We start from the raw sequence: 72,089 nt of genomic DNA, 5'->3' as shown, positions 1-72,089 counted from the left end.
TCTATTTCTCCTTCAGGTTGTGGGCGAAGCTCTTCCCGCCTTTGAACTCAACCGAGCTCAATTGTGTGGAATTCTTCTCCTCTACCTTTGAGGTTTAGACTTTTGTTGTAACAGCGGTGCGCCATTGATGAGTGGATAATTTATACGCTTTTTGGCTTTGTTTTTAAGTAGTTTTTAGTATGATCTAACTACTTTTAGGGATGTTTTCATTAGTTTTTATGTTAAATTCACATTTCTGGACTTTACTATGAGTTTGTGTGTTTTTCTGTGATTTCAGGTATTTTCTGGCTGAAATTGAGGGACCTGAGCAAAACTCTGATAGAAGGCTAACAAAGGACTGCTGATGCTGTTGTAATCTGACCTCCCTGCACTCAAAATAGATTTTATGGAGCTACAGAACTCCAAATGGCGCGTTCTCAATGGCGTTGGAAAGTAGACATCCAGAGCTTTCCATCAATATATAATAGTCCATACTTTATTCGTAATTAGATGACGTAAACTGGCGCTCAACACCAGTTCCATACTGCATTCTGGAGTCAAACGCCAGAAACACGTCACGAACCAGAGTTGAACGCCCAAAATACGTTACAACTTGGCGTTCAACTCCAAGAGAAGCCTCAGCTCGTGGATAGATCAAGCTCAGCCCAAGCACACACCAAGTGGGCCCCGAAAGTGGATTTATACATCAATTACTTACTTCTGTAAACCCTAGTAGCTAGTTTAGTATAAATAGAACTTTTTACTAGTTTATTAGAGATCCTGGATCCTGGATTGTATTTTTGATCCTGTGATCACGTTTTGGGGGCTGGCCTCTCGGCCATGCCTGGACCTCTATCACTTATGTATTTTCAACGGTGGAGTTTCTACACACCACAGATTAAGGGTGTGGAGCTCTGCTGTACCTCGAGTTTCAATGCAATTACTACTATTTTCTATTCAATTCAGTTTATTCCTATTCTAAGATATTCGTTGCACTTCAACATGATGAATGTGATGATCTGTGACACTCATCATCATTCTCACCTATGAACGCGCGTGACTGACAACCACTTCCGTTCTACCTTAGACCGGGCGCATATCTCTTGGATTCCTTAATCAGAATCTTCGTGGTATAAGCTAGAATTGATGGCGGCATTCATGGGAATCCAGAAAGTCTAACCTTGTCTGTGGTATTCCGAGTAGGATTCCGGAATTGAATAATTGTGACGAGCTTCAAACTCGCGATTGCTGGGCATGATGACAAACGCAAAAAAATCAAGGGATTCTATTCCAACATGATCGAGAACTGACAGATGATTAGTCGTGCTGTGACAGAGCATTTGGACCATTTTCACTGAGAGGATGGGATGTAGCCATTGACAACGGTGATGCCCTACATACAGCTTGCCATAGAAAGGAGTGACAAAGATTGGATAAAAACGGTAGAAAAGCAGAGATTCAGAAGGAACACAGCACCTCCATACACCTATCTGAAATTCCCACCATTGGATTACATGAGTAACTTTATCTTTATTTTCTATTTAATTTATTATTATTATTCGAAAAACCAATAATCTCTTAAATTAGTAAAATCCGCCTGACTGAGATTTACAAGGTGACCATAACTTGCTTCATATCAACAATCTCTGTGGGATCGACCCTTACTCACGTAAGGTATTACTTGGACGACCCAGTACACTTGCTGGTTAGTTGTGCGGAGTTGTGACAAAGTGTGATTCACGTTTGAGAGCACCAAGCCTTTGGAGCCATTATTGATGAACACAATTTCATCCACCAGCCATCCTCTGATCTGCTTTTATTGTAGCTATTCCTCCTGCAGTTGGGAACTTTTTGCATAGATACGGAGTCGAGACTATTGCGCCAAGCTGATTTAACGTTGTCCGACCTATTAGGGCATTGTAGGCTGAACTTACGTCGACTACGATATAATCTATTTTGAGTGTTCTTGACTGACTTCCTTTTCCAAAAGTTGTGTGGAGTGAGATGTATCCCATCGGTTGAACTGGGGTATCGCCTAGCCCGAACAGGCTGTCTGGATACGCTCTGAGTTCTTTTTCTTCTAGGCCGAGTTTGTGAAAGCCGTTCTGAATAATATGTCGGCAGAACTCCCCTGGTCTATTAGCGTGCGGTGAAGATTCACGTTTGCCAGTATAATAGTGATGATCATGGGATCGTCATGCCCTGATGCGACGCCGGATGCGTCTTCCTTTGTAAAAGTGATTACCGGGATGTCGGGTGCTTCCTCCTTTCCTGCGACGTGATATACATCTTTGAGATGTCTTTTGCAAGATGATTTGGAGATTCCTCCCCCGGTAAATCAGTCGTGTATCATGTGGACATGTCTTTCTGGCGTTCGAGATGATCGCGCGTTTGTTCCGATATCTTCTGCTGTTCTTCTTTTTCTTTGTTCATCATCATGGGTGGCCAGATATCGGTCTAGCTTTCCTTCTCGTACAAGCTTTTCTATGACATTTTTTAAATCGAAACACTCATTGGTGGAGTGCCCACGGATCCGATGGTATTCACAATATTCAGCCCGGTTTCCTCCTCCTTTTTGCCTTTGAGTGGCCGAGCTGGTGGTATTTTTTCCGTGTTGCAAACCTCTCTGTATACGTCCACAAGAGACACCCGTAGAGGGGTGTAATTGTGGTATTTTTTAATTTTCTCTCCATGTCAGTCTTCCTTCTTTCTGGAATCTTTATCCTTATCCCGTGGGGTGAACCCGGCCTTCGAGGTATCTCCTAGTCGGGAGTTTTCCTCCATGTTGATGTACTTTTCCGCTCGTTCCTGCACCTCGTTCAGAGATGTGGGGTACTTTTTTGATATAGATTGACTAAAGGGCCCTTCTCGTAAGCCATTAATGAGGCCCATAATAGCTGCTTCTTTTGGTAGGTTCTGTATATCCATGCATGTCCTGTTGAATCTTTTCATGTAGTTACGCAGGGTTTCCCGTTCTCCTTGCCTAATTCCCAGTAAGCTCGGAGCATGTTTAGCTTTGTCCTTTTGGATGGAGAATCTGGCCAGGAATTTCTTAGCCATGTCGTCGAAACTTGAGATGGAATTAGGAGGGAGGTTGTCGAACCATCTAATTGCTGTTTTTGTTAAAGTAGTTGGAAAGGCTTTGCAACGAATTGCATCTGAGGCGTCGGTGAGATACATTCTGCTTCTGAAGTTGCTAAGATGATGGCCGGGATCTGTAGTACCATCGTATAAGGTCATGTCTGGGAGTTTAAAGTCCTTTGGGATTTTCGTCTTCATGATCTCCTTGGTGAATGGGTCTTGCTCTTTGCGGGTGCTATCTTCAGGAGTGGATCGGCTGACTTTCGTCTTGACATCGGCTTCAAGTTTTAGGAGTTTGTTCCCCAATTCCCGGCATCGCCTCATTTCCATTTGTAGGTCCTTCTCGGCCTCTCGTTGGCATAGGGCTTCTTCCTTAAGTTGTTTTAACCGGTCTTGAAATGCATCCATGGATCCCTCGTTTGGGGAGTTCTTATTTTGGGAAGTATCTTTTGGGGTGGTGTCTGTGTTTTTATGCGGCGTTCTTTCCTCTAGATCTGAGGTGTGGTCGTTGTCATGGTCATCCACCATACTGATAGAATGACTTCCAGGTTCTCCGGCAACGGCGCCAATGTTCCGAGGGTTACCTGAAACTGTAGATCGATCTCGGATGAGATCTTCGCTGCCGGTCGGAACGGTTGTATCCGATTTGTTGGACTTGATAGAGGTGCTGATTCCTTCGTCCCCGAAGGGTAGGGGGTACCTACAAGGGACTCTGATGCTTAAGTTAGCAAGGGTATTAAGCAGGTATTAAGTAGAGTCAGAGTATGAGTTATGCCTGGGTGCTTCAGTGTATTTATAATGGTGTAGGGTGACCTTTGCAGATAAGATAAGTTAGTTATCTTATCTTATCTTTATCTTATCTTCAAGTGCGGTCATCTTATCTTCAGGGGAACCGCCCTTCCCTTGGTAGGCTTGGGTTGCCTTAGGATTTGGGTCATGTTCCTCTATTTTGGGCCATTTACTGGGCTTTCCTAGTAGCTTGGCCGAGCTCTTTGAGAAGAGGTCGGATCGTCCTGACCTGAAGAGGTCGGTTACTTCGTCTGTAGAACATCCCGAGTTGGACTGATCGACCCAGGGTATGAACAACAATGACCTCAAAAGGTTGGCATTGAGCCTTTAAAAATGGGAAAGAGAGTTATCATGACTTCCTAGATAGGGAACTCTAAAAGTTATCTGACCTTATAAAAGCTCACTCGACATTAGTTAAAGAAAGAGTCAATAACTTAGAAAACCATTCACCTATTTGAGGATGAATGTTATTGACAACATATAAGTCAAAGCCATGAAATCACTTATAAATAATAAAAAAGTGTAGCAAAAGTTATGATGTTTCAAAAATCCCTCGAAAAGGTAGAATCCATCAACAAAGAGTGTTTAACAAAATACCCAAATTAAAATATTACAAAAGTAAAGTGTTCACAAAACCCACAAATTGGGCCATTAAATATCAAGAAATAAAAAAGTTAAGAGGAGGGATCCTGTTCACCAGAGGTCATGTTGGAAGCTTCTTCAGGCTGAGTTGAGGAGGTAAGGAGAGTCTTTTCAAGTCGGGTCAGAAAGAATGAGGGTTCTTCATCCATCCTAGTTGAAAATCTTTGGGAAGCTCTCTCAACCTGGGCATTCGATGTCTTAGGATATTTAGAAAGGATGTCATCATCAGGGGGAGGAACGATTTTTCCATCAACCACAATCATGTCGGAATCAATAAGAGAGAGATCCGCCACGGAAGCAACAACCCGGATTTGAGCTTTCAAGTTCTTAGTCATTTCATCCATACCTTTGGAAATAGATTCCTTTAGATTAGCGTATCCCTCCTTCAACCTGGCAACATCATCCACCAAATCTAGATTCTCCCTGAAAACTCGAGTGTAACTCTCCTCAGCCTTCTTCTTTAAACCTTCTGCCATGACCCATGAAGCTTCAACAAGCTTTAACCTCTCTCAAAGCTTTGAAAGGTTGAAAATGAAAGTTTCCTTCTCTTTCTCCAACCCTTGCTTAGACTCCCACAAAGATGTCATCTCATCCTACAAGTCTATCAAAGTTCACTGAGTGGCATCAAAGAGAGTATTTTCAAGCTGTCTTAGTAAAGAAAAACAAACCCCGACCGTCCTGATCCCACCTCGGGCTAAAACTTGAAAGTGATTTTTTATAGAAACATCGTCCATACTAATAAAATTATGGGAAAGGGCATGTTTCTAACAAAAAGCCACAGCATCAAAACCTTGTTCATACACACTTCCAGACTCAGAGTCTTATGTTTTTTCAATTTCAACTCAGGAAAAAGAGGATCGGGGGAAATGGTTTGAATATCAGATTCACCAGGAGGAGTAAGAGAAAGAGGAGTAGGATCAAGAAGAATCTTAACTAATTGAAAAGGACCCGAATCCAACTTGAAAGAGGAAGATAGGTCACCTGACCTTTTGGCATCTTTTAATTGAAAAACTTGGGTAGTAACATTCTTTTTGGCTTGACGGAGACTCTTCAGAGCGTTCAATCGGCTAGTCATCCTTGTTGCAAAACCAAACATCAAAGTCGGATTATATAAGCATAATAAATACCAACAAAAAGGTATCTACAAGATGCAAAGAAGTACTACCTAGCTTGGTACGTACGTAGCTTAGCTTTTCTACCAGAAATTTCTTGGTATCAAAGTTAGGAGCTCAGCCCTAAAACTCTTGAAACAGGTCAACTACACACTCCTCTACCTCATCTAAATCCTCAAGGTTGTATTTTATAATTATGGGAAACTCCTCCCAATACAGGCTAAAAAGGGATTCATCTCTCTCATTCAGAAAGAAAGGTTGAACACCCTCAACTGATTGGATCCTGAAAAAATAATTTTTGAACTCATGTAAAGAATCGTCAAAAATGGAAAAGACCTTCTTTCTTTGAATAGTCCAGAAGGAAATCCATCCCTATTTTTTTGGAACTAAATAGTTTGGTGAGTTGAAAAAGATAAAAGAAAACTTTGGAGGATAAGGGTAGGTCGAGCTCTTGACTTATTAGCTGGTAAATTTTCAGGAAATCCCAAGAATTCGGATGGAGTTGAAAAGGAAAAACTTTATAGAGATGGAGAATTTCATATTCAAAATCACAAAAACGGGAGACTCACTCCCAGTCTAGTAAAAAAGCACTCATACATGTAAATGAAATGACGTTTTGACTTGTCAAGTTTGGAAAAACAAATTCTCTGCACGGGATCAGCAACCACAATCTCATATTTATTGTCATCTCCTCGATCTCTACATAGCCTATGTTGTCTACAAAAAGTTTTGGCATACACATTATCAATTACAGGGACAGTAGAAAGCATGGTAATATTTATCTAGTCTAGGTCGGATGGAACTTTAGAAAATACGGTGAGTATTACTGAACAAGACATAAAGCTATACCTACAACACAGTAAAAGAAAACCATCACAACAAGTCAGAAATGTGGGTACAACAACAAAAACATTCAAATAAGTCCGCAAGAGATCGGATCATCTTCAACGACAAAGAACTTCATAGTTCTTAAAACCTCTTGTGAACCCAACAATCAAACCATATTACTAGAACTTGAAATGGTGCTATTTTCAAAGGTAAAAATGGCACCATTTGGGGGTACAGAGCAAAGCCCCACATTCAATACACAAATTCATAACAAAGGAATAATTTTCAAAGAAAAGAACGCAAAAAATTAGAACAAACATGAAGATACAATTTCAAAAGAATATCAATTACCTCAACAGGAAACTATTTTTTCACACAAACATCAAGAATGATTGTATTCAGAAGCACATTATCCAGCAAAGAATAGGAGTGTGGAAAGCGAAATAAGGAAGGCAAGATCAACCTAGATCAAATGCAAAATGAAGGAGCGTACATAGCAGCAAACACACAAAGGTTCCAAGCCCCTCAAGAAAGCACAAGTGAAAATTCATAGCAGAATTTCAAGATGGAGAAATCTTGAAAGCGAAAAAGGGTTACAACGAAGAAAATGAAAAGCTTTAAGAGAGAATGAAGTGAAAACATTTTAGAAGAAGCAAAAAATACAAAAGAAAAAAGGGGTTGAGTATTTATAAGACTCTAGGGGTAGAATGGTAAATTTACTCCTCCCTCATTTATGACGTGCACGGTTACCAAAGTAATCATAAGAAAACATGCAAATGATTACGAAAAGATGCAACATTTTACATTCATAAAACATGTCGAGTACCTGACCTAACCCTTCGGAAGGCGGTATACCCGACGTGGTAAACTGACACCACAAAAAGACTAGCTCGACCTATAAATGCTTGAGTCTGACCTAATGAAGCTCGGTCTCAAACAGAGGCATTGTTCATGCCATGACCTAAAATACAACCAGGCCCAAAGTGAGCAAATCCTAATACAATCTACATACCAGGGTTTCATCAGCACCTACCTAACCTTATGCGGGTTGAGCTCGACGACACTAACCTTGGTCTTATCTGCTTAAATCAATAAAACTAACTCCTACGATCTTTTTCCTTCATCTAGAAGGAAGATCCAACAACCTCTCCAACAAAAGGGATTGTTAACTACCATCAAAGGTGGAACTACTGATGAGCGGATAATTTGTATGCTTTTTGGCATTATTTTTAGTATGTTTTTGGTATGATATAGTTAGTTTTTAGTATATTTTTATTAGTTTTTAGTTAAAATTCACTTTTCTGGACTTTACTATGAGTTTGTGTGTTTTTCTGTGATTTCAGGTATTTTCTGGCTGAAATTGAGGGACCTGAGCAAAAATCTGATTCAGAGACGGAAAAAGGACTGCAGATGCTGTTGGATTCTGACCTCCCTGCACTCGAAGTGGATTTTCTGGAGCTACAGAAGCCCAATTGGCGCGCTCTCAACGGCGTTGGAAAGTAGACATCCTGGGCTTTCTAGCAATATATGATAGTCCATACTTTGCCTAAGATTTGATGGCCCAAATTGGCGTACAAAGTCACCCTCAGAAATCCCAGCGTTAAACGCCGGAACTGGCACCCAAATGGGAGTTAAACGCCCAAACTGGCATAAAAGCTGGCGTTTAACTCCAAGAAGAGTCTCTGCACGAAAATGCTTCATTGCTCAGCCCAAGCACACACCAAGTGGGCCCGGAAGTGGATTTTTATGTCATTTACTCATTTCTGTACACCTTAGGCTACTAGTTTTCTATAAGTAGGACCTTTTACTATTGTATTAGAAGACTTTGGTAGCTATCTTCATTTTTATGCTATCTTAGATCACTGGGAGGCTGGCCATTCGGCCATGCCTAGACCTCATGCTTATGTATTTTCAACAGTGGAGCTTCTACACACCATAGATTAAGGTGTGGAGCTCTGCTGTACCTCGAGTATTAATGCAATTACTATTGTTCTTCCATTCAATTCCGCTTGTTCTTTATCCAAGATATCACTTGTTCTTCAACCTGATGAATGTGATGATCCGTGACACTCATCATCATTCTCACCTATGAACAAGGTGACTGACAACCACTTCTGTTCTACAAGCAACCAAGGCTCTAGTGAATATCTCTTGGATTCTTTAACCGGAATCTTCGTGGTATAGGCGAGAACTGATGGTAGCATTCAAGAGAATCCGGAAGGTCTAACCTTGTTTGTGGTATTCTGAGTAGGATTCAATGATTGAATGACTGTGACGTGCTTCAAACTCCTGAGGGCGGGGCGTTAGTGACAGACGCAAAAGAATCACTGGATTCTATTCCGGCCTGATTGAGAACCGACAGATGAATTCCGCTATGCTGTGACAGAGCATATGCAATCGCTTTCACTGAGAGGATGGGAGGTAGCCACTGACAACGGTGAAACCCTTGCTTAAGCTTGCCATGGAAAGGAGTAAGAAGGATTGGATGAAGACAGTAGGAAAGTAGAGAGACGGAAGGGAAGGCATCTTCATGCGTTTGTCTGAAGTTCCTACCAATGAATTACATAAGTATCTCTATCTTTACCTTTGTGTTATTTTCGTTCATCACCATTATCATTTGAGTTTGCCTGACTAAGATTTACAAGATGACCATAGCTTGCTTCAATACTAACAATCTCCGTGGGATCGACCCTTACTCGCGTAAGGTTTATTACTTGGACGACCCAGTGCACTTGCTGGTTAGTTGTGCGAAGTTGTGTAATGCCATGGTATTGAATACCAAGTTTTTGGGGTTCATGACCGGGGATTATGAGAGTTGTGAAAAAAGTATTGTTCACAATTTCGCGCACCAAGTTTTTGGCGCCGTTGCCGGGGATTGTTCAAGTTTTGAGCAAGCTTTTGGTAACATCAGTGCCAAGATCCGGCAACAACACCAAGTTTTTGGCGTTATTGCCAGGGATTGTTCAAGTTTGGACAACTGACGGTTCATCTTGTTGCTTAGATTAGGTATTTATTTTTTCCGAAATTCTTGAAGATGAATTCTAGAGTTTCATGATGATTTGTTGAAATCTGGCTGGCTGAGAAGCCATGTCTAATCTCATTGGACCGAGGTTTCAACTTATCACCACAGGAGCTTGTTGATTTCTATCAATCTTGCTCTTGGAGCAGTGATCTGCTAAGGCTTGGCTGGCCTTTGGCCATGTCTAGTGTTTTGGACCGAAGCTTTCTTTGAAGGCTTGGCTGGCTGTGAAGCCATGTCTAATTCCTGGACCGGAGTCTTAGACTAGCATTGCACTGATTCCTGGAATTCTCATTAAGAATTTTGATACCTTTTTCCACTTAATTTTCGAAAAAAACACAAAAAAATCAAAAAAACCATAAAATCCAAAAATAATTCTTGTTTGAGTCTAGTGTCTCATGTTAAGTTTGGTGTCAATTGCATGTTTCTGTTCTTATTGCATTCATGCATGTGTCTTAAGAATCTTCAAGTAATTCTTGATGATTTTCGTGCTCTGATCTTTGAATTCTATTGACTTGAGTGTCTCATTTGCATTTTCATTTTGTTAGTGTCAGTAGTATACAAACTGCTAAGTTTGGTGTCTTGCATGCATTATTATTTGATTCTTGTTGCATTTTGATTTTTCCTTATTATTAAAAAAATCCAAAAATATTTTTAATTTATGTCTTTTCAAGTCAATAATACAGAGAATTGAAGATTCAGAACATACAGCAGAGGAATTGCACAGAAAAAGCTGGGCGTTCAAAACGCCCAGTGAAGAAGGACAGACTGGCGTTTAAACGCCAGCCAGGGTACCTGGTTGGGCGTTTAACGCCCAAAAGGGTAGCATTTTGGGCGTTAAACGCCAGAATGTGCACCATTCTGGGCGTTTAACGCCAGGATGGCTAGAAGGGAAGATTTTGTTTTCAAATCAAATTTTTTTCTAAGTTTTCAAAATCTTTTCAAAATCAAATCTTTTTCAAATCAATTTTCCAATCAAATCTTTTTCAAAACCAATTTCTTTCCATTTTTAAAGATACTTACTATCAATTAATGATTTGATTCAACATTTCAAGTATGTTACCTTTTCTGTTGAGAAAGGTTTAATGTTTGAATCATATCTTTTCTTGTTAGTCAAGTTTTTAATTTTCAAATCAAATCTTTTTAAAATGTTTTTCAAATCATATCTTCTCAATCACATTTTTTTAAAACAATCATATCTTCTTAACCACATCTTTTCCAAAATAGTTTCAATCAAATCTTTTTGATTTCTAATTTCAAAATCTTTTTCAAAAATCACTTGATTTCTTTTCCATTTTCATTTTCGAAAATTAAATAATGTTTTTCAAAAATGTTTTCAAAATTTTTCACTTAATTTTCGAAAAATTACTTCCCTCCTTCTCACATCCTTCTATTTATGGACTAATGCTATTCCTTAATGCAAAATTCGAACTCCATCTTCTCTGATAAGTTCGAATTTTCTACTTCTGTCTTCTACTCTTCTTTTCCTCTGACACCTAAAGGAATCTCTATACTGTGACATAGAGGATTCCACATTTTCTTGTTCTCTTCTCTTTCTTATGAGCAGGAGCAAAGACAAAGGCATTCTTGTTGAGGCTGATCCTGAACCTGAAAGGACCTTGAAGAGAAAGCTCAGAGAAGCCAAAGCACAACTCTCTTTAGAGGACCTGACCGAATTCTTCAAAGGAGAAGAACACATGGCAGCCGAAAACAACAATGCCAACAATGCAAGGAAGGTGCTGGGTGACTTTACTGCACCTACTCCCGATTTCTATGGGAGAAGCATCTTTATCCCTGCCATTGGAGCAAACAACTTCGAGCTTAAGCCTCAATTAGTTTCTCTAATGCAACAGAATTGCAAGTTCCATGGACTTCCATTGGAAGATCCTCATCAGTTTTTAGCTGAATTCTTGCAAATTTGTGACACTGTTAAGACTAATGGGGTTGACCCTGAGGTCTATAGACTAATGCTATTCCCTTTTGCTGTAAGAGACAGAGCTAGAACATGGTTGGATTCTCAACCTAAAGAAAGCCTGGACTCTTGGGAAAAGCTAGTCAATGCCTTCTTGGCAAAGTTCTTTCCACCTCAAAAATTGAGTAAGCTTAGAGTGGAAGTCCAAACCTTCAGACAGAAGGAAGGAGAATCCCTCTGAAGCTTGGGAAAGATACAAACAATTGATCAGAAAGTGTCCCTCTGACATGCTTTCTGAATGGAGCATCATAGGTATTTTCTATGATGGTCTCTCTGAACTGTCCAAGATGTCTTTGGATAGCTCTGCTGGAGGCTCTCTTCATCTGAAGAAGACGCCTGCAGAGGCTCAGGAACTGATTGAAATGGTTGCAAATAACCAATTCATGTACACTTCTGAAAGAAATCCTGTGAACAATGGGACTAGTCAGAAGAAAGGAGTTCTTGAAATTGACACTCTGAATGCCATTTTGGCTCAGAACAAAATATTGACTCAACAAGTCAATATGATTTCTCAAAGTCTGTCTGGAATGCAAAATGCACCAAGCAGTACTAAGGAAGCTTCATCTGAGGAAGAAGCTAATGATCCTGAGAACCCTTCAATAGAAGAGGTGAATTACATGGGAGAACCCTATGGAAACACCTACAATCCTTCATGGAGGAATCATCCAAATCTTTCATGGAAGGATCAACAGAGACCTCAACAAGGTTTCAATAACAATAATGGTGTAAGAAACAGGTTTAGCAATAGCAAACCTTTTCCATCATCTTCTCAGCAACAGACAGAGAGTTCTAAGCAGAATACCTCTGACTTAGCAACCATGGTCTCTGATCTAATCAAAACCACTCAAAGTTTCATGACTGAAACAAGGTCCTCCATCAGAAATTTGGAAGGACAAGTGGGTCAGCTGAGCAAGAAAATTACTGAACTCCCTCCTAGTACTCTTCCAAGCAATACAGAAGAAAATCCAAAAGGAGAGTGCAAGGCCATCAACATGGCCGAATTTTGGGAGGAAGAAGAGGCAGTGAACGCCACTGAGGAAGGCCTCACTGGGCGTCCACTGGCCTCCAATGAGTTCCCCAATGAGGAACCATGGGAATTTGAGGCTCAAACTGAGACCATAGAGATTCCATTGGACTTACTTCTGCCATTCATGAGCTCTGATGAGTATTCTTCCTCTGAAGAGGATGAGTATGTCACTGAAGAGCAAGTTGCTAAATACCTTGGAGCAATCATGAAGCTAAATGACAAGTTATTTGGAAATGAGACTTGAGAGGAGAACCCCCTTTGCTCACCAAAGAACTAGATGACTTGTCTAGGCAGAAACTGCCTCAAAAGAGGCAGGATCCTGGGAAGTTTTCTATATCTTGTACCATAGGCACCATGACCTTCAAGAAGGCCTTGTGTGACTTAGGGTCAAGTGTAAACCTCATGCCCCTCTCTGTAATGGAGAAGCTAGGGATCTTTGAGGTGCAAGCTGCAAAAATCTCACTAGAGATGGCAGACAACTCAAGAAAACAAGCCTATGGACTTGTGGAGGATGTTCTGGTCAAAGTTGAAGACCATTACATCCCTACTGATTTCATAGTCCTAGAGACTGGGAAGAGCATGGATGAGTCCATCATCCTTGGCAGACCCTTCCTAGCCACTGCAAGGGCTGTGATTGATGTTGATAGAGGAGAGTTGATCATTCAAGTGAATGAAGAATCCTTGGTGTTTAAAGCCCAAGGATATCCCTCTGTCATCATGGAGAGGAAGCATGAAGAGCTTCTCTCCAAACAGAGCCCCCACAGTCAAACTCTAAGTTTGGTGTTGGGAGGTTCCAACACGGTTCTAAGTATCTGTGAGGCTCCATGAGAGTCCTCTGTCAAGCTAATGACAGTAAAGAAGCGCTTGTTGGGAGGCAACCCAATGTTTTATAATTAACCATTTTCTTTTGTTATTTTCTCTTTTTTGTAGGTTGATGATCATAAGAAGTCACAAAAATAATGAAAAAAGCAAAAACAAAATGAAAAACAGGAAGAAAAACAGCACACCCTGGAGGACGCACCCACTGGCGTTTAAACGCCAGTGAGGTTAGCTGGTGGGCGTTTAACGCCCAGTCTGGCACCATTCTGGGCGTTTAACGCCAAAAAGGGGCACCAGACTGGCGTTAAACGCCAGAAAGGGGCAAGATGCTGGTGTTAAACGCCAGAAATGGGCACCAGCCCAGCGTTTAACGCCAGAAATGGCTCAAAACGTGTTTTTGAGTGCCATTTGGTACAGGGATGACTTTTCCTTGACACCTAAGGATCTGTGGACCCCACAGGATCCCCCTACCCTACCACTCTCTCTCTTCTTCACCAATCACCTCAACACCTCTTCCCCAAAAACCCCTCACCTATCAAATCCCATCTTTCTCTTCACCACTCACATCCATCCTTCATAAAACCCCACCTACCCCACCATTCAAATTCAAACCACTTTCCCACCCAAACCCACCCTCTAATGGCCGAACATCTCTCTCCCCCTCTCCTATATAAACCCTCCTTCACTCCTTCATTTTCACACACCTTAAACACTACTTCTTCTCCCTTTTGGCCGAACACATAGCCATTCCCTTTCTCCTCATTTCTTCTTCTTCTACTCTCTTCTTTCTTCTTTTGCTCGAGGACGAGCAAACATTTTAAGTTTGGTGTGGTAAAAGCATTGCTTTTTGTTTTTCCATAACCATTTATGGCATCCAAGGCCGGAGAAACCTCTAGAAAGAGGAAAGGGAAGGCAAAGGCTTCCACCTCCGAGTCATGGGAGATGGAGAGATTCATCTCAAGGGTGCATCAAGACCATTTCTATGAAGTTGTGGCCTTGAAGAAGGTGATCCCCGAGGTCCCTTTTTCACTCAAAAAGGGTGAATATCCGGAGATCCGACATGAGATCCGAAGAAGAGGTTGGGAAGTCCTTACCAACCCCATTCAACAAGTCGGAATCTTGATGGTTCAAGAGTTCTATGCCAATGCATGGATCACCAAGAACCATGACCAAAGTGTGAACCCGAATCCAAAGAATTACCTTACTATGGTTCGGGGGAAATACTTGGATTTTAGTCCGGAGAGTGTGAGGGTGGCGTTCAACTTGCCTATGATGCAAGGAGATGAACATCCTTACACTAGAAGGGTCAACTTTGATCAAAGGTTGGACCAAGTCCTCACAGTCATATGTGAAGAGGGCGCCCAATGGAAGAGAGATTCAAGAGGAAAGCCGGTTCAATTGAGAAGGCATGACCTCAAACCCGTGGCTAGAGGATGGTTAGAGTTTATACAACACTCAATCATTCCCACTAGCAACCGGTCCGAAGTTACCATAGACCGGGCTATCATGATCCATAGCATCATGATTGGAGAAGAAATAGAGGTTCATGAGGTTATAGCCCAAGAACTCTATAAGGTGGCGGACAAGTCCTCTACCTTGGCAAGGTTAGCCTTTCCTCATCTCATTTGTCACCTCTGTTATTCAGTTGGAGTTGACATAGAGGGAGACACCCCCATTGATGAGGACAAGCCCATCACTAAGAAGAGGATGGAGCACACAAGAGATCCCACTCATCATGAGATCCCTGAGATTCCTCAAGGGATGCACTTTCCTCCACAAAACTATTGGGAGCAATTAAACACCTCCCTAGGAGAGTTGAGTTCCAACATGGGACAACTAAGGGTGGAGCATCAAGAACACTCCATCATCCTTCATGAGATTAGAGAAGATCAAAGAATCATGAGGGAGGAGCAACAAAGACAAGGAAGAGATATTGAGGAGCTCAAGCACTCCATAGGATCTTCAAGAACAAGAAAGAGCCGCCATCACTAAGGTGGACCCGTTCTTTGATTTCCTTGTTCTTTATTCTTCTGTTTTTCGAATTTTATGCTTGTGTTTATCCATGTTTGTATCTTGTGATCATTAGTGTCTTAGTGTCTATGCCTTAAAGTTATGAATGTCCTATGAATCCATCACCTTTCTTAAATAAAAATGTGCTTAATTGAAAAAAGGAAAGAATTGCATGAATTTTGAATTTTATAACAGTTTAATTAGTTTGATGTGGTGGCAATATTTTTGTTCTCTGAATGTATGCTTAAACAGTGCATATGTCTTTTGAATTTGTGGTTCATGAATGTTGGCTCTTAAAAGAATGATGAAAAAGGAGACATGTTACTGAGGATCTGAAAAATCATTAAAATGATTCTTGAAGCAAGAAAAAAGCATTACTATTCAAAAAAAAAATTTCGAAAAAAAAAGAAAAGAAAGAAAAGAAAACGAAAAAAAAATTATAGAGAAATAAGAGTTGTGATCCAAGGCAAATAAGAGTGTGCTTAAGAACCCTGGACACCTCTAATTGGGGACTTTAGCAAAGCTGAGTCACAATCTGAAAAGGTTCACCCAATTATGTGTCTGTGGCATGTATGCATCCGGTGGTAATACTGGAAGACAGAGTGCTTTGGGCCACAGCCAAGACTCAATAAGTAGCTTTGTTCAAGAATCATCATACTTTACTAGGAGAATCATTAACACTATCTGGATTCTAAGTTCCTAAAGAAGCCAACCATTCTGAATTTCAAAGGATAGAGTGAGATGCCAAAACTGTTCAGAGGCAAAAAGCTAAAAGCCCCGCTCATCTAATTAATACTGATCTTCATAGATGTTTTTGGAATTCATTGCATATTCTCTTCTTTTTATCTTATTTGATTTTTAGTTGCTTGAGGACAAGCAACAATTTAAATTTGGTGTTGTGATGAGCGGATAATTTGTATGCTTTTTGGCATTGTTTTTAGTATGTTTTTGGTAAGATATAGTTAGTTTTTAGTATATTTTTATTAGTTTTTAGTTAAAATTCACTTTTCTGGACTTTACTATGAGTTTGTGTGTTTTTCTGTGATTTCAGGTATTTTCTGGCTGAAATTGAGGGACCTGAGCAAAAATCTGATTCAGAGACGGAAAAAGGACTGCAGATGCTGTTGGATTCTGACCTCCCTGCACTCGAAGTGGATTTTCTGGAGCTACAGAAGCCCAATTGGCGCGCTCTTAATGGCGTTGGAAAGTAGACATCCTGGGCTTTCCAGTAATATATGATAGTCCATACTTTGCCCAAGATTTGATGGCCCAAACCGGCGTACAAAGTCACCCTCAGAAATCCCAGCGTTAAACGCCGGAACTGGCACCCAAATGGGAGTTAAACGCCCAAACTGGCATAAAAGCTGGCGTTTAACTCCAAGAAGAGTCTCTGCACGAAAATGCTTCATTGCTCAGCCCAAGCACACACCAAGTGGGCCCGAAAGTGGATTTTTATGTCATTTACTCATTTCTGTACACCTTAGGCTACTAGTTTTCTATAAGTAGGACCTTTTACTATTGTATTAGAAGACTTTGGTAGCTATCTTCATTTTTATGCTATCTTAGATCACTGGGAGGCTGGCCATTCGGCCATGCCTAGACCTCATGCTTATGTATTTTCAACGGTGGAGCTTCTACACACCATAGATTAAGGTGTGGAGCTCTGCTGTACCTCGAGTATTAATGCAATTACTATTGTTCTTCCATTCAATTCCGCTTGTTCTTTATCCAAGATATCACTTGTTCTTCAACCTGATGAATGTGATGATCCGTGACACTCATCATCATTCTCACCTATGAACAAGGTGACTGACAACCACTTCTGTTCTACAAGCAACCAAGGCTCTAGTGAATATCTCTTGGATTCTTTAACCGGAATCTTCGTGGTATAGGCGAGAACTGATGGCAGCATTCAAGAGAATCCGGAAGGTCTAACCTTGTCTGTGGTATTCTGAGTAGGATTCAATGATTGAATGACTGTGACGTGCTTCAAACTCCTGAGGGCGGGGCGTTAGTGACAGACGCAAAAGAATCACTGGATTCTATTCCGGCCTGATTGAGAACCGACAGATGAATTCCGCTATGCTGTGACAGAGCGTATGCAATCGCTTTCACTGAGAGGATGGGAGGTAGCCACTGACAACGGTGAAACCCTTGCTTAAGCTTGCCATGGAAAGGAGTAAGAAGGATTGGATGAAGACAGTAGGAAAGCAGAGAGACGGAAGGGAAGGCATCTTCATGCGTTTGTCTGAAGTTCCTACCAATGAATTACATAAGTATCTCTATCTTTACCTTTGTGTTATTTTCGTTCATCACCATTATCATTTGAGTTTGCCTGACTAAGATTTACAAGATGACCATAGCTTGCTTCAATACTAACAATCTCCGTGGGATCGACCCTTACTCGCGTAAGGTTTATTACTTGGACGACCCAGTGCACTTGCTGGTTAGTTGTGCGAAGTTGTGTAATGCCATGGTATTGAATACCAAGTTTTTGGGGTTCATGACCGGGGATTATGAGAGTTGTGAAAAAAGTATTGTTCACAATTTCGCGCACCAACTACTCAAAGGGGTGGTTACAGAATCTACACTTACCATTATATGTACTCGAACACTCTCATGTATTCTTCATACCCAATCTACAAAAAATCTGCTTAAACCCCTGCTAATTTAATTATCGGAATTCCTTGCATGTACCACCCCCAACTTCTCATGAGGAACTTGGATGGAGGCACCTCGATACCAGCAGAAGTCGGATGCTACCTCAAAAGGAGTCTGAACCTCACATCTAGGCCCAAAAGCCACCCAGTTTCAGGTAACCCTCGGAATCATTTTATATGTTAATTATTAATTATATAGTAAAAATGTATAGTAATTTTTTTTAGATATTATTTTAATTTTATACTCACTTATATTTAAATTAATTATATTTTTTATTAATTATATAATTACTTTTTTATGATTATAGAATATTTATTAATATTATTTTTCAATAAATACATATAGTATATAACAATATAACAATATAAACTAATAATTATTTTTTACTATTTATATTTTTATTTATGTGGGATCGATTCTATTGGTTCAACCAATAACTCATCGGTTAAACCAATAAATCAATAAATTAGTAGAGTGACTGGTTTGATCACTGGTTCAGATTTGACAACTATGTCTTCATCTCTCCGAAGGACATTGCTCTTCCTTCTCTCTGAGATAGAAAAGAGGAGACAAACCCTAGCATTCACCACCACTGCCGCTCTTCTCACCGCCGTTGTCGCACCATCGTCTGGTTGTCCTCCACCGTCCCCTCTACAGTATTCTCCAACGCCTCTGCTCATTCGCCAACTTCTTCATGTCGCATCGCCAGCTCCTATTCGGTAGTTCGTCGCCCATCGTCTATGGTTGTCTATCGTACGTCGTTGTCGGCATTCTCGCTCCTTCTCCCTCATACTCTGCTCACTTCTCAAATCGAAGGTAATCTATGTTTTCTCGATTTCATTTTTGTTTTTAATTTCTTTCTTATCCCTGTTTTCTCTGTCATCTTGCTTAGTTTATCGAGATTCATACTCTGCTCACTATTCATTCGATAATGGCTATTTTCTCTCTTATTTTTTTAATTGTTGTTCAGACTTCAGATTCAGAGAGGTTCCGCTTCTTTGCTTGCTTGGATCAGTATGGTTTAGGGTATTCATTTTCCTGAATGATTTGAAGCAAAAGTTAAGTGGACCAATTTAATCTTGCTTGTTTTTTGAGATAATTTAATCTCTTTTGTTAACCTAATTTAATCTTGCTCACAGCAAATCCCAATTATTCAAGAAGCTTTATTTATGAGTGTTAAAATTATGATAGCAATAGCTGTCAATAGTTTTTTTTTTAATCTTGCACTGTTTGGATAGTATATTGTTTGCAATTTTCTTTTGCGTCTTTTTGAATGATCAGAAGCTATGATGATGAATTTTGTAGTATTAGTATGCTTATTCTCCTTCTTCTTCTCCTTTGTTTGGGACATACACGGTAAGATACTGAAGGTTCTTGATGGTCTAGAGAAGAGAGTTGAATCTAATGGCCTTCTTTTAAACTTGATTAATTAATCATCAACCCAGAAAATGAAAATGAGTTTTTGTTCAGACTGCGAGATGGATTATGCAGGAGATAATTTCATTATGTCTCATAACAATCAAAAATAGAAACAAAGCAAGAAAAAAGGAAATGACTCACATGTATCCTGGTTCAGCTACCTTGTGCAATGTAGCCTATATCCAGTCTCCACCACAACAGAAGTAAAATTTTCACTATCTTTTCAAGTATTATATACACCAATTTCCAAGGATTCAAACTAATCCTATCAGAGACAAACCAAACTTTTACCCAAACTTGATTTGGCTAGGTTCACTCTCTAAACGTACAACATACTAAGTGCTCACCTAACTTAGCAAGGGATACATCTCAAATACAAGATACAAAACAGAAATACAATCAAAAGAGACATGACATAAATCTTGGCTTTTCTCTCCAAGTACCTTTCTTTGCCTTTTCTCTCAATAGTTTTTTTCTTAATGCCTCTCATATATGCTTTTTTCCATTAAAGTAAAACCAAAAAGATAAAACATGTAAACAAAATATGCAATGATAAATCATGAAGGAGATGGTGTAGAACAGCTCTAAAGTTATAGGATGAATCGGATTCAACTCTCTCATATGTAGCTCTCCATCTTGGCGGAATATTTCTTTAATCTAGAAACACTGTCTAAAACATTGAGCAAGAATAGTAGAGAAGTTCTCAATGAAACCAGATTTTAGTTCACTCTGCTTACCCAAAACTGAAGTTGATTTTCCCTTTTTGTATGGAGTTCAGTTGCCAAGGCTAGGGTTTGCTGAACTAAGTCAACTCATTGAATCTTGAACCAGCTAAAGTCTTCTCTTTCTTTTCATCAATCAGACTATAAAATCGGGGATTGAGATCAGAGTTAAGCAACGTAGAAGAGAGATGAGTAACATCAGCTTCATTGATTTGGGTTGCTTAATGAGTTTGCCAAATCCAAACTCTTAATATGGTGCTTTGGCTCCAAGTTTCAATATCAACTATTAATTTACAGCAGAACAAAGTAACTTTTACTGTCTTCTTGTTACCCAAAATGCTTGTGCAGAGAGAAGGTGAAATCAACAAGTAATTGACTTGCATGTTAATGAAAATTTTTTACCTATTTCTTCTGATTTTGCTTGACTTGAGCATATTGATTTTGGCTCCATTTTAATTTGACATATCCTCCAAGATTTACTTTTTTTTCCTTCTTTGATGATAGATAGAAAAAGTGAACCCCTCTTTTCTTCTTTGTGCCTTACCCGAAGCCACAAAGCTCCACCTGCATCACATTAATTTTCTTTTTTCTCTTCATAAAACAAGTGAACTGGATTGTGGACTTGGTCCCAATCAACAGCCTTTGATGCACATATTTCTTCTTATTGGATTGCTGGTTTTCTTTATTTGGGTTGCACAATAAAATTTGGGCTTGAGATGGTGAGGCTCTAACTTCAATAGCTTATAGAACTCTTATTTCCTTTGATTAAAGATTAGCAACTTTGTTTCTCAAAATTATTCCTACCCAAACTCAGTTGACATAGTGCAACATCAATGAGTCTCAATGTATATTTTTGTTAGATTTGTCAAATATCATATAGACCTGCATAATTAACACTCACATCAAACAAATTTTTAAACTTTCAACCTAACCAAATATCTATTTGTCATCACCAAAAATATAATTAATGTTTCCTAAATTCAATAGATACTTTTAAAGATTCGGATTAATAAAACTTAAGTTGTCTTCCAATTATAACTTACAAATTCTTACTAGGTTTTGTTCAAAGCCTTCGATTCAATTTAGTTTAGAGTTATTTGTTACTAAAGAAGTCATATTTAAAATTCTTTTTTCTTTACTTTCCTTTTTCTTTACTTATCTTGTTTCAGTGGGTGCTAACACTCATGAATTAGCCTCTTAAGTTAAAAACTCGGATTTCTGTACAATCAGTTCCTATATTCTTTTAACTACAATATATAATTGGGATGCATTTTTACAAGTTCATTGATATAAGTTTTCTTTAGCCTCTTGCGTAACTTGAAGAATGTAGTTCCATCATAATGTATAATCTTTAATGTTTGCTACTTCTTATATCTGGCTTTATTGTTGATGTTACAGATTTATTAAGATCATAAGATTTTAGTTAATAAAATGTTTTAAATTTAGATGATATTTTAAAATTTATATTAAATTATAATTATTTTTTAGTGTATTTATTTATTATTTTATTATAAAATAGTTATTCCGGTTAAACTACAATTAAATTGATTGGACTAGTAAATTAGTAAACTAATAACTAAAACGATTCGATGACCAATCTTATTTTCAAAATTTTGTTAAACTCAACTGCATAGGAATCTTGTTTGGTTTAGAAATTAGGGATTCATTAGAAATGGGTTCTGATTAGCTAGTTAAAAAACTAGTATTTATAAAATCAAAACCCAAATAGAAAAAGATTAAAATTTATAAGTTGTTTGATCGGTTATTTTAAATCTAGTTATGATTCTTTAAATGGTTAATTAGCTTTTTGTTTTTCTTTTTTACGAATGAAGCTCTGTTTACAAAATGTTAAGCTATTTTAATGAAAAAAGTTGAAGCTAATATATATAGTTTAATTTTGATGTAATGATGTATTTTGAAGTATTGAATTTAAAAGTAGATTAAGTAGATTACAGTGATAAATCTCATATTGAATTTAAATTAATTTTTATGATATATAGTTTTAGTATGGATTTACAAAAAATTATATAACAATTCAAATGAGAACTTTTGTAATTATTTTTAGAGCTTGTTTGAAAATTATTTAATATAAAAAAATAATTCTATTTCTTTTAAAAAAATAATTTATTTTTATTTAAAATTCAATTCTATAATTTAAAATGACTATAATATATTAATAAAATAGAATTCAAATTTGATGAGTGTGTAAGTGAATTTGGAAATCAAATTTCTTTTAGTTTGATTTATAAATAAAGTAAAAATGAGAATTAAAATTTTTAAAAAAATTTAATTCTATTGTAAAAATAAGGATTAGGATGTGAGGGAAGGAGAAGAGAGAATGAAGAGAATGATAAGTAATTCTATTATTATTATATAAGTTAGAAAAAAGGATTTAGATCATCTAAATTTTGAATATCACTTTAGACAGTAAAATGTGATTTTTTACCATTTATTTTATAGGTGGAATCAAGAGTAAATATGAGAGAGAAACTAGGACTGCACATGGATTGGATAATTTTCGCATATCCACGGTAATTATCCGCATCCGATCTAAATTTTACGGATATTATCCGATCCGCACTGTGGTAGGATCGGATTGCAGATTTGGCAGTGATATTCGCAGATCTGATCAGCAAATCCGTATATCTGCACATCACATATAAATAGCATAGTTTAAGAAAGTAAAACCTAATGTGATATGAATTTTAGTGTGTTATTTTATGAGTTTTATGATATTTTGTTTTTAATTTTTTATGTTGTACTTCAACTTAGAATAATTAAACTTAAATTTTGTATTATTATTTTGTTTTTGTTATTCAAAGAGAACTATTATTGATAATATTTTATGAGTAAATAGGCTTAAACAGATAAAAAATAAATTTTTTGGATATTTTTTTGTAAAAACAACCAAATATAATATTAAAATAGTTTTTTTGAATTATGCGGATATACCCGATATCCGATTCGAGATATCCGATCCGCATCGGATCGGATTGGATCGTATCCAACCTAAAAAAATGCGGATATAGTATCCGATCCGATCCATATGCAGCCCTAGGAGAAATCATTAAAGGGTAAAAGATCACACCTTACTCTCTAAAATAAAAGTTCAAAATTTAGAAGATTTAAATTTTAAAAATATATGAAAAAGACTATTTATAGTCAAGAATCAAACTCTTAGCTAAAAGTACAACTCTTATATTTATAACAAAGTCATTTATTTTTAATTATTCCAAAAAAAAATTTAACTCTTGACTAAATTCACTAAATTCTAATTTTTAACATTCTAAAATCAAAATAAACTTTAATTTTCCATTCCTCCCAATTTTGTTTTCATGAACTAGTAAATTGATGAACTAGTAACTTAAATGATCGGTCCGATTTTCAGAACTTGCTGGTTACGTCTTGGCTTTCACCTGCTCTGTTGCCTGCCACCCCGGCTGAATCTGCGATCCAATCACCTCACCTATGGCCGTCGATGACAAGTGGTGCGTCGTCACCGGAGGTCGCGGCTTCGCCGCCCGCCACCTGGTGGAAATGTTGATCCAAGACAACACCTACTTCGTTCGCATCGCCGATCTCGGAGCCACTATCGAACTCGAACCGTCCGAACAACTCGGGACACTAGGCCAAGCCTTGAGCTCTGGTCGCGCCCAATACGTCTCTCTCGATCTTCGTAACAAGGAACACGTCCTCAAAGGTTACCTCTCCTAACTACTTCAATGTCGTTTATCAACACGTATGGTGTTTAACGGCGTCGTTTCTCGTTGCAGCATTGGAAGGTTGTGAGATTGTTTTCCACATGGCTGCTCCAAACTCATCCATTAACAACTATCAGCTTCATCATTCTGTCAATGTCCAAGGTAAAATGCTCAATCTTATGTTCGTTTTTCTTCATGGAATGCCAACTGTTTGATGGAACGTTTGAAAGAAAAGTAACTGACACTGAGATTTTTGTTTCGCAAGGAACACAGAATGTCATTGATGCTTGTGTTCAACTTAGAGTGAAGCGGCTTGTTTACACCAGCTCATCTAGTGTTGTATTTGATGGCGTTCATGGAATTCATAATGGAAAGGAATCAATGCCCTATCCACCTAAGGTACCTGCCATAACTACTCTCTATGTTTCTTTTAACATGAGATAATGCATACATTTTGAATACTGGCTTGGTGGATGGTGCATTTTATATTATATTTTTGGCGACTTGAAATGTTGCTCAATCTTGTTAACCTGTTCTTTATGTAATTGGCACGGTCCTAAACTGAGTTTTGCACTGCTTTCAGCATAATGATCATTATTCTGCCACTAAAGCTCAGGGTGAGGCTTTGGTTTTGAAGGCTAATGGAACTAGTGGGCTCCTGACTTGCTCGCTACGTCCTAGTAGCATTTTTGGGCCTGGTGATAGACTGATGGTGCCTTCGTCAGTTGATGCTGCCAAGGCAGGGAAAACCAAGGTAAATATTGCTGTACCTTCTAATTCTATAGATATGGTTTTGTGTGTGTGACTGTTTCTGGCATCATCATTGTACTTTGTGTTCATGTAGCAATTTGAGTATGGGCTATAGAACACATTTTTGTAGTTTTTGCGTGATTTAGGCAGGCTTAATATTTATTAGGTCTGTTCTATGCTTTTATATCCTATCCCCTTTGTGCTGAGCAGAATGAGAACAGTTGGCAATTAACTTGACTTTACTGCTTTGTGGAGCCCTGTAGCTTATGCTATGGCATACTCAGTCATACTTCCTGACTCTTAATGTGAATTTCTGCTGAAGGCTATGCTTTGCACTGCATATGTAATGAGTGTCCTAGTAAATTTTGGTACTCTCCTTCAATAGCTAATTAATCTGGACAGTTAATCTTGAGTGGGACATAGCTTGCTGATTCAAATTATCCATGAATCGAAAGAAATTGGCTTGTTGCAAATAATAGAAAACTATTGTGCTTCCTGAAATAAAGATGGATTTGAACAGAGCAGTATGAACATGTAACTTATTACCAGAAAATTTCATCAAGTCTTTAATTCTTTAATTTATAATTCTCTCTTGAACAGTTCATTATTGGTGATGGCAATAACATGTATGATTTCACTTATGTTGGAAATGTGGCTCATTCCCATTTATGTGCTGACCGAGCTCTGGCTTCAGAGGGGGAAGTTTCAAAAAAAGCTGCAGGAGAGGTACCTTTGGAAGATTCTGTCATTACAGTTTTTGGTATATAAATATTTGTTTAATTATGTAAATGAAGATTAAAATGGACATCTTAGAAGGTGGTGGTGATGATCCTGCTCTATTGTCGATGGGTTGTTAGTTATTCATAGGTGTACATTCTTTTGGAAACCACAGTTGCTAACATGATGATGAGTTGATGATACATTCAAAGGTAGATTTCTTCTTTTGGGTGGGTGAATGACAAGACCTAGAAAATATACGTTTCAGCAAAGACATTATGTTTGTCCTAGTTAGTTTGTTTGATTCTAATTTAAACAAATTATTCATTTCATGAAAGATTCATTAGGCATTTGCATACTGAAGGAGGGGGTGGGGAAGGAACTTGGTTATTAGCACGATTAGGTAGGAATTTAGCAGTTTCTGTAGTGTTTTCGTGCTGAAGTTTTTTTCCCCCTGTTTCCTGTAGGCATATTTCATAACAAATATGGAACCTATAAAATTTTGGGAATTCATGTCACTTATTCTAGAAGGTCTCGGATATGAAAGGTATACTATGAATCATTTGATATTTCTTGCTCTCATTTTGCTTATGCTATCTTTTGAATGTAAGATCTCATTTTTTTTATTGTGACCCTCTGGATGTAAAAGCAAAGTTTCTCAATTCATGTCAATGAAAATTAGCATTGGTCCATTATTTGCGAAAAATACAAATAAGAAAATACTCAAAAAGAAATATTTACTATCACAATGTAGACTTCTAGTTAAATCCTAATCAAATACTTATGCTAAAATAAGAAAAATATACAACAAAAAAACCTTATTCCACTAGGTAGGGTTGACTATATGAATCAAATAACATCATTGTGCCTTATCATGTATCATGTTTGCGGTGAGATAGTTTATACCGAGATGTCGCTTGACCACTTTATGTAGAGCCCTTTTAGGTCGTCGTCTACCTCTAACAACTGGTTTATCTACTATCTGATCCACCATTCTCACTAGATGCTCTATTGGCCTTCTCTTCACATGTCCAAACCACCTAAAATGAGATTCCACAATCTTTTCAACAATGGGAGCTACTCCAACTTTTTCTCTCATATCCTTGTTCCTTATTACATCCATACGCGTATGACTGCGCAAGTGTTTATCCATCGAAGCATACTCCTTTGAGTCACATTGAATTTAAGTTCATGTTCACTTTTTGCCGGTCAACACTCTGTTCATACAACATAGTTGGTCTAATGGCAGTGCGATAAAATGTACCCTTAAGTTTTAGACGTACTTTTTTTGTCACATGTAAAAATTGAAGCACTCTGCCATTTTGACCAACCTCCTTGAATTCTATGATTTACACCGTCATCTATCTCTCCACTGTCTTGAATAATACCACCAAGATACTAAAATCTCTTGTGGTATAATATCTTTTCCGATTTTCACTTCTGTGTAAGTCTTTCCCCTTCCGCTGCTAAACTTGCATTCTATATACTCCATCTTAGTGTGACTTATGCGCGAACCATGTACTTTCTCTACAAGTCCAACTTCTCATTCAATTCTTCTTGCTATTCTCCCAAAGACGATGTCATCCGTGAAAGGTGTGCTCCATGGTACAAGTTCTTGAATATGCGTGGTAAGCACTTCCAACACAAGTGTGAAAAGATATGGGCTTAGAGATAACCCTTGGTGTAATCATACACCAATAGAAAATTATTCTGTTACACCATATTGGGTTTCACATCAATTGTTGTAACCCCATCGTATACGTCCTTAATTATGTGAATATATGTAATTCTTACTCTCTTCCTATCATATGCTTTTTTTCAAGTTAATAAAAACCACATATAGATTCTTTTGTTACTTCAAAGCCTCTCCATCATTCTCCTTAACAACTGTATAGCCTTTATGGTATATCTTACTAGGATAAAGACCAAACTACAAATTTCGAAACCTGAGTCTCTTGTTTCAACCTTTACCCTATCACCCTTTCCCACAGCTGCATAGTTGGCTCATGAGCTTGATCCTTCTATAGTTTTCACAACTTTGTATATTTCCCTGATTCTTGTAGATAAGGACTAAAATGCTCTTCCTCCATTTGTTTGACATCTCTTAGACCTTAAAATATTATTAAAGAGTTTAGCTAACCAACAGGCGCTTTTTCTTCCTAAACTTTTCTAAACTTCAATAGGGATATTAACCAGGCTCACTGCTCTACCATTCTTCATCCCTTTTAGAGTCTCCTTAACTTCAAAATCCCGAATTTTTTTATAGTAAATGAAGTTTTGGTCCTCCTCCCTTGTTTGTAACCAACCTGAGCACGAAAGAGTCTTATGTCCATCATTAAATAACTTGTGAAAGTAGCTCTTCCATCTTTTGTTGATGTTCTCGTTTGTGGCCAAAACTTCACCATTATTGTCCTTAATGCACTTAACTTGATCCAAATTTATATTCTTTCTTTCTTGACCCTTCACTATCTTGTAAATGCATCTTTCCCATCTTACATACCCAAAGAAAAGATTGATAAAACTCTAATAAACTCTCTTTCTTGCTTCACTTACCGCCACTTTTGTCTCCTTCTTAACCGACTTATACTTATTCCAATTTTCCACATTGCGGCATAAAAACTATACTTTAAAACATTCCCTCTTCATGTTTACCTTCTCTTGCACACTTGTCGCCCACCATGATTCTTTATCTCTAGCTCCATTACCTCTAGTCTCTTTGTTTGTCACCTTTCATTAGCCACCTCCTAGTCCTTGGGTTCCTTTTTTGTCTACTTCTCCACACATTTCGTTGAACACACAAATCCATAATTAGCACCCTATATTAGGTAGTCAAACTCTCTCGCAGGATAATTTTGCAATTAGTACAAAATTTTTTGGTCGGATTTTTTTTAACACCCTATGTGCTGTTCATCCTACATGACCTCTGCCCTGTTAATAATACAACCATTCTGGCAAACCATCAGCTTGTCACTAAAATTTTGTGACACCACATACTCAGACAAAAACTACTTGCTATTTGTTCAATAATGTGGAAAGTGCAACCCTATGCTGAGCATAGGTCTGAAGTTGCTATTAAATAAGGATATGGGATTATTGGAAATTTTCATCTTATCATAGCTGTTATTTGGTATTCTTTCAATTTTTAATTATAATCAGATAAATTCCTTTCTGCGACCTCTCTTTTTGTGGGATTGTTCACTGCTGCTCTGGTTTTTCTTTTATATGTTAATGTGAATGTTGGTTTCTACTTTTCTATCATTATTAATAAATAATAATTTCTATATCTCTTATAGTTAAATTGAAAAGAAATATGGGATATAGTTTTGCTTATCCCACCAAAAAACTGTAAAAGTATAGTCATGGCTCTATCAATTCCTTTTTTCTGTTAGCTGAGTTCATTTAGTTTGCAGGCCAAGAATAAAGATCCCTGCCTTTGTTCTCATGCCAATTGCACTATTGGTGGAGTATACATATAAGCTGCTAGGTCCATATGGTATGAAGGTGCCTCCGTTAACACCTTCAAGAGTAAGACTCCTATCTTGCAACAGAACTTTTGATTGCTCAAAAGCAAAGGAGCGCCTTCGATATGAACCCATCGTAACGCTAAAGGTTTTGTGATATTTCTTGATTTTATTATGCATTGAATATTTTGGTTTATTGTTATGTAGAACCTTTGTGTAGTTTCTAAGTTTATGTATATCCTTTGTGATCTATATTCCTTGCAATCTTGGCACATTGATAAAATAAAGTAATGTTCAATTCTGTAATTCCACTCATTGATAATATTGAGTTAATATCATTAACTTGAAGTCAACTATTGGACTTGACTTGTAAAATATATGGTGTTTTATTGCACAAAGGTTCATGTTTTTATGGTGGTGAGTGTAGATGCTAGTCCTAGTTGTTGCCTGGTGTTTCATTTCTAGTGTGATTGCATTTTTTTTCTCTGCAGGAGGGTTTGCGGAGGACGATTGATTCATTTTCACACTTGAGGGCTGAAAATCAACTTAAGGCCAAAAGGGAAGGGGTCTCGAAAGCTTCAATATATCTTGGGAGTGGAAGAGGTATGAATAATCAACTATAATCCATTTAACTTATTTGATTGGAAACTCTGGATATGCTGATTTGTTTAATGCTGTTTTTGGTTTGTTGTAAAAGAAATCTGAAAGGCAAATATTCATTTTCAAAAGACAAATAAACTTCAGGAAATCATGACTGCTAATGTGGCATTTAGCCTCAAACCCGTGGGCCAGTCTTCATAAAATCCTTCTATTCTATATAGGTCTATGTTGATATGAAGCATTGCATTTTACCTTTGTAATTTCTTATTGATGTGAAAGTGCAAAGAACAAGTGTTGGAACTTAGAAGTTCCAACTTAGAGTTGGTATTCTAACTCAATCCATTATCATAATCTATTAAATGGTAATGGTTTCATATCGCTTTTACTTAATATACAAACACAACACTGTTACCGTGGTGATGGGAGTGATTTTGCAATTTACTTTTATCTATCTATTGGTTATAACTTGTAACTGATGTACTTATTTGCAGTTGCTGACACATTGCTTTGGAAGGACAGAAAGCAAACGTTCACCACATTGTTAGTCTTGATTGCAATATACTTGAGCTTCATTGCACCCGGGAATACTTTCATTACTGCTCTCTCAAAGCTTCTGTTGTTTACATCGATCTTTTTATTCATTCATGGGATTCTACCGGCAAAGATGTACGTATACTATTTACTGTTCAGTGTTTAGTTGTCAATTACATGATGATATTGATATGTGTGAAGCTCACCCAATAGTGAATGATATATATAATTTGTAACCATGAAGATGATTGTTTTGAAGCTTTGTAGTCCAGCTTCCAATGGGAAGATAAATGCTAACTATCTCTTGTACTCATATATATGAAGATTGGGGTACACTGTTCAGAAAATGCCCAAATCCTGGTTTCACATATCGGAAGACATGTCACATCAACTTGCTGTCTCCGTGGTATCAGTATGGAATATTCCTATGAATGTTTTGAAATCCCTTGCACAAGGGACCGAGTGGATGCTATTCTTTAAGGTACCTAAACTGCATTGCATTTTCCCCCTTGCCATTGCTTGCTGCTGCAATGCGTATGGAATAATACAAGATGCATTTAGTGATCTACAACTTAAGTTGTGAAATTTGCTGAAAAAGTGAAGGCCTTAATTTTGGAACTGTCATTTCAAAATTTCATGTATGTTAGATTTTGATAATGGGGAGGATTAGAATTAGATATCCAGATTACTTCAATTTACTGAGGATAAAGTTTCTCAAGTATCTAGTGCGCTGAAATATCTTTGCCTTGATCAATAGGTTGTTCTCTCTTCGCTCCTTCTTAGCTTCTTTGGTGCATTTTCACTTCAGAACTTATATAAGATAGGTATATGCTCTCTTTCTCTCTTTCTGACAAATTTTGCACATGTATGTACCATTTGCTTGCACAAAAAATTATACTGCTAGACTTGCCTCCACTTAAAATGATTGAAGCTATTCATACTACATGCTTCACACTTGTATTTGTTTATTATGAGTGAACTATAAACTATTTATAGGCAATTCTAAATTGCTGCCATACCCATACCGGGTAATTACCTACTAGTGGTGCTACTTATCAACTAAGTATTACAATAAACAAATACTTTCTAAATATAAATTACTTTTCATAAAACATCAATCATGCACTTTAAATATGAGAATCTAAAAAATTTAATTTTTCATTACTTTTATTGTGCATTTATTAAAGAAAAAATTTTTAAAAGTTTCTATTCAAAGTAATCTGAACAAGTGCCCTAAGGGCACTAGTTAGCAAAACCTTTAAAATATATGTGATTTGCGAGTAAAGTAATATTAACGTGTTTGAATCTGCAGTTCCTTGATGGTAGATTGGTAATGAATAATGATGATAGTTTCTCTTTTTCTTGTCATTTACAGGACTTACCACTGCATTTATTGCTTTCTACATTTATGAAAAGAAGGAGGAAGAAATTGATGACTTATTCATAAAAGCACTTTCTTTTGGGTGCAAATTGAAATCTGATGCCATAAGGAAGTTCCTTCCTTCTAAGAAGAGTGAGTGATAGCTTGTAACCCCTAGTTTTTTCTTGGATAAGGGGGATGAGCACTATCTCAAGTTGTGTATGCTGTGGAGTTCATTGTATGATTGTACAATACTGGGATTCTTTTATTTATATTCAACTAACCTATAAAATGTTAGTATTTATTTGTTAAAAATTCTTAAGCTGGTTTGGAATTCAAAATTAGAATGCGTAGCAATTTCTCTACTAGAGACATGATGTAGCATTCTTGGACTAGAAAATGTATAGTTTGATTAGTTTCTTTATTTTAATCTGATTGCTTCGGCATTTAAATTTCTTTAATTTCTTTGGTAGAAGACGTTTAAATATCTAAATGATATATTCATCATTTGTGCTAAACCCATGTTTATTATGACTTTGTGAGCAAAATTGTAAAACCATGAGCTGGGAATAGAAAGAGTTGTGAGACGCTCTGATATTCAAAGTATTTCTAATGTCAAATTGATTCTTAGGTTCTTAATATGGGAGATTTAAGTTCTTGTTAATGTTACCTGTTTAACCAATTTGGATTGCTCTAGTAGTTAGTTCACTAGTCTACTTAATCAAATGTTAAGAGTTTGAATTCTGTTTTATCCACACAGCAATCAATTGGTTAGCGACAAATTCTTAAATAGAGTTTTTATTTGTGACGTAGTAGTCTTCGGTCTCCTGAATTGAAGGATACCGTGGCGTGAAGAAACCAAAAGAGTTCTTGTTATTCATTTAACTCGTGAGCCTCCTTTATAAAAACAAATTTGGGAAAACAAATTGTTATATAACATATTTTTATATTAAAATATATTTTATTCAAATTTCATTAAAACTAAATTGACTTTATAAAACCAAGTAATATTTTTTTGAGTTAGTGTACGGTCCAAATAAATCAGATATAATACGTATACATGTTTAAAGGTTGGTATTTTGAGGGTTATTTGAAAAGGATGGATTGGATTTGCACGTGATGTCCAGACGCTTTCTAGTGAAAGGTTCAATGTCTTCTATTGCAGGAAGGAAGCCGTTCCGAGTTCCTCGTGAGGAGGTGGAAAGTGGTTCCTACAAAAGACTCCGATAATAAGGGTTTTAGACAGTTTTTAGTAGATTGGATTCGGAGTATACTTGAGGGTGTTAGTGTATTTACAATAGTAGAGGTAGAGTCACTAACCACTTTTTAGAATGGCTCCAACTTTAATGCTGGATAACCGATTCCTTTTGTTAGAGAAGTCTTTGAGATCTCCTTTTAGATGAGTAGAAGAGATTATAGGAGTTAGTTACTGCTTTGGGCAAGTATAGCTTATATAACATCGTCGTGTCCAACCTTTTATGAGGTCAGGCGAATGTCGATCCGGCTGATGACTGTTGATTAGGCTTTGCTTACTTTGGGCCTGGCTAAGTAGTGGGTCAAAGTATGAACAATTGATGGATCGAACGACATTATTGTGTCCTATCTATTTTTATTATATAAAAGTTGATAACTAAGTTTTTCTATATTGTGTTTAAGTTATATTTCTTTCTAACGATGCCATTCAGCAATTTTGCTTATTTGGCAAAACTTGAAAATCAACCAATCATCTTTTAGTAAACGATTTAAAAAGAATAAAATAAATAAATTCTTATCTATTATTATTCAATTAATACATAGAATACTAATTAAATATAATAAATATACATTAAAAGTATCATAATAATAATAATTATAAAAATTTTCAATTACAAATAATGAAATTCTATAACTTATACATGTTAATACTTTTACTATTACATTAGTTGGTCTACTTATGCATGTTACATAAGACTCTACTACTCTTTATTTCTTAATTTCTCGAACCAATTAGCAAAAACTCCTTCAAGTAAGTTTAAATTTGTCACTTTTTTTGACTAAATACATTCAAATATATCATGATTATAAAATTAATGCATAATATTTTTGTATTTTTTGTATTTTTCATTCTCATTCATTTTTCTAAATCCAAGTAAGTTTAAATTTGGCACATCTCCTTACTAGGTATATTCAAATATATCATGATTATAAAATTAATTTATATTTTTGATGCTTTTTATTCTCATTATTTTTTTAAAATTTGTTTCTTTAATTACTTGCAACCCAAAAAACACCATATGAAAAAACAAAATATGACAACTAAAAGAATATAAAAATGAAAGTAATACATAAAGATATAATTTTGTATAACTCTAATATAAAAAGCCTATGTTTTTTTTTAAATAAATGAATTCAAATTTTAAAATAATAAATTATATTTTAATTTGTATTACATTTTAGTTGAAAAATTATATGAAATTATATTTAAACTATCAAATAAATATTGTAAAATATTTTTAATATAAAACAATTTAACTTTAACATTAGTTTATATATTATCTAATTAGTCTCTAAATAATATAATACTTATTAAAAAAATATTATAGTGTATAATTTATCACTCTATACATATGCGAGTCTCACCCTAGTTATATTTTATTTCTATAATAAAAATACTAATATCTAAATTTCTTTTAACCACTTAATGTATAATCTTTTTAGATATTTTTCTATTATTGATCACGTGTAAATGTTATCCTAATAAAAATAATTTGCTAGTTGGGACCTCGAATAGACAGGATTGAAAACCTTATTTTGTGAATTTTTTATTTATTGAGTATCTGTATTATTTTTAATTTTATAATTAAATATTTTTTATATCAAAAATATTAAAATTAATAAAATATTTTTTTTAAAATATATAATTAAAAATTAAATTTTTAATTATGAATATGTTTAATTTATAAAAAATATTTAATTAATTTTAATATTTTTTACATTAAAAATGATCGAATTATAAAATTAAAAATAATATAAAAAATTTAATTAAAAAATATAAAAATTTAACTATAAATTTGATAAAATTATAATGACCAATAAAATAATTAAATTTTTTATAATGTGAATTTGTATAAAATAAAAAAAGCAATGAATTTAATTTTAATATAACTAGTTTTATATTTGTATAAAAATCTCATAAAATCTCCAAATCTAATTTATTTAAAATCAAAATCAAATAGAAGCTTACATTACATTCCCAGTTCAAAGAGTACGTTCCACTATACCAGAAAACCAGAAGTTCCAAGTTCCACAGCTTCTTACTAAGTATTGAGAGTAGAGAGTATTATATTAGTATATACCATTGGATCAAGTTCAAGAAGTTGGTTGATCACTTTTAAATTGAGATAGTGTTAGTGTGGTAACTGCCGGTTAATGGCGTTTTCAGCGGCCTCACGAATAAACAATCTCCGACGACACTTGGATTCACCTAACGTCTCCGATCCTCCAATTTTTCCTATTTATGATCCAATTTTTCTGCCTAATTTTATTTATATTTAACATTTTTTTTCATTACTTGTGCTATTATTATTATTATCATTATTATAGGATGCACTTGGAGGATATTCAATCAATGTGAAGGTAGCTCCAGAGGTTTCTGAAGCCTTATCACTTGGCCGTGCCGTCGTGGCTCTCGAATCCACCATCATTTCACATGGTTCGGTTCGGTTCTTCGCTTTTCCCCTCTATATTCTTAGGGTTTAGGGTTTATTGATTGAACAATTTTGATGCTGTGTTGTTATTTTTAGGAATGCCTTATCCTCAAAATTTGGAAACTGCAAAAGAGGTAGAAGATATTGTCAGGAAAAACGGTGCTGTTCCTGCAACCATTGCAATTTTGGATGGCACCCCTTGCGTAGGTCTTTATTATAATTCTCCTTTATTTAATTAATTTATTTATTTTCGTGGTATTGGTATGCTTTGGATTGATATCACAATTCTTGTAACTTGAAAAAGCATAAGCCATGTGGTATAAGAAGCATGATGGAATGGTTTCACTTAATTACTTCATGTTGTTTTTGTAAATGAAGTTTGATCCGTGTATATTTATAAATTTTGTATGTATACAACGTTGAAGAAATATGCTGAAGGGTTTGTCACCCCCATTTGATGGGTTTTTGTTAGCTTGTTGCTTGATTTGGATGGATTTTCTTTTCTTGCTTGTGCAACGTGGATAGGCCTAAGTGTTGAAGAACTTGAGAAGCTAGCTACTCTGGGAACCAAAGCTCGGAAAACAGCTCGAAGAGACATTGCACATGTTGTGAGTACTTTTGGCATCAGTACACTGTAATCATGTTATAAGAATCTATTTATGTAATCATATGTTTATGTCTGTGATCATGTGAATCTTAGCAACCTCATGAAAAGAAAATTGAAATCTGACTTTAGCCGGATTTATGAATCTTCTAACACTGAACTGGAAACCATTGAGATAAATAATTTGTTTGCTTTATGCCCACTCACAACTGCTTTTATCCAGGACCACTGTGATCCGACCTTGTTTTTTCAAAAACACTAACATGTACGTTTTAGGTGGCTAGTGGTGGAAATGGTGCTACTACTGTTTCAGCAACAATGTTGTTGGCTTCTATGGTATCTTATATAATTTTTCATCTACTCTCCTTATGCAAAAATCTATTTCATGCTCTATCCTTGGACCAAGTCATTTTGGTTTCACCGTTCTTTTATATTTACTGCAGGTTCATATTCCCATCTTTGTGACCGGGGGCATTGGGGGAGTACATAGAGATGGGGAACATAGTAAGCTAATTTCTTATATCTTAATGTTAAAAGAATTATTTTCCATGATAAATGCAACATGTTCTGGTTTGGGACCAAATGAATCAACCTGTGCATGTTAACTTATTATTGTTGTTTTGGAAGGTTCATGAAAGTCCTGTAATTTCAGTAAAAAATTCAAAGGGAGATTTATGGCCTGGGACCGAGTTTGGCTTTTCAGACAAGAGATCTTAAAAGTTGTTTTTAAAAGGCTAATAATACCCCTTGTGCAGCATTTTGTTTGTAAGGCAGAAAAAAATTGCAAAGCTAGCCAATTTTTAGTCGGAATTTTACTAGTTTAGATTGAGAATGCTAAATGCTAGGTTCAGAATGGGAACTTGATACATAGGTCCTTTTTATTTTTTCTCTCACTGGGACTACAACAAATGGATCTAGCGTTTTTATATTATCTTCATTTTTCTTTGGACAGCTATGGATATATCTTCAGATCTCACTGAGCTAGGTAGAACTCCAGTAGCAGTTTTCTGTGCTGGCGTAAAATCAATATTAGATATTCCCAGAACCCTTGAATATCTGGTACTGACTTTTGCGTTAATAGTCACTGAAGTAGTTCAACTATGCAAGCTAAGTTGTATCTTGTACTCATGTTTTTTTTCCATATCTTGGACAGGAAACACAGGGAGTTTGTGTCGCTGGTTACAAGACAAATGAGTTCCCTGCATTTTTCACGGAATCAAGTGGCTGCAAGGTATGTTTGGTTGGGTTTTCCCATGGCTGTAACATGCTGATTCTGAATACTTGAAGTAGCAACAGATGTTTTGGTAATTAGATTGATATGTTGGCATCTTTCCTGATTTAAATAATTTATTTAGCTCATGGTATGTTCCAAAACTGACATTTATTCTCATTTTTAGAGTGTAGACTTTTGATAAGTTTATATGCAAGGATTGAATGTTAAAATATAATGTACCTATAAACAAGCTTAATTGAGTATATATTATATTTGGTCATGCCATAATTTTCAGGTTTCATGTCGACTAGATAGCCCAGAAGAGTGTGCTCGCGTAATAGGCAAGGACTATATTACTTTTCCAGTGTAAATTTGTATTTTTCTTTTCTTTTTCAAATACAGCTTCATACCATTCATTTTATTTTTATCCTTCAAACAGAAGCAAACAACAAACTCAAGCTTGGAACTGGAATTGTAATAGCAGTTCCTATTCCTCGAGAACACTCAGCATCTGGACACATAATTGAATCTGCAATCCAAAAAGCCCTTCAAGAAGCTAGGTAAGCTTTTTATTTTCTCTTTCTGTCGACATCACATGCAAGTTGTAAAATAGTATTGATTAACTGGTTTTCTTATGTTTTCATCGCACCATTTGCAGGGAAAAAAATATAACAGGAAATGCTGTAACTCCGTTCTTGCTTGCTAGAGTAAATGAGTTGACAGGGGGTGCCTCACTTGCATCCAGTATCCTCATTTAAAGTTTTTCCAACATTATGTTATAACAAAATCAAGTATTAGAAGCATATATCTTTAAATAAATGAATATATTATATTCTAATTTCTATTAATATGGTTTAAACTGGTTGAAGTCTTAACCATATTTTAGACATTGCTCTTATGAAGAATAATGCTCTTGTTGGAGCTAAGGTTGCTGCTGCCCTTGCTCAACTAAGAGAAAGAGAAAGAGAACATGGTCAGAGATGAGCTCGTATCTTGAATTAAATTGAGCCTTACCTAGCGGTGGTGGTGGACAAAGGTCAGGGTGTTTGATTAGATAATTCACAAAAATATTTGATGTAGTTGGTGATTAAAACTATAAACAGATTCTGAAGTCTTTGAATAGGCTTGGAAGCTTACTTTAATGTGTACAAATTTTGTTGGAGATCATTGTCTTTCATTTAGGAATTTTTTTAAAATAAATAAAAAATATTTTATTTACAAAAATATGTAATTTGTAGTGTTTTTACCAATTTGCACTCTATTATTTATCTCGTTTATATTGTATATCTCGTTTACAACACAATGCTATTTCAAGATAAGTGATAAGTTATGACGTTTCCAGTGTAAAAAACGAGATATGGTTCGACAAATTTTCATCAGCTATAAAAAGATGTAGCAATGACTAAGGTGCTGATCTCCACTTTAGATATAACTACATAAGAGATGTAGCAACTGTGAATGACAAGAAAAATCTCGTTAGGGATTTTTATCTATTTGACGTACAAAAAACTTCTGAGCATGTTACAAGATGAGATATTCTAAAATAGTAAAATCAGAGAAGAGATTAACATTAGCTATTGTAGTTTCTAAAAGGACATGGAAAACTTACATGGCATAAAGTATACTCGTACAAAGAATTATCTACCTCTATATTCTGTCTATAAACAACTTCACATAATCGAAAGTTTGTGAATTACCAATAATCATTGCAAGAACATTTTCCATCCTTGATATGATGAAACCGGTTTGCATCTCGCACCACAATTTCTCTTCCAGTGACTACTGAAATATACTTTATTGCCGTATGGCAGTCACCACAAACCCTTAGATTCTTAAATATTCTTATAGGTTTGGGTTTTCTGGTGCTGATCAGTGCAAATGCCACTGCAATTTTTTCACTGTGTTGAAACAGAAACTGTTCCTTCAGTTCTTCCTCTACATCATGAAGAACAGAATCTGTATTTGGGACATAACCCAAGTTTTTTATTTTAAAAGTCAATTCATCAAGCTTATCATATATCTTTTGAGCTTTGGGGTGTGAAGTATCCCCTACATGGAACTTGTGCACCTGGTTTTCAACTTCAATCCAGCTACACCCAGCTTCTTTTGTTAATTTTCTCAGTTTCATGCTTTTCCTAATGGCTGCTACATCATCCCATCGCCCTTCTGCAGCATACAAGTTTGACAATAATATGTATGCAGCTGGATCATGAGGTTCAAGCTCAAGAACCTTTTTTGCAGCCTGCTCTCCAAACTTGGAGTTATGATGAATCCGGCAAGAACCGAGAAATGTGCGCCATATCAACGCATCAGCACGGAAAGGCATTGAGTTAATAAATTCTATGGCCTCTGAAAGCAAGCCAGATCGACCAAGCAAATCAACCATGCATGCATAATGTTCCATCCTTGGTACAATATCATGGTCACGGTGCATGGAAGCAAAGTGTTTCCATGCCTCGTCTATCAAGCCAACATGACTACAGGCTGATAAAACTGCAATGTAAGTGACCCCATTAGGCTTTACACCTGCTTCAAGCATTTCGCAGAACAATTCTAAGGCTTTCGTAGCAAACCCGTGTTTTGCAAAACCACTTATGATTGAAGTCCAAGAAATGACATTTCGATCTTTCATGTCACTGAATACTCGTAAAGCAGCTGCTTCATTTCCGCACTTTGAATACATGGAAATCAATGCATTATTAATGCATAAGTTGTTCCCAAAGCCGGATTTCAATACCCTTGCATGAATTTGTTCACCCTTACTAATTGTACCAATACAAGCAGCAGCACTTAAGAGGCTTCCATATGTAAAAGCATTAACTCCATTACCTGTGCCTTCAGTTTCAAGGTTGAATATATCATCTTTAGGATCCAAATTTTTCGCATTCCAATCAACAGCCGTGTCACACAAAATCAAGTTCTTCTCTAATAGAATATCAAAGCATTTTCGAGCACACTCCATTCTTCCAGACCTTGCATACATGTTAACAAGACCATTCCCCACACAATTAACTGCAGAAACGCCTAGCTTAATTGCTTGACTGTGAAGCTGTTTCCCTAAGCCGAATTCAGGCAGGTTTGCACAAGCCTTGAGAGTGCTGGCAAACGTGAAACAATTTGGCACGACATAACCCCAAATCATTTCACAAAACAACCCAATAGCTTCCTGTTCTAGTCCACCCTGCACATATGCCGCGATAATTGCAGTCCAAGACACAACATTCCGTTCCGGCATTCTATCAAACACCTTCCTAGCATCTTCCACTGATCCATCAGCGCCACATTTCGCATACATATCCACCAAACTAGACCCAAAAAAGACATCCAAACCCATTCCAGACTTAACACCCCAAGAATGTAACTGTTTCCCAAACGCCAACAACTCCAACTCGGCGCAAGCCGACAAAACAGAGCTCAGAGTAAACCTATCAGGACCAAACCCACTCTCCACCATGCTGAAAAACAAGTGAATTGCATCACCAGTATGACTAAACTGAACCAACCTAGTAATCATAAGGTTCCACGTGACCACATTCCTCTCCGATATTTTCTCGAACACCTTGAATGCAGAACCCAAATCATCACTACCCTTAACAAACATATCAATCAACGCGCAACCGACGCAAACATCAGCGTCAAGATAACCAGTCTTCAAGACGAAACCGAAAACCGCAAGGCCGGTGGAGAAAAACTCCGCGTTGGAACATGACCGAAGCGACGCCGTAAAGGAGAACTCGTTAGGGTAAAAATCGGTAGCTCGGAGCAACTGGATGAAGGTGGAGAGGGATTGGCGGTGCATGCGGTGGTTGGCGAAGCAAGAAATCATGGCGGTCCATGAGACCAAGTCTCGCATGCTGGGGTCCATGGATTGGAAGATGGAGAGAGCTTGTTGCCATTGGCCGGATTTAGAGTAGAGGGTGATGAGTGAGTTGAGGAGGGGCGAGTCAAGGGTGAGTTGTGACTCAGTGAATTTGCGGTGGAGGAGCTTGCCAAGGGCGAAGTTACGGGAACGGATGCAGGATTTGAGGAGATCGTGAGGTTCACGCGCGGGGTGGAGCGTGGAGATGGCTCTCCGGAACTCCGAGTTGTTGGTATTGTTGAGAGGTGGAGGTAGAGATAGGCTTAAGCTCAGGCTCGGCATGGGACACACATCTACTCTTGCATGTGTTTCTCACTAAGGCCGTGTTTGGGTGAAGACAAATATAGGAACTTGTTAATACAAGATTTTCTGTTCCTGATTGAATAAATGTCTATTTATATTTGTGTTATTTTACTTATTTTAAGCTTTTATAAATAAAGGACAATCTAGATAGAATTAAAAAATATAAAGCATTTTTGCTACACTATTATTTTAGCCTTTTAGGGATTTAGGTGAACAATATTTTAAGAGTATTTATTGAGTTAAACTTTAAAGTAATTTCTAAAATTATACTCAAATTTTAAAATGATTTCTAAAATTAATAGTTATTTAATTTTATTTTCGAACTTATACTTTAGAATTTATAATAGTTCTTAGACTACTTTTCGTTAGGATTATTCTCCACATACAAGCACTTTTCCATATAAGTCATACAAGTCATTTATACTCACGTCATTTTTACGTTTTTTTTTTTTTTTGCCTTCTTCTTCTTCTTCTTTGTAATTTTTCTCTCTTGTTATCGTCGTCATCAACACCACCTCTTTCTCCTTCTTTTTTTATTGAAATTTCTTCTCTCTCCTATATTGGGTGTATTTCTTAAATCCTTTGGATGTATTTTTTAAATTCTTTGGGTGTATTTCTGTAATTCTTTGAGTGTATTTCTATAATCGTTTGGTTTATTTCTGTAACTGTTTGGGTGTATTTCTGTATTCCTTTGGATGTATTTCTGTAATCGTTTGGGTGTATTTTTGTAATCGTTCGGTGTATTTTCGTTTTCTCTTTCTCCTTCATCAAAATCTCCAGAAAAAACGAAGAAACGTTATTCAAGGTACTGTTTTACTGATCTTCTAGATTTTTTTTTCTAGATTGTCTTTGTCATGTGCCTCATCCTTAACTAGCAAAACATTAAAAGATTTCAAGAAGAAATATACTGTCTCCCTCCTATATTGGGTGTATTTCTTAAATCTTTTGGATGTATTTTTTAAATTCTTTGGGTGTATTTCTATAATCTTTTGAGTGTATTTCTGTAATCGTTTGGTTTATTTCTGTAACTGTTTGGGTGTATTTCTGTAATTCTTTGGATGTATTTCTGTAATCGTTTGGGTGTATTTTTGTAATCATTCAGGTGTATTTCTGAAGTTCCATCATCTTCAAAACACTTTCAAAGCTTGATTTCAAAAACCATGAAAATCGAAAAAAACAGAAGGAGATCAAAGGCAAAGAGAGAACGCACGAAAGAGATCGAACAAATTTGACAAGAAACTCGAAAAAGGAAACAAAGATGAAACACGTGAAGATAGTTCAGTGACATGCGTGTTAGATTTGGCCCAACTTGTAAGACTTGTAAGCCAAAATGACTTGTATGTGTAGCACTCCTCTTTTCGTTAATAACATATGACCAGAAAGCTGATATAGATTTACTCTATCATGTTGACATTTTTTTGTCAATTTATTCTCTAATTCTCGTTTAAAAATCCTAATCTCTAAATTAACTCTATTATCTCCAGAAGAACCAATAGAAATTTTCGACACTAATTAGGGTTTTCAAATTCTAATAAATATCGAAAGGATACTCATTGTTGGTGGGTCTCCAACTCAAGTGGGACCTACACTTTAAATCAAAAAATAATAATAATAAAAAGTAGTGATTTATAGCAATGGGTAATAAAAAGAAAAATTGAAGAGAGTGTGAGTCATTCCTTCATTTTGAAAAGAAAAAGAAAACAGAAAGAGTGAGAGAGAGTTCGTCAAGGAGGAGAAGAAATTAGGGAGAAATGACAGTCCCAATTTGACCTCATTAAACTAGTAAATTTGTTCCTTTTTTTTATAAAATTTTAATATGTTGTTCCTGGTGTAGAAACGAAAATTAGGATATAACTTGCTATTTGTATTGCCTTTTTTTCGTCTGATTTAAAATACCTACTTTTATGGAGAATTTATGTTGATTCTATCAGTTTTGATGATGTATTTTGTTGATTGTTGAGATGCCCTAATATTATTAGGAAGACTGATTGTGTACTCATTATTTTGATAGTGAAAGATTTTACTGGATTAGATCCCGTAAATTTTTTGTCCCTCTTTTTAGAGGTTTTTTCACGATAAAAATTCTGGTGTTTAATTATTTAATTTTTGTTATTTTATTTGCTGCTTGGAGTATCTTTAGAGTTGTCTATTTAACTGCACAGGTTGTGAAAAAATTATTTTTTGTGCTTTCGTTGTTATATAGGTTCTTATTGAACCTCAATTTTTTCAACAAAGTGGTATCATAATTTTGGTTATTTATTTTTGTGCTGATTAAATAGAGGAAAATACTCATGGACTAAATATGGTTAAATTGAATTCTAAAAATTATTCGATTTGGAAGACTCTCATAAAAGATATGTTGTATAGCAAGGACGTGTATGATCCTATGGAGGGGGATAAATCCAAAGGTACTAAATTCGATATTTAATGGAAGAAGTTGAATCGGAAGGCAGTTGCTTTGATTAGGCAATGACTCAATCTTAGCGTATATCCACATGTTGTCACTGAAACAAATGTCAAGAAGATGTGGAAGAAATTGAAGGAGTTATATGAGAAGAAGAATGTACAAAACAAAGCATTCTTGTTTAGAAAGCTTGTTAATATGAATTATATTTAAGATAAATTAATGTCATAGCACTTGAGCATCTTTCAGGAGATGGTGAACCAACTGAAAAATAATGAAATCACTTTAAATGATGAATTGCAAGTCTCGTTGTTGTTGAGTTCTTTGCCAGATAGTTGAAAAATTTTGGTTGTGACACTGACTAACTCAGCTCTAAAAAGAAAGTTGACATTAGCAATGGTTAAAGAGAGCATGTTGAATGAAGCAGTCAGAAGAAAAGAATGGATTTGATTAATGTCTCCTACCAGTCAGAAGCACTTATTTCAGAGTCACAAGAGAGAAGTTAAAGTAAAAAACCTCACAGTTCTGACAGGTCAGAGAGTCTAAGCAAGTCAAGAGAAAAGTAAAAGCCAAGAAAGGAGTTCAATTGTCACCATTGTGACAAGTCGGAGCATATCAAGAGGTATTGTAAGTTCTTGAAAAGAGAACAATCAAGGAAAAAAAATAAAGACAAAAGTAAAGATAATGATAAAGAAACTGCTGCTATTGCTTATAAAGATATTTTTATCATCTATGATGAAAATTATGTTAATCTTTTCTGTGATGATTCCACTTGGATTAATAATTCTGGTGTCTCATGTCATGTCACTTCGAGACGTGAATTTTTAACTTCTTATACTGCTAAAAATTTTGGCAAGATCAAATTGAGAGATAAAGAAGTGTGTGATATCATTGGTATGGGTGATGTGTGACTTGAAATCAACATGGGATACAAGTTGCAGTTGAATAATGTTAGGCATGTGCTAGATGTGCGGTTTAATCTGATTTCAATGAAGGCATTGAATCAAGAGAGATATTGCACTTCTTTTGTTAGTGAAAAATACAAGATCACCAAAGGGGCTCTCATTGTTGCTAAAAAAGACAATAGTCTTACTACTCTCTACCAATTACAAGTAAAGTTGTGCAAAGAAAACGTGAATGTAGTTAGTGATTCCTCTTTTGATTTGTGGCATAGCGTCTTTGGTCACTTGAGCAAGAAAGGACTAAGCGTCTTAGTCAAGAAACACTCGCTTCTCATAATACAACTTTAAATATTTGTCCTTATTGTTTTGTTGGAAACCATGTTAGAGTATTATTTCATAGTTTTGGATCTCATAGGAGATCACATGTTCTAGATTTAGTTCACACTGATATTTGCATTATGGATGCTAAGACACTAGGTGGTGCATCATACTTTGTTGTTTTTATTGATGATTATTCTCGGAAAGTGTGGACTTTTGTTTTGAAATCTAAAGATCAGGTGCTCAGTATCTTCAAACACTTTCATGCAAGTATTGAATAAAAAACCAGAAGAAAATTGAAATGTGTTCGAGCAGATAATGATGGTGAATACAAAGGCTCATTTGAAGAGTATTGTAAAAGACATAAGATCACGTTTGAAAAGACGGTTCCTAAGAATCCTCAACATAATGAAGTTACAGAGGGAATGAATTGCACTATCAATGATGGAGTCAGGTATATACTCTCTCATACAAAGTTACCGAAATCCTCTTGGAGTGAAGCGATGAGGACTGCAGTAGATTTGATCAACCTTTCTCTTTCAGTTCCACTAAATGGTAATGCTCTAGAGAAAGTTTGGAGAGAAATATATGTCTCCTATAATCACTTGCGAGTGTTTAGCTAAAAGGCTTTTATTCACATTTCAAGATATGAAAAGTTAAAACTTGATGAAAAGTCCAAACAGTGTATCTTTATAGGTTATGGTCATAAAGACTTTGGTCACAGATTATAAGATTTGGTGAGCAAGAAAACAATTAGAAGTCGAGATGTGACTTTTTTTTAAGACCAAACTATTAAATATCTTGAGAAGACAGATAAACCAACTTCTATTGATGATAAATCTGGTCTTTCCAAACGTATTTATGTAATATGCAAATGGAATTATTAAAATTGAACTGATAATACCCATACCTTCATAACAAGTTTGGTATCGATGTGACAACTTTATTACATGGATAAACTACCATATATATCCACGAAAATTTTGGATATTAACAAATCTCTCTCTCTCTCTCTCTCTCTCTCTCTCTCTCTCTCTCTCTCTCTCTCTCTCTAACGTCAATCTATTTTTGTCACTGCCGCCAATTTCAACTACCCACAGCATAGCCTCCCCCAACCTCAACCACCGTAGTCTAGCCATCACCTCAACATTGATTGCGATGCCATCACCATCACTTTCTAAGTCCCACAATTTTATTTTTCCACCATCACTAATATTTTTTGCCTCTTCATCCCCAACTACAGTTGTATAACCCCACTATCACCAGGCACCAGCAAGTGCCTGTGCAAACTTCAACCCTCTGCCAACTCATCTTTTTTTTTTTTCAATCACAACACGAAAAAAAGCCCAAACTCCTAAATCCACCCATAACCGAAACAATTTCAAAGAAAATAAAAAGTTTTACCAATAATTTCGAAGCCAAAGTGGGTTCGATTCCTCACTGCAGTCACATCCGTCCAAGGTGGTTCAAGTTCTCTCTCCCATCACACTGTCCAGATGGATTCCTTTCTCTTTTGCCAAATGCCGCTAAAATTAGCAAAGTGAATTGGAGTTCGCTACGGTAGGGGGCTAATTTCGGACTAATTTAAGAGAGATAGTAGTAGTGGTAGAGAGAAGGATAATTTTAAATTTTGTTAGTTTTTTGAGATTTAGATAGTTTTGTTGTACGGACCTAGTCTTTTATAAGTACAACTTCAATTTCGTTATTTCATCGATACATTTGTCAATGAGTATAAATGATGGTTTATTCTTATTGAATCAACATCTGAAATAGATAGAAAGTGTAATGATATATAAAGACTAGAATTTAATAAATAATTGTAAATTATGTGTCTAAAAATTTGATTCATTTTGAGATACAAATAACATTTTCCTTGATATGTAAGGGCTCCCATTGCTAATTGTATCTATAGATCAAATTATAAACTCACATAAAGTTGAAAAAGACAAACAAATAATAATTAAAAAACACTATACTGTTGTGAACAATCTCTGTATGGACAAAAACATTAATCTTCGAATGCCAACCTAAGTGGAAAATATTTTGGGTTAGAAACAACCAATTAGATGTAAGGCACCATTTAGAACTTCGGTCCAAAAGCCTTGGAAGGCATAAAGGTGCAGAAAATAGAAACATACATGGGGCACTGGTTTATTGGTGGATTTGTCCCTCCGGGTTCAAGACTTTGCAGTAGGAGCCAAGGAACCCGCCCACGGTGTATGTGAGTGTGTGTATGTCTGTATATATATGAATCTGGGTTCAGAAAAATTGGATTTGACTATGCAACTCAACCATTCCTCTTTTTTTTTTCTTTCAACCCTATCAGATAAATACCAAGTCAATAGCCTTCGTTGCTTCGTAAGTATATATTTCTCCAAATTCAATGGCTATGTACACTAGGAAAAAGATTGCAAATTATGAAGCCATTGTTTTGGATTTGGCTTAAATAGCTTCAAACAGAACTCGGTGCTCAAGGAGTTCAGACAAAACACCCCTCATTTTGTCAACAGAAACAGGTTTCAGTATAAGGCCATCCATACCGACCCTCATACAGTTCTCTTTTGTCACCCTGTTTGTGTTCCCAGTAAGAGCAACTATTAATGGCCTATCTTGGCGTTTCTTAAACTTCTCCTGTATACGTATCGCTAGTTCATATCCGTCTAACCCTGTACACACATCCATGAAGACCACTCTGTGTTCTGGCGAAATGATGCGCAGACACTCTTCACTTGAGCCTGCAGTTGTAACATCGCATCCTAAATGAAGTAGTAGTCCCTTTGTTACTGACCTGTTAACCCTGCAACACAAAATTTTACCATCAGTTACAATATGGACTTTCAAACAAGGCACTGAAATTCAATTCCTTATTTTTGGATCCACTCTTCCTACACAAAAACACCACGTCTGAAACCTTGATGTTTAGTCTTATTTTCTGGATTAGAGACGAGAAATGTTTTCACTAATAATCACTAAAAAAGAGATCCATTGCTTTCTTTTGTTCTTGTGTAGTCATGTTCAAACTTTTGTGCTTCATTAGTCCACCAAGTCCTTTTTTTTAAAAAAAAGAAAAAGAAAAAGAAAAAACAATATATATAATTTCTTTACCAAGTTTGGAAAGAGAAAACAAAGACAAGACAAGAAGCACTTTCAAAACTATGAATGAAACAGAGAAGAACAAATAGCATTGAAGTTTGGGTAGGATTTACCAAGAAGTTGGAGGTTAAGCAATCAACTAAGAGTTTAGTTTTTCTATGAAACTCTAATAGTTTTTACCGTTTTATTCAAATAATTGATAAGTGGCAAAGCAACAAATACCAGAACTGAAGATGCAAAAATGAAGCTATGCTACTGACCCATTATCATCCATGACAAGAACCTTGAGGCCTCCAAAGTTTGTAGATACATGATTTCCAGGAACTTTAGGAGCAAACGCCAATTTAGATTCATTTGGTCGGTCAGGGATTCCAAGCTTCACAATAAAAGTGACTGTACATCCTTTACCAATACCTTCACTTTCAATCCAAATATGCCCTTCCATGAGATTTACAAACCTGCTCACAAAGTTAAAAAGTAAATGAGTGAAATCACAAACAAGAAGAATTCAAGTGAGAACCTAGTTCCAATTTTGCAAGAAATAAGAAAACAGTACCTCCTACAAATGGCAAGGCCAAGTCCACTTCCAGCAGGACCTTTAGTCTGTACTGCTTGGCTTTGTGCAAACTTGGTGAATAACTTTGGAATATCTTGTGGGTTAATTCCTGATCCTGAATCATTTACCTATAATGTAGGGAAAAATTAGTCAAAGTCAAATAACAAAGCATGCAATGCTCCTACAAGGAATAATGCCGATTAAGCTTTAGGCAACAAACCTGTACACGCAAATAAAAGTGACTGTCACTTGGCACTGGAAGAAACTCAGGAATTCTAGCATCCTTGAAGGATTCAGGCTTTGCAACAATAGCAGTGATGGAAATGCTGCCCTCTTTTGAGAACTTCACAGCATTACCAACAACATTAAGAATAGTTTGCATTAGACGTTTTTCATCGCCAACGGCATATACTGGCAAATCAGAAGCTAGATGTAAAGTGAGAGACAATCTTTTGACAGATGCAACGGGCTTAATCAAGTTAAGGACCTGCAATCAAAATAATATGGATCTTACAGCATTTGGATTTTGAAGAAACTCCAGATAATAAATTAAATTATGGGCTAAAAGACTTGTATCATTATAATTGACAATGAAAATTATACCTCTCTAAAAACAGAATGAAGGCTAAATGTTGTTGTTTCAAGTTGAAGACTACCATCTTCAAGCCGTGAAAGATCCAAAACATCATTGATGAGAGTAGCCAACAAATTGCTGCTTTTCAATATTGTCTCTACCATCAGACGTTGCTCAGCCGTCAACTCTGTTTCCTGTAACAAAGAAGAGAGTGCAATAATCGCATGCATGGGAGTTCTCATCTCATGGTTCATAACTGCCAAAAAGTCATTGCGAGCATGGATGGCAGTTTCTGCTTCTCTTCTTGCTAGATCAAGTGCAACATTCTGCTCTATCAGCAGATTCCTTGCCCTCATTGATTCTTCTAAGATTGCAGCATGTGAAAGAGCAACAGCTACCTAGTGTGGAAAGACAATTGTGATTACTTATTGTACATGGATGGTAGTAATTTTTCTCACAAATTAGGTTTCATCACTTGGATCAATCAATAAGATTAGGTAATTATAGTAAATAATTCATATCAAAGGTAGAAAATGAGCAAAATTAGTATACCAATTTATTATGGAACAATGCACATAAATTTAGAAAACAATCGTAACTTGCGATGTATATTAAGGATATTACTCTTTCCTTTCTACAGTGTATTTCATATAAGGCACATGAAGTAAGAAAACAAGTTAATAACACTTTGATTTTTGGGCAAAAGTACTATTGAAAGACTATATTGTACGTTGTGTTTGTTGATTAAGAAGTTAATTATTTTGTAGCAAACTTAAAGTATACCAGACTTTAGCTAGAACTGATGCTTGTGACTAATATGTTGTTCCATGTGATTTGTACAGTATCAGGAATAATAGGAACACTAAATTGGAAATAATCAAAATCATGGCCCTAAATATGATTATTAGGAAATAGTTTAAATAATCTCTATTAATCTATTAATCTGCTATTTATGTGTATTTAGGCTGCCTTTGAAACAAAAGATTAGGGAGGGACAGGACATTGAGACAGCAACACCAAATATAGACACACTAAAACGGTGTATTTAGTCTCAACATGTCTTTGTCTCCGTCTCAACCAAACATATTTTGAGTCTATAGATACTAACCAAACGTAAACTTAGTCTGGGGTATCTATACCTAAGCACCTAAAAACCTAAATGCACTTTGTGCCTCACATAATTGCATCAATTGTATGATCCATCCGACCATCCCTCCTCCTCTTCCCCACACAAACTTAAGAATGACATCAAGAGCAAATAATATCACAAAATATGAAATCACCAAAACATAGAAACTCAATGCAAAAAGTAACAATCGTAAATGACAAACATATCCAACACCATCAAAGTGTAGCCTGTTAATCTTCAAAAAGCAAAAAGGGAAAGTAGCTCACCTGATCAGCAACTACCTCAACCAACTCTAGCTCATGTACATGCCATTGTCTAGCACTGTCCGATGGAAGCATCAACACCATCAAAGCATAGCTTCTCGTGGAAACCTCCGGCCAATCATATATTTGGAAATTAGACAGATTCAGTAAAGGTACCCTAACAGCAACCACTTCTCCTGGCAAGTATTTCCCCGTATGAGGCCTTAACCTCGCAACCGGGCAATTCGGCGAAATCTTCACCGCCCGGTTGCTACTAAACACTTGATTAATCACAGGCAGATGAATTGGCACGGTATAACCAACTGGATTCTGCTGCCGCAACGTATAAGCCAATTGAAGCTCCAACCCTGTTCGTGTTGGCATCCATAAAGCACACTCCTCAAGCGCCAAAGTTCTTCCCAACTCTATAAGCGTAGTCTTCAAGATTGTGTGTCTATCCAAAGTGCTTCTAATTTCATGAGTTAACATCCTAACATGCCTACCAGTTTCCTCCTGAGTACGAATCAATCCCATTTCTCTATCAAGTTCTGCAGCCTTGTTCTTCAAAAATAGCTCTCTGGTCTTAACGCTAAGTAAATCAGGAATAATATGTACAAGCATAAGCGCAGTAGCGCAAGAAACAACGGCAGTTAGAACCTTAGCGGCGGTCATTACCATAGCGACGGTTCTCGTGTGAACAGTGAAGGTCCAGAGGTTAATAAGATGCGTGGCTCCGCATAGAACAATGAAGGCACCGAACTGCACAAGAACCCATCTGTACGGAAAAACCGCTGATTTCTTAACGAAGTAGATGAGTTCGAGAGGGATTGAGAAATACGCAAGCGCGATGAAGAAATCTGAGATGTATTGGTATTTGACCAGTAATTCATCCGCAGGCCATTGCGGCTCTATACAGTTGCAAGATTCCGTAGCTTTGAACCACATCTTCGGAGCTGATTCTTCTTGTTTTTCACATAATCATGGATGATGATGAATTGAGTTGAATTGAATGGAATCGAGTAGGGTTTTGGTAAAGTAGGCCCAGGGAAGGAGAAGACTCAGAAGAGAGAAAATGAAGAGAAAAGAAAGAGGAGGCATCAAGTTACATAAGTTGAAGAAATTATATTTGATTATTTAATATTAATAATAATTAATAATGAATAATTTGATAGCGTATGGTAGTGGGTATGGCGGTCAAGTTCAATGAATTCGTTGAGTTGAGTTGAGTTGAGTTGAGCTGGCTAAGGTGTTACCGCTAATGATGGAGACATATATATCTCTGGAAGTCCAAATGGTCAGGCTTTCTCATGCGCTTTCTGTTTATTTATCTTAATTAAATTTTTGTTATTTTGGGTTAATTTTGAGATATACTAACAAAATATAAACGAAAACAAAAATCTCTAATTATTGTTTTTAAGACATCTCAAATTTTTTTACCCGAAATATTTTTTTTTCTTGCACGAAAAACAGAGATTTGTTGTAAAATAAATAAAAGATATAAAATAGAGATGTATAAATAGAAGACTTTATTATTAATATAATTAGCTCAATAATTATTATATATATATATAATAATATTATATGTTGTATTGTGTATATATATACAAAGATAAGAAAAAGTATTAAAAATAAAGAGAGAGAGATTTGCATTTGATACTATCTCAATATAATAAAGATGGTTAATATTGCTATTAATATTATATATAAAGAGTAATAGAAAATAGAATTTAAAATACTTATAAAATAAAAGAAGAGAAAGAATTGTAATAGTAATATAAGGAGAAGGGTATTTGATTGCAACATAAAAAGATGATTGATTTATTTGTATAGAAAGGAAGGAAGAATCTGTTGTTATTGTTGTGTGTCCATATCATGCACTGAGGATGTCTATTTATACATGCAAGGAGGCTATAATTTTCAACTATCATTAAATATAAGGACATTGATAATGTAGCCATTCAGCATGGAAAATATGATCTGTTTATGGTCATCCATTTTTATCCTTATCGCAACACTCCCCCTTGGATGACCATTAAGGATTATTGTCTCATTAAAACCTTACTAAAGGAAAACCCTGTGGGAAAAACCTCAGTGAAGGAAAAAGAGTACGATATCCTTTGTGATGGGGACTGTCTCATTAAAAACCTTGTCAAGAAAAACCCAATGGGAAAAAACCTGACCAAGGAAAAAAGAGTACAGTCTCCCCCTCTTGCCGACATCATTTAATGTCTCGAAATCGGCGCATCCCAATCTCATGTACCAATCTTTCAAAGGAGGATTTCGGGAGTGACTTTGTGAATAAATCTGCCAGATTGTCACTTGAACGGATCTGTTGGACATCAATTGTCCCTTGATTTTGAAGATCATGAGTGAAGAAGAATTTGGGAGAAATGTGCTTTGTTCTATCGCCTTTAATGTATCTGCCTTTAAGTTGAGCAATGCATGCTGTATTATCTTCAAACAGGACAGTTGGAGCTATCTTATGATCAATCAGTCCACATGATGACATAATATATTGAATCAGACTCCTTAGCCAAAAACACTCGCGACTAGCTTCATGAATCGCTAGTATTTCAGCATGATTAGAGGATGTTGCAGCAATTGTCTGTTTCGTGGACCTCCAAGATATAGCTGTACCACCATATGTAAACAGATATCCTGTTTGAGATCTCCCTTTATGTAGATCAGACAAGTAGCCAGCATATGCATAGCCAACTAGTTGTGACTTGGATCCATAGGGGTAAAACAATCCCATATCAACCGTTCCATGAAGATATCGAAAAATTTGTTTGATTCCACTCCAATGTCTTTTGGTTGGAGAGGAACTATACCTTGCTAGTAAATTCACCGCGAATGATATGTCAGGTCGCGTATTATTAGCAAGATACATTAGTGCTCCAATGGCACTAAGATATGGTACTTTAGGACCAAGGATATCTTCATTTTCTTCTTTAGGACGGAATTGATCCTTTTTCACATCCAAAGATCTTACAATCATTGGGGTACTTAATGGATGTGACTTATCCATATAAAATCTCTTCAAGATCTTTTCTGTGTATGTTGTTTGATGAATAAAGATCCCGTCTTTTATATGCTCGATCTGCAGGCCGAGACAAAATTTAGTCTTTCCAAGATCTTTCATCTCAAACTCTTCTTTTAGAGTTTTTTATAATTGTTGGAATCTCTTCAGGAGTCCCAATGATATTTAAATCATCAACGTACACAGCAATTATAACGAATCCAGATGCAGATTTCTTTATGAAAACACATGGGCAGATATCATCATTCTTGAATCCGTTTTTGGCCAGATACTCAGTAAGACGATTATACCACATTCGTCCAGATTGCTTTAGACCATATAAAGATCTTTGCAATTTGACTGAGTATAACCCTTGCGAATATTCATTGGATGGTTTAGATATCTTTAATCCTTCAGGGACTTTCATATAGATATCTCGATCTAATGAGCCGTATAAATAGGTTGTTACCACATCCATTAAATGCATATGCAGTTTATGATATGCAGATAAGCTGACCAAATAACGCAAAGTTATCGCATCCACTACAGGGGAATACGTTTCTTCATAATCTATATCGGGCCTTTGTGAAAAACCTTGTGCCACAAGTCGGGCTTTGTAGCGCACGACTTCATTTTTCTCATTTCGTTTTCTCACAAATACCCATTTATATCCAACAGGTTTTACATCTTCAGGTGTACGGACTATAGGTCCAAAGACTTCACGTTTTGCAAGTGAGTCTAATTCAGCCTTCATGGCTGCTTCCCATTTTGGCCAATCATTTCTTTGTCGACATTCTTCGACTGATCTTGGCTCAAGATCCTTACTTTCATGCATGATATCTACTGCCACATTATATGCAAATATTTCATTGACAATTGTCTTATTCCGGTCCCATTTCTTTCCTGTAAAGACATAATTTATCGAGATCTCGTCATTTTCACAATTTTCAGGTACCTGAACGTCTTCTGGCGTTATATCAGAATTTTGGACAACTGCCGGTGTCTTTACTATGTCTTTTTCAACAGGAATCGTATTTACCTCTTTTCTCTTTCGAGGATTTTTATCTTTGGAACCAACAGGCCTGCCACGCTTCTGGCGTGTATTTGCTTCCGTGGCTATTTGTCCTACTGGGACATCAATTCGAATTGGGGCATTTTCCGCCCTGCCACGCTTCTGGCGTGAATTTGCTTCAGTGGCTACTTGTCCTACTGGGACGTCAATTCGAATTGAGGCATTTTCCGCTGGTATATAAGATTTGGTTATCCTCTTTGTATCAGAAAATGCATCAGGCAATTCATTTGCTATTCTTTGCAAATGTATAATCTTTTGAACTTCTAGTTCACATTGCCCTGATCGAGGATCCAAATGCATCAACGATGATGCATTCCAATTAAGTTCCTTTTCAGGAAGCTTATTCTCTCCCCCTAATGTTGGAAATTTTGATTCATCAAATGACAATCCGCAAACCGGGCTTTAAACACATCACCAGTTTGTATCTCAAGATACCTCACTATAGAGGGAGAATCATATCCAACATATATCCCCAATTTTCTTTGGGGTCCCATTTTGGTGCGATTAGGTGGTGCAATGGGAACATATATCACACACCCAAATATTCTTAAATGGGAAACATTTGGCTGCTGGCCAAAAGCTAATTGTATAGGAGAGAATTGATGATAACTCGTTGGGCTCAAACGAATAAGTGCTGCGGCATGTAAAATAGCATGCCCCCAAACCGAGGTTGGGAGATTTGTTCTCATAAGCAAGGGTCTAGCAATTAATTGGAGGCGCTTAATAAGTGATTCTGCTAACCCATTTTGTGTGTGAACATAAGCTACTGGATGTTCAACACTTATTCCATTAGCCATACAATAAGCATCAAAAGCTTGGGAAGTAAATTCACCAGCATTATCAAGACGAATTGCTTTAATTGGATTTTCTGAAAATTGTGCTTTTAATCGAATAATTTGAGCCAGTAATCTCGCAAACGCCAGGTTGCGAGAAGATAATAAGCACACATGTGACCATCTCGAAGATGCGTCTATGAGGACCATAAAATATCTAAAAGATCCACATGGTGGATGAATAGGTCCACATATATCACCTTGAATCCTTTCTAGGAATTCAGGGGACTCAAATCCAATCTTTACTGGTGATGGCTTTAAAATTAGCTTTCCCTGAGAACATGCAGCACAACAAAATTCACTAGTTTTAAGAATCTTCTGGTTCTTTAGTGAATGTCCATGAGAGTTTTCAATAATTCTCCTCATCATGGTTGTTCCCGGATGACCCAAACGGTCGTGCCAAATTATGAATTCATTTGGGCTAGTAAACTTCTGGTTTACAGTGGCATGTGATTCAATTGCACTAATTTTGGTATAATACAACCCAGATGAAAGAGAGGGTAATTTTTCTAATATAACTTTCTTATTTGAATCATGAGTTGTGATACATAAATACTCATGATTTCCCTCATTCATCGTCTCAACATGATATCCATTTCGGCGAATATCTTTGAAACTCAACAAGTTCCTCAGAGACTTGGTAGATAATAGTGCATTATTTATTATAAATTTTGTTCCTCCAGGAAACAAAATTACAGCTCTTCCGGAGCCTTCAATCACATTGCCTGAGCCAATAATAGTATTAACATATTCCTCTTTTGGCACAAGATGGGTAAAATATATATCACTTTTGAGAATAGTGTGCGAACTTGCACTATCCGCAAGGCATACATCTTCATTACATATCCTTGCCATTTTCTTCAAAAACAAATAATAAAATGAGTAATATGCACAGTTAAATTGAATACTTGATCAGAATTATTTTTCTAAGAAACACTGTACATAAAATAATGTCATATACTAAAATTTTATTTTAAAATTTGACACATTTAATAATTTCAAAATTCATATTAATATTTCATTATTTATGTACATCACATTTGAGACTTAAATACATAAATAAAACTTAACAATAAGTTCTTTACATTATTTATTTACATATATACTTCACAATCCCACATATTAAACTATTCCATCATTGATCAAATGACCAATATTTCCTTCAGGGTCCTCAAAGAAATCAGATACATCATAATGAGTGGTGGAGTTCTCAGCATCATTTGAAACAAAATTTGTTTCCTTTCCTTTGTCGTTCTTTTTCAAAGATGCCTGGTAAAGATCGACTAGGTGCCTTGGGGTACGACAGGTACGTGACCAATGGCCCTTTCCACCACAGCGGAAACACTTCTCCTCCGTCGATTTATTCTGCCCGATATTCTTTTCTTTATCCCACTTCTGGTGAGATTCTCTCTTTTGAACATAATTCTTTTTCCTTCCATAATTTTTCTTGTTATTAAAAGCTTGCCATTTACCTCTTCTGGGGTAATGATTTGCCGCATTTACTTCAGGAAATGGGGCGGCGCCAGCTGGGCGCGCTTCATGATTTTTCAATAATGACTCATTGTTGCGTTCGGCAACAAGAAGGCAAGAAATTAACTCAGAATATTTTTTAAACCCTTTCTCTCGATACTGCTGCTGCAGGAGCACATTCGAGGCATGGAAGGTTGAGAAAGTTTTCTCCAACATATCATGATCAGTTATTTTTTCCCCACACAATTTCATTCGTGAGGTGATTCGAAACATTGCAGAATTATATTCATTTATAGATTTAAAATCTTGTAAACGCAAATGCGTCCATTCATACCGGGCTTGAGGAAGTATCACCGTTTTCTGATGATTGTACCTTTCTTCAAGGTCTTTCCAAAGATCTGCAGGATCTTTTAATGTGAGATATTCATTTTTCAATCCTTCGTCAAGATGACGACGGAGAAAAATCATGGCTTTAGCTTTATCCTTCTGGGATGCATTATTTTCAATCTTAATGGTATCTCCAAGATCCATTGAATCAAGATGGATTTCAGCATCTAATATCCATGATAAATAATTGTTTCCAGATATATCAAGAGCATTGAATTCAAGATGAGAGAGCTTCGACATAATGAAAATATTACCTGAGTCTTCCTAAAGATTTGATCAGAGTCTCGTGCTGATAACGTGTTGTAAAATAAATAAAAGATATAAAATAGAGATGTATAAATAGAAGACTTTATTATTAATATAATTAGCTCAATAATTATTATATATATATAATAATATTATATGTTGTATTGTGTATATATATACAAAGATAAGAAAAAGTATTAAAAATAAAGAGAGAGAGAGATTTGCATTTGATACTATCTCAATATAATAAAGATGGTTAATATTGCTATTAATATTATATGTAAAGAGTAATAGAAAATAGAATTTAAAATACTTATAAAATAAAAGAAGAGAAAGAATTGTAATAGTAATATAAGGAGAAGGGTATTTGATTGCAACATAAAAAGATGATTGATTTATTTGTATAAAAAGGAAGGAAGAATCTGTTGTTATTGTTGTGTGTCCATATCGTGCACTGAGGATGTCTATTTATACATGCAAGGAGGCTATAATTTTCAACTATCATTAAATATAAGGACATTGATAATGTAGCCATTCAGCATGGAAAATATGATCTGTTCATGGTCATCCATTTTTATCCTTATCGCAACAAGATTATATGATCTCTAAAAAATGAGAATTTTTTTATACTATTTTATTTATCAATATACTAATTATTAGGATTATCTATATAGCTACATATTTAAATATTGTATCACATCTTAAATACAATAGGTACAATTTGAAAATAGCTACAGTTTTCAAAATAAAAGATTAAAAATTCAATCTGAACGCATTTCGATTGCATCCGATAATTAATTTGCGTATTTGAAAAACAAGTCATATCTCGGATAAAAATTTAATCGAATTAAATTAAATTATTAATTTAAATTATATTTATCTAAATTTTAAATTATTTGAATAAAATTAGATTAAATAAAAAAATAAAAATCAAACTAATATGTTTTTCAAATTGTAATAAATTATTTTATTTTGTGTACATAATTTTACATGTATTTAGACCATCTCCAATAGAAAACTCATCACAATCCTTATTTATAACCCATCTGTTATAAAAAATAATTTTACATCAGGTTTTGCGTCATAAACAGTAAATAGGAAATCAAAGCATATCTCTCTTCTTCATTAGGAGGAACTAACTTTAGCCCTGTCGTGGTCCCACTTAATTAATTAATTAAAATATTTAAAATTAATATAATTATTTTTTAATAATATTATTTAAATTTATAAATTTAAAAATAATTCACTATTAACAGATATTAATATTAAAAAATTCATATGTAACAATAATACAATATATAATTCGAGATTATACTAATTTGTAAAATTACTTAATACAAAGAAAAATATAATTAAGCTCTATAGTTGACGACAAGTATTGTGAAATTGCCATATGTGTTCAATCAAATCTTTTTTCAATTGTTTATGCTGCTGCCTATTTCGAAGTTGGGCATTTCTTTGGAGAAATTGATGGTACGATGCAAAATCTTCCTCTCCCAACTAAGGTTGTGATAAGCCATTTTCGACATCGTCATACTCTAAGCCTTGGCAAAATTTCCTGCATAAGTGTCTCTTTCATCCTCAACAATCATATTATGTAATATAATACAAGCTCTCATTATGTTGGCAAACTTCTTCTTTTACCAAAAGCTAGCTGGACCACGTATAATTGCAAAGCGTGCTTGCAACATTCCGAATGCTCGCTCCACACCTTCTCTTTGTCCTTCTTGATATTGTGCAAATAACTTGCGTTTCTTCCCTTGTGGCTTTGAGATTGATTTGACAAATGTGGCCTATTCAGGATAAATATCATCTGCTAAATAGTATCACATAGTATAATTATTACTATTAATTGTATAATTTACCTCTAGAGCACAGTCATTTAGAATATCATCGAACACTGGAGAACGATCTAACACGTTGATATCGTTATTTGAACCTGAAACTTCAAAGAACGCATGACATATCCAAAGGTCTGAAGATGCTACAACCTCAAGTACTATGGTTGCAACCCCACGATAACCACTCATGTACATACCTTTCCACGCCTTTGGACAATTTTTCCATTGCCAATGTATGCAGTCAATGCTACCCAACATGCCAGGAAAGCCATGACCCTCCCCCATTTGTAGTAGGCGTTAGTACATTATTTGGATTTGGTTTTCGCAAGTATCCATCCTCGAACACCGAAATGACACCTTCAACAAATTTTTCCAAGCATTCAATTATAGTGCTCTCGCCTATGCGTACATAATCATCAACAGTATCAGCTGCTACGCCATATGCTAACATCCGTATCACAGGCGGTGCATTTTTGGAGTGATGACAAGCTTCTTCTTCCAGTTGCATCAACCATCTGTTGGAAATACGAATAGACGTTTGAGAGAGCGTCTACTATCCAAAGGAACACATGTCTTCTCATTCGAAATCTCTGTCGAAAAATGTCAGCATTATACACCGGTTCATCTGCAAAGTAATCTTGGAAAAGGCGATCATGTCCTGCTTCTCGATCTCTGTTGATCCATGTACGAGGAGTTGAGATAGAGCTTCTATCGATATCTTCTTCTTCTGAATCTTTGAATAAACACTCATCGATCCAATTATCTATGAGTGTGTTATCTTGCCGTCTTCTTTTGCCATACAAAACCTCATTAAACATATCATCAAAATTTCTAGCCATATCTTGAAATGTAATTTTTAGTACTCTTTCGAGGTGAGAAACAAGAGTTGAAATGGAGTTGCAGAGTCATTGATAGTTGATATTTATAAGTATGTTTGTAACAAGTACCTACTTCTCAAGACTAATTTTACAACGACTACTTAACAGATAGTTTTGCAACAGCTACTTAACGGCTAGTTTTGCAACGGTCACTTTCATGAACAATAACGGCACAATAATATTGACTAATTTGAAAAGTTACATCAGAAATGAATAAAACAGACTACATCACATACCAGTAATACGCAATTAAAATAAGAACATACTACGTAACTCTACGAATACAAAGAACTATTAAGTAAACCACTTAGCAATTATTTTCTCACATGCAATCTCATGAAGAACTCGTCGTTTTTCACTCATTGTAGACATGTCAACATTAAGTATTTGCATATCCATTTTCCTTTCCCTTTCCTTAGCCATCCTTTCCATTTCCCTTTCTTTCGCATTTATCTCCATTTCTTTAATATACCTCTGAGTTTGTAATTCTTGTTCTTTCATTGCCGCTTGATTTTGTAATTCTTGTTCTTTCATTGCTGTTTGAATTTGTAACTCCTTCTCCTTCATTGCCATAATCTTTGCTTTATGTTCTCTCTCCTCTTCTCTTTCTTTTTCCATATCCATTAGTTCCTTTTCTCTAATATTCTTAATATCTTCCATGAGAGATAGTTTTTTAACAACCGTGATTTCTTTTCGCTAAGATCTTCAGACATTTGTGTTTTTCCTTTACTTTTTCGCTTGCTTTTCTTTGATCCTTGTGGGCGAACGGGAGAGTCCACACCGGGTTCGTCAACCAACGGTATTTCTGCGTTTGACGAGGATGAGTATGCTCCAGTTGCACTAACCTTGGTTCTCTTTGAGCCTCCACTCTGTATAGGTAGTTGGCTTCTCCACTTTTGCTCCAAACGAAGCATATTCTAATGCCTTTTAAAAGTGAATTTCTGACCATAATGTGTGGAATAAAGTTTATAGGCCAACTCCTTTATATCATCAGCATTCGAACCACTTCTTATGTTTCGACTAGCTTGATCGTAACAACCAGCAAATTGTGCAACTGCTTTGTTGATCTTATACCATCGTTTTTTACATGCAACTACCCCCATTTTTATGTTGGAGTTGAATTCCACACAATAACTGTGAATTCGACTCCAAAATGTTTCACCCTTTTGGTCGGTACCAACTATAGGGTCGGTTGAAATATTCAACCATGCACTGATTAACATCTTATCATCTTCCCGTTGCCAGTGTTGAATACTATCTTGCCTATGATTTTCAATGTCATCTTCATTGAGGTCGATAGCATCTAATTCACGAGGGTTGACAAAATCTGAATATTGTGAATTTGGACTACATTGTATCAGAGTCTGAGGGGATGGGTTAGAAGAGCCACCAACACCAGATGAGCTATGTCTCGATGCACTGAATTGAGTTGAAAACGGCAAGGATGTTAGAGCAATATTTCCAATAGAAGGATTAAATATGGATGAAAATGGAAAATGTGGTGTTTGTGAATTTTGATTTTGTGGTTGGAACATAGGAAATTAATTATTATAAGGAGCCTGAAAATTAAAATAAGGAAGATTTTTTATATTTGGATTTTGAAATGTATTTGGTAGTGTGAAGTTTTGATTTTTGAGAGTTTGAGATTTGAGATTGTTGGGTATTTGAAGTTTGAGAAAAGTTTTGTAAGTAATTGAAAAAAGAGTTGAGTTGATTTGGATCCATTTTTTCGAACAAAAAAAGTAGCAGTAGAACTTTGATTTCGTGAAATTTGAAAGAAGATGAAGAAGAGTAGAAGAAAATGTGAGAATAGAAATGTATGTAAGTAGTATATATAAAATAACAAAATATTAATTTATTAATAATAACGGTAACATAGTAATGGCTAGTTTTGCAACGGCTAGTTTTGTAATGTAGTTAGTATTTCCAATTTTATACATAAAAATATACTCACCAAAAACATTATTTTATAATATGTGAAAAGTTAAAATTATTTTTTATATATAAACAAATTTAATTAATTTAATATAATAACATAATTAATATTCAATATTAATTTAATTATTTATATTAATTATAATTTAAATAATTAACATAAATTATTAATTAAATAGAATTATAATTAATTATTATTATTATTAATAAATCAAATATAATTTAATTATTTAATATAATTTTTTAAATAATTATACTAAATAATTAAATCATATTTAATTTATAAATAATTATAATATTTAATTATATACGTAAAATAAAATATATGTATAGTTAACATATTATGCAATGCTAGTTATTATATTAATAAAATATTTTTTTAATTTATTTGCCACATGTTAGAATATCATATGATTAAAATGAAAAGAAACCAAATTCCTCTAAGCAGGGCTTTGCTTGCTTTGAAAATTGTGATGGAACTCATCTTTATTTTGCTCTAACGGTTAGTCTTCACTTTTTGTCAGACAAATAGTAAATGGGACCTTCATTTATTTATCATTGGACATGTTCTTAGGATGTTGTACTCGAAAATAACACAACACAAATATCAGATACAGTGTATTTGATATCTAAATAAGAAGAAAAGCTATATGTTTTTCTAAACAAATTAAGTAAAATATAAATAAATACATAAATAAAATTCAATAAGACACAAATATTGTATATTTTATTGTAAGTACAATTCAGCGATAAAGTCATCCAAAACAAAAAACTCACATATATGTAAAATTAAAGTTCAAAATATATGAAACATACCATGAGAAGAGAGAGCACCAATGATGCTAGTTACCTTAAATGTCGTGGGCATGACGCAATCCTGCTCTACGTTCTTTAAGATTGTTCGTACATTCGAAGTGTATAAACAAACAGTGTCAATAATGACCAACAAAGATATTTATTCAATCAAGATCTCCAATCTTAATTAGAGAATAACTTCAATATAAGCACTCCTACTTATAATGAGACTTTTTAGCCCATTACTTTCATTACTACTTATAACGCAGCTTTCAGAAACATGAATGAACTCGTCTTTAATGAAAGAAGTTTACAAAGTTCTGAGTTCTCCTATTACATCAGAAATTTAGCTCAAACTATAATAGTATTCTAAACATGACCGAACCAAGCAACAAAGCTCTTACCTCTTTAAAAGAGTAGCAAATTAGTTGGAATCATTCTCTGAAAGGTTGGCTCAAATTCAATACCGATGGGTTACTCAATTCTTCGAACTCGTCTGGTACTTGCAGAGGCCTCATCCGCATGCAAATAGAAGATTTATGGTAGGGTTCCTGATGAATATTGGAACCACTACAATCATTATGGCAAAAATGTGGGGACTCTACGTGGGTTTGAAATTGGCTACTGAGCTCGGCATCCAGAGATTGCAGGTTGAAACTGACTCCTCTTACGCCATCTAGCATATCCACGGTGCTTCCTCACAGACTCATTCATCTTCTTTCCTGATTCAAGCGATAAAAATCTTTCTCGTTGGTCTAGAAACCTTTAAAGTCCACCATGTCTTCAAGGAATCAAACTTCGCCGTTGACGCCCTTGCTAAATCCGCCCATTCAGCCTTGGCAGGACTGTAATGTTTAAACGAAGCTCCTCCTTACTTTCGTCTCCATCTAGAAACTAATAAAAGGGGAGTAAAAGTTTTCATATTAATCCGTGTTTAAGTGTTTTTGTTTTTTGAGTATTTGGCCCCATTTTTTATGTGAGAGAGAGAGATCAAAGAATTATATAATTGCAAGTTTTAGAAGTACGTGTTGCACTAATTGTCACTAAAAACTTTCGCTAAAATGAGTTATCATAAGGAATAAAGTATTAGTGATTTCCTTCGAAATATAAAAACTAAATTTAGAAAATAAAGAAAGTAAGAAAAAACAAAGTTGTAATACTTACCTAAGGCTCATCGGAAGCATCAAGATTACGTTGATCTTCTGATTTTTCAATCTCCGAGCCTTTGATATTTTTTCAAATTGAAATCCATTGGGTAGCACTTGCTCAACACCTTCCTCTCTCCCATCTTCTCTCTTCTTTTTCTTCTTCTTCTGATTGGCTTTTAATCACTAAGACAATTACAAACGATTCATAGTTGAAATTAATAATTAATTTAAAGAAAAAAAGAAGGAAGAACAGAATTCTCAGTTATTTGCATTACACTCGCTATTGGAATGGCTAGGGTTTATAGGAATACGTCTAAAAATAATTAAAGGAAAATGATCTTACGAGAATAAGAGAGAAAAGCAAGTGAAAAAGAGAGCAATAGTGAGTTCATAGCATTTGAGAGCCATTTAGGAATGGACACGAACAATAGCTTTTTTTAAGATAAGAATTATTCATTGATAAGAGAATAGTATTACCCATAATAGGACTATAATAAAAAAGAAAAGGAGAAATTTCAAATAAGAAAGAAAATAAAATGAACGGTTCACAAAAGAGAAAGGAATTAAAAGATAAAAAACGTGCAGATATTTGATAAAGTTATTGTTCTTAGACAACGCTACAGCTAAATGCAGAGATTGATGGGAGACTCAGCAACAAACGTAGGAGAGCATTGATTATGCTAAAACATTTCCTGGTTGTGACTCTTCAAAATGCTCCTGCATCCAATCGTGAGAAGCTAGAGCTTGTAATCCTTGAAAAGCTGTTGTGCAAATCTCTCCCTTACCAATCGCTATCATTGGCAAAAAATTATAGGCTCTGCAGAAGAAGAATATCATCAATAGAGGTTCTTTTCCAAACTTCAGCAGCCACTCTACAGCTAATTAAATAGTGAGAAACTGATTCCTCTATTTTTTGTATGCACCTTGGACAAATCCGAGTAGTGGTTAAAACCTCCAATGAAGAACATAATGAACCGAAAGCTTCTCATGCAAGACCTTCAATGTGAAAATCTTCACTTTTGGGAGGATTGGAGATTTCCAAAGCTCAAACTACAGATCACTTTCGACAAAATAATCAGGACAACTTTAAATAACTTAAAAACTAAGATTTTGATGGAATTAATTTTTTGCTAAAAAATTTATAAACAACTATAAAATGAGATATTGCAATTAATATAGATTTGTGAAATTTATAGTAAATAGGTAGAATATTGTTGACATAAGATTCAACACATTCATTTTTTCTAATTCAACCTCAAGCACAAAAAAAAGAGTTGATCTAGATCTTCTTAATTAAAATTATCGCACTATAATGCAATTAGGAATCTCTTCTTCTCATCAATCAATCAATCAGAGGAGAAAAAATATTTATTGTAATATTATTTAGGTATTGCTACATCTTCACATACGATTTTTTTTAATATTGGACCAATATTGGTGAATTTGCTGGAAATGGGTCATTTAATGCGTAATCCGATTTTATGGAAAACAAAAATGAAAGGGTCGAAATCGCCGGGTCTAATCATCAAACCCAAATGAAGGGAGGCGAACTGCAAAGGTTTCCAAAAAACCCAAGTGTAGCATTGGAGATAGAGACCTAATTTCAGGAGTAGTTTTGGAACTTGAATAGAAAAATGGGGGAGTGTGTGAGTAGCCTAAGGGGGCGAATTGATTGGGAGAGGACAAATGTCTGCAATGCAGCTGGCTAGGAGGGGGCACGCATGGCTGATTTGGGCAGATTACTTTATCTCTTTTTTCACGGGTTCACCCGACAAAGTTATTGGAAATTGGATGACAAGTAGTAAAGTCATTTTCATTTCTTTAGTTACTAAAAAAATTTTACAGAAAGAGAAAGAGTTTCATGAATAATTTTAAGAAGAGCTTCTCTGGAGTAGAGTAAAATTTTAAATTTAGAAGAGTGAAGCAATAATGGTGTTTCGTGATCTCACCAAATTTGAAGAACACATTATTCAATTTTTAGATCATCCTATATATATATATATATATATATATATATATATATATATATATATATATATATATATATATATATATATATATATAAAAGTTAATTTATTTAATATTAATTTTAATTAATGTTAATGTTGATGGTATTAATTAAGATTATTTAGAGATTGTTAATGTATTAGAATTTGTTAGTGTAATTTAAAAATTTAGTTTAGTTAAGATATTAGTAAAATAATCAGTGCTCTAATTTTTAAATGTTAGAATATATAGAGTAAATTTTTAAAAAATATATTTTATGTTAATATAAAGTTGATATAATTAGTTAAAATTTTAGATTTTGTACTTAAATTCATTTGGCAATATATTTAGGGTTAATAGAAATGATACGTCATTAATAAAAGTGGAATATCAAAAGTTGTATATAATATTTTTTAAAAAATTTTATTACTAACGGTAATAATAATATTTGTAAAATAAAAATATCAAAAGTTATTATTGATATTTTTTAAAAATAAGTTTAAAAACGTTTAGTAATATGTTTACTAATATTCGTTAAAATATGTTTATTAAAAGTTATAATTCTATTAGAAAAGATAGAAAGTACGATTTTCATTGTTATGTTGCTGTCTTGTTAAATTTTAATAACAAGCATGAATATTTTTATTATTATCTTAATATATTTTAATGTATTTCATTACGTTAATATATTTGTGTAGGAACACTGCCTTTTCGAAAAGGAAACAAATTGTTATTTAGCAAAAAAAATTATAATTAATATAAAAAAATTTTTATAGGGTTAGATTTTTAATAAGTTTAATTACATGAATAGTTAAATTTGTTTAATTTTTCACATGTGTAACTACTGGATTTAAATGTTAACAAACACAAATCATTCAAAATCCAAAAGAAAGAGTTATAATATATTTGTTTTAAGTTATATTTCTATTCTAGTTATAAAAAAAATTAAAGATATAAATTTTAAATTTAAGTCTTATCATATTTTTCTTATTTGTTGATCAGGGTTTAAGATTATTAGAATTCAGGCATCTGAACGTGCCAGAACTATGTGATCCAATTACTACTGAACTTTTAAATGAAATTGGATTTGGAGACATATCTCGTATTAGAAGAGTACAGGGGCACTCGGCAATGTTCACAGCCTTGGTTGAAAGATGGCATCCAGATACACATATTTTTCACATTTCGACTAGTGAATGCACGATAACTTTGGAGGATATAACAATAATTCTTAGCTTTGGAAGTAATGGCATGCCAGTTTCAGGGTTAACAATAAGTAGTCACAGCCTCCTAGCGGATGAGTGCATGGATCAGTTTGGAAGTGCACCCACAGGGAAGGATTGTCAGGAAAGTTTCATTAAGTTGCCTTGGCTTAGGCGGTACAAAAATAATACAGACTTGATTGATATTGTTGTTATATAAAGGTATGTAAAAGTGCACATTATGATGTTATTTTGGTACGGCCTTGTTTTGTGATAAATCTGACACTGGGGTCCATTGAAAATTTTTACCATTGCTCTGTGAATTTCCCGGATAAGGGAATTTAGCTGGGGTTCGGCATGTCTTGCTCATATGTATCGATCGCTGTGTCGAGCATCACGTTTTGATTGTAAAGACATAGATGGGTCGGTGCTTCTCCTCCAGATATGGGCTTGGGAGCGGATGCCTTTACTAGCTCTGATTCCTCGAACTCCATGATTTTCACTAGCTTGTCGGTACGTGTTACTTTGTATAATGTGGTGCATAATTTTCTTAATTCATGCTTTTTCTTTAACTTAACTGTGTCTTGACAGGTGGGTTGATTGGACATCTCCGTCGAATGATAATAGACATTGGACAACACGACGGTGTAGGGAGTTATTGGACATGGTGTATGATGCTGTGAGGGTATAGATTCATATATTAATTTAGTTGTCATTTAATGTTCATTTACAATGCTTAGAATCTGTTTGGATAAAATGTCATTTATTTTCCATGTTGATACGGTTTGTATGGGATTTATATAATCAAGACAGGCTTCCTCCCCACCTAGTGCCAGCGGATATCTGTCATGATGGATTATGTTGGAATACAAAGGTCCCTTTAATCTCATTTGAGTGCGTGGAGTGACATCCAACTGATAGGGTGACGAGACAGTTTGATCTGCAACAAGGCATTCTGGGAGCCGTAAGGGATCATGGCGATGCGCACAACAATGTGTTGACTGGACCGAAAAAATTTGAATTGGATTGTAGCGCATGATAAGTGGATATCAATATGGCAGGACCGATATGATCACCGAATTTTTAATCTTAATCCATGCATTACGTATGATGCGGATGAGTTTTATATGAGTTGGTACAGATGTCAATTTTCAAATCACTTGTTCTTGGCCGGCCCTTACATACTCTCCTGAGGTTCGAATTAAGTATCATCCTTGGTCCTTCAACCACTAGCCATGTAGTTGGATTTTCCAGTGGCCTAAACTTGGCTTTATAGACCTTTCTGACCTCATCCATTTGGTAAACCTCATTCACATAAACTTGCCAGTCAAGAAGCTAGTTTGCACAACATGCAAACACATGGCGACATGGAATTTGATCCACCTGAAAATTACCACAATCACATTGTTGGCGGCGTAGATCGACTGCGTACTCTTGACTGGATGGCATCTCACAGACCTCGAACACCTCATTTCGCCTGTCAAACATACCAACCTGAATGTTTCCGGATGCTCGTTGGTTTGTTTCAAGTCGAATCATAACAGCTTCTGAAAAAACATGTCCAGTATTAATGCGTGCCCCGGCCTCGACCCTCTTTCTAGTGAACAACTCATTGAGTTTATAAAAAATGGCTCTAACGAGCGCCGTCACTGGAAGATTGCGTGTCCCTTTCAAGACGCCGTTGATACACTCAACTAGATTCGTGGTCATATGTCTCCATCTATAACCACCGAGTATATACCTCGTCGCGGTCACGTAGTCGTTGGTATCGCATATTAAATTTATGCACTGTCCTGGAATAGCCTGTTTCAAAGAACGACCGTTAGGCATTTACACATTGAACATATTCAAAATTCTATAATGTTAAATCCTATTTACCTATGTTGACAATAAGCTTTTGCAAGTATAGTACCTTAAACTTTCTCAAAAAGTTTGTTGCTATGTGCCTAATACAATGCATGTGGATAGCTCTTGGAGGATCCCATGCTCCATTACTATGGGCTATGGCTGAAGTAATGGACTCATGACGATTAGAAATAAGACCCACACCATCCCAAGTCACGACAAGTCTTCTCAAATTAGAAAGGAAAAAGTACCATGCATCAGCAGTCCCCCCTTCGACAATGGCAAAGGCAATAAGCACAATATTCCCATTGCCATCTTGTGATACTGCAACCATCAGAACTCCCTTGTATTTTCTACACAAGTGTATGCCATCTACCTGCACAACTGGTTTGCAATGTCTGAATGCTCTAATACAAGGGTAAAAACTCTAGAACACACGCTGCAATACCCGGGTATCCTGAGCCAACTCATCTCCTCGATAAACAGGCAACGTTTCGAACTGCACAGCTGTTGATGTTTCTTTGTTACACATAGCTTCAAACCATGTTGGTAGAGCCTCATATGAGGCCTCCCAACCACAAAAAATCTTCTCCACTGCTTTTTATTTTGCCAACCATGCTTTGTGATAGCTCACAGTGTAATTAAACTTTGCTTGCACATCTGCAATCACAAATCGCACTTTTAGAGATGGATCAGCTTCAACTAATGGCTTTATCGCTTCTGCGATTGTGTCTGAGTCTAGCTTGCAGTGGTCTTGAGAAATGGTGGATATGGTGCAAGTGTGACTACCGTTATAACGCCTTATTTTCCAGCAATATTTCTTTCGGATCAAACTTATCCTGATAAGCCAATCACAATTACTGCCATATTGTACACATTTGGCATAAAATGTCGTTGGTTCAAACTCGTATACCCAGTAGTCAACTCCTCTACGAATTGTATACTCTTTGATGGCTGCAACCACAACTTCTCTGAACTGAATTTCATCCCAATAACAAATTCACCGTATGCAACAATAGGTGGGTTTGCAACAATACCACAAAAAGTAATTATACAACATGATTTACCAACCACGGTAGAATCATCATCTTATAGTACAGAAAATATATCTACTCTCTTATTATCATATTCACATACCAGCAGTCACATACTCAGGAAACTCTGGTGCATTCAGCGCTGCAAGGTCCAAAGTGCGCATAAAAGACGGCTCCCCAAATAGATGTTGGCTTGCTAGGACATTTGCCACTTCTTCTACATTTGGCTCATTAATGCAACCAACATCGTCTCCATCTACGTTTGGATCCTCTATTTCATAGTTGCCTTCAAATTCATCTTCGCTTTCACTATTGTAGCCTTCCCAATCCATGCCTCCATCGGCTACTTCAACACCATAAGTCAAGTGTTCGAGCTCAACGTATAGCTCGATGACAAAGTCTTGTAGTCAACTTTTGTGATATATTGAAAATATTTCTTGCATCGTTGCTTCATCAGTGATATACTTCATCTCAAATTGTATGAATCCTCCAAATACTATTACAGGATATCTGTACACAACACTAGTCACTCTTTTCAATATATGATGATCTATTCTTTCACAAATTAATCCTTTTATTTATTCAAATAATATGATAAAAGGAACAACAATATCACATGTATTCTCACACATAAATTTTACACCTTCAGATGTCTGAAATAAAATTTGGCCATAATAATACACTCTCAAACAAACTCTATCACCCATTTTTTTCAATATTTTTTTAAAAAATTAGATACAACAGCACTACAAGAATCAAAAAAGAAAACAGAGATGTAGAGTAGGAAGAAGAACAATAAGATGAGAAAGATGAATGCGAAGCTTGATTGAGACCTTATTTGTAGCCGTTGCAATTCTTTTTTTTTTATATTTTTTTAACAAATCACCCCCTTCATACGTCAAGTCGCCCCCACCATACCTCAAGTCGCCTCACCATTTTATTCCATAAAAAGAAAAAAAACTTTCTACATCTGTGCAGTCATCGCTCTCCCCGTTTTCTAACTTTTCTTTCTTGTTTTTCATTCCTTCACAAATCGCTGGCAGCGATTTCTGCCACTGTCCGATATTCAAGTAAAACCCATATTCACATCATAATAGGGAATAACAGCAAAAGCACTCCAATATTAAAAAAAATGAGCCTCTTCACATACATCCCTTTCATTTTAACTTTTGGCAAATTATCAAAATTTTCTTTCTCACTTTTTCACGTGTCAAAAATTTAGAATTTGTGTACATCATTTTTTTTAAGCTACATATCGTTTTTATGTGCAATTTGAATATGAATATATAAATTAGGTCGACAAAATAAATTTGATAAAAAAAATTCTTTTGACTCTCAACCATAATTTAGAGAAAGAAGTCGCTTCCTTTCCGTGCAATTACTACTTGCAATAAAATTTCATCGTTCATTCTTATGTAACTATTGAAGTCAATGATCCTCTTTTTGATGTGTTAATCAACAATAGTTTTTCGTCATATGAATATTGTTAACAAGAGAATTTTTTTAGCAAATGTTTATTATTGAACATTATGTTTATTAAGATAATACACAATTTACTTTCTTTGAGATAGTTTGAGAGTATTTTATCATCCATTCTTTCTTCTTGTTAATTTTTTTAAAATAAAAATAAAAAATATCATAAAAATGAGAATAAAAAAGAGAGGTTATCCTCCATTTTTTATTAATTTTTAAATAAAATAAAAAACAAAAAATACCATAAAAACGAAAATAAAGAATAGAATAGGGAGAGAAATTAAAAAGTATAGACAACTATAAAATGAGATATTGCAATTAACATAGATTTGTGAAATTTATAGTAAATATGTAGAATAATGTTGACATAAGACCCAACACATTTATTTTTTTTAATTCGAACTCAAGCACAAAAAAAAAAGAATTGATCCAGATCTTCTTAATTAGGATTATCACGCTATAATGCAATTAGTAATCTCTTCTTCTCATGAATCAATTAAAAAAAATATTTATTATAATATTATTTAGGCATTGCTACATCTTTATAGACATCCCTTTCGTCTTAATTTTTGACATATTATCAAAATCTTCCTTCTCCCTTTTTCACTGTCAAAATTTTAAAATTGGTGTACAACATTTTTTTAAGTCACGTATCATTTTTATGTGCAATTTGAAAATAATTTTAATATGTCGGTATGTATCTTTAATATATATAAAATATTTGAAATTAGGTTGACAAAATAAATTTGATAAAAATTTTCTTTTGACTCTCTATCATAATTTAGGGAAAGAAATCATTTTCTTTCGACACAATTACTATTTACAATAAAATTTTATTCTTT

General features: G+C 35.4%; 4 protein-coding genes and 1 long non-coding RNA gene across 9 annotated transcripts; 2 read left to right on the top strand and 3 right to left on the bottom strand.

Annotated features, from left to right (window-relative positions):
- Window positions 1-18,424: 18,424 nt before the first annotated feature.
- Window positions 18,425-31,661, top strand: LOC112716215 (3beta-hydroxysteroid-dehydrogenase/decarboxylase). 5 transcript variants are annotated; one of them, XM_025768077.2, is made up of 15 exons: window positions 18,425-18,755; window positions 18,910-18,997; window positions 22,541-22,611; window positions 23,469-23,780; window positions 23,854-23,943; window positions 24,047-24,180; window positions 24,365-24,535; window positions 25,132-25,257; window positions 25,716-25,795; window positions 28,659-28,857; window positions 29,201-29,312; window positions 29,801-29,975; window positions 30,165-30,321; window positions 30,598-30,664; window positions 31,216-31,661. In XM_025768077.2, exons 4-15 carry the CDS (start codon window positions 23,549-23,551, stop codon window positions 31,359-31,361), a joined length of 1,689 nt encoding a protein of 562 aa, XP_025623862.1. In that variant the 5' UTR covers window positions 18,425-18,755; window positions 18,910-18,997; window positions 22,541-22,611; window positions 23,469-23,548; the 3' UTR covers window positions 31,362-31,661. The 5 variants fall into 5 exon arrangements, with proteins under 5 accessions (XP_025623862.1, XP_072061348.1, XP_072061349.1 ...); XM_072205247.1 differs by lacking the exon at window positions 22,541-22,611; XM_072205248.1 differs by having other exon boundaries at window positions 18,910-22,611; window positions 24,055-24,180.
- A 2,732-nt stretch (window positions 31,662-34,393) lies between these two features.
- LOC112716214 (pseudouridine-5'-phosphate glycosidase) lies at window positions 34,394-37,927 on the top strand. The gene is made up of 12 exons (XM_025768075.3): window positions 34,394-34,668; window positions 34,783-34,891; window positions 34,983-35,093; window positions 35,412-35,494; window positions 35,767-35,826; window positions 35,934-35,994; window positions 36,443-36,549; window positions 36,644-36,721; window positions 36,999-37,044; window positions 37,143-37,263; window positions 37,362-37,447; window positions 37,590-37,927. The coding sequence occupies exons 1-12, from the start codon at window positions 34,609-34,611 to the stop codon at window positions 37,685-37,687; spliced, it is 1,020 nt and encodes a 339-aa protein (XP_025623860.1). The 5' UTR covers window positions 34,394-34,608; the 3' UTR covers window positions 37,688-37,927.
- A 235-nt stretch (window positions 37,928-38,162) lies between these two features.
- LOC112716212 (pentatricopeptide repeat-containing protein At3g49170, chloroplastic) lies at window positions 38,163-41,286 on the bottom strand. Its single transcript, XM_025768074.3, has one exon. The coding sequence runs from the start codon at window positions 40,842-40,844 to the stop codon at window positions 38,397-38,399; it is 2,448 nt and encodes an 815-aa protein (XP_025623859.1). The 5' UTR covers window positions 40,845-41,286; the 3' UTR covers window positions 38,163-38,396.
- Window positions 41,287-46,294: 5,008 nt separating this feature from the next.
- LOC112716211 (ethylene receptor) lies at window positions 46,295-51,380 on the bottom strand. Its single transcript, XM_025768073.3, has 6 exons — window positions 50,108-51,380; window positions 48,742-49,110; window positions 48,359-48,625; window positions 48,139-48,266; window positions 47,843-48,040; window positions 46,295-47,286 (listed from the first exon to the last, which is right to left on the bottom strand). The coding sequence occupies exons 1-6, from the start codon at window positions 51,026-51,028 to the stop codon at window positions 46,932-46,934; spliced, it is 2,238 nt and encodes a 745-aa protein (XP_025623858.1). The 5' UTR covers window positions 51,029-51,380; the 3' UTR covers window positions 46,295-46,931.
- An 11,460-nt stretch (window positions 51,381-62,840) lies between these two features.
- Window positions 62,841-65,327, bottom strand: LOC140175522 (uncharacterized). Its single transcript, XR_011866350.1, has 3 exons — window positions 64,631-65,327; window positions 63,724-64,524; window positions 62,841-63,453 (listed from the first exon to the last, which is right to left on the bottom strand). It is a non-coding gene; the product is annotated as an uncharacterized lncRNA (long non-coding RNA).
- Between the last annotated feature and the right edge of the window lie 6,762 nt (window positions 65,328-72,089).

The sequence above is a fragment of the Arachis hypogaea genome, chromosome 10 (genome assembly GCF_003086295.3).
Source record: "Arachis hypogaea cultivar Tifrunner chromosome 10, arahy.Tifrunner.gnm2.J5K5, whole genome shotgun sequence".
Lineage (NCBI taxonomy): Eukaryota > Viridiplantae > Streptophyta > Magnoliopsida > Fabales > Fabaceae > Arachis > Arachis hypogaea.
Note: the sequence above shows the minus strand (reverse complement) of the source record. Positions and strands in the feature narration are given on the sequence as shown.

Bases quoted from the DNA above. Each gene is read 5' to 3' on its own strand.
- LOC112716215 (XM_072205247.1), top strand. From the start codon at position 23,549: ATGGCCGTCGATGACAAGTGGTGCGTCGTCACCGGAGGTCGCGGCTTC. The intron at 24,181-24,364 runs GTACCTGCCATA...CACTGCTTTCAG, and splicing joins CAATGCCCTATCCACCTAAG to CATAATGATCATTATTCTGC. The intron at 30,665-31,215 runs GTATATGCTCTC...TGTCATTTACAG, and splicing joins TCAGAACTTATATAAGATAG to GACTTACCACTGCATTTATT.
- LOC112716214 (XM_025768075.3), top strand. From the start codon at position 34,609: ATGGCGTTTTCAGCGGCCTCACGAATAAACAATCTCCGACGACACTTG. The intron at 35,094-35,411 runs GTCTTTATTATA...CAACGTGGATAG, and splicing joins GGATGGCACCCCTTGCGTAG to GCCTAAGTGTTGAAGAACTT. The intron at 35,827-35,933 runs GTATCTTATATA...TATTTACTGCAG, and splicing joins CAATGTTGTTGGCTTCTATG to GTTCATATTCCCATCTTTGT.
- LOC112716212 (XM_025768074.3), bottom strand. From the start codon at position 40,844: ATGCCGAGCCTGAGCTTAAGCCTATCTCTACCTCCACCTCTCAACAAT.
- LOC112716211 (XM_025768073.3), bottom strand. From the start codon at position 51,028: ATGTGGTTCAAAGCTACGGAATCTTGCAACTGTATAGAGCCGCAATGG. The intron at 49,111-50,107 runs GTGAGCTACTTT...TTTCCACACTAG, and splicing joins TTGAGGTAGTTGCTGATCAG to GTAGCTGTTGCTCTTTCACA. The intron at 48,041-48,138 runs GTACTGTTTTCT...CTTTGTGAGCAG, and splicing joins GGCCTTGCCATTTGTAGGAG to GTTTGTAAATCTCATGGAAG.